The sequence below is a fragment of the Oncorhynchus mykiss genome, chromosome 15, assembly GCF_013265735.2.
Source record: "Oncorhynchus mykiss isolate Arlee chromosome 15, USDA_OmykA_1.1, whole genome shotgun sequence".
In the NCBI taxonomy this organism is placed as follows: Eukaryota; Metazoa; Chordata; class Actinopteri; order Salmoniformes; family Salmonidae; genus Oncorhynchus; species Oncorhynchus mykiss.
The window spans coordinates 28,794,321-28,845,065 of record NC_048579.1 but is presented as its reverse complement, the minus strand read 5'-3'; the positions used below and the strand labels follow the sequence as shown (position 1 = coordinate 28,845,065).

The following is a 50,745-nucleotide window of genomic DNA, read 5'->3' as shown; positions in this document are numbered from 1 at the left end:
TCTCCTGTTTAACGGGCAGGGCCCTGGACTGGGCTAACGCAGTCTGGAACAGTCCAGACTCAGCTCGGGACAACTACCTGGAGTTCACTCGCCGTTTCCGAGCAGTGTTCGATCATCCACCAGAGGGTAAAGCGGCGGGTGAGCGACTGTTCCACCTCAGACAGGAGACGAGGAGCGCGCAGGACTTCGCGTTGGAGTTTAGGACCCTAGCTGCTGGTGCTGGGTGGAATGACAGGGCCCTGATGGACCATTACCGGTGTAGTCTCCGGGAGGACGTCCGCCGGGAGCTGGCTTGCAGGGACACAACTCTCTCCCTGGATGAACTAATAGACATGTCTATTCGATTGGACAACCTGCTAGCTGCCCGCGGGCGTTCAGAAGGGGTCCTGTTAATTCCACCGTCCAGCTCTCCCACTCCCACTCCGATGGAGTTGGGAGGAGCTGCATCTAGGGGGATCAGAGGGGGCTCCTCCTGCTCCTATTGTGGACGGAGAGGACACACTTCGGACCGGTGTTGGAGGAGTCCCTCTGGGAGTCGAGATGGTCGGCAGAGCGCTCCTCGGCCACCCCAGGTGAGTAAGCACCAAACTCACCCAGAGCTCCCTGTTGGTCACATGTTTTTGTTAATTTTTTTCCCTGCATTTTTCCCCTCTCTTCAGCATAAGGCGCTAGTCGATTCAGGCGCAGCTGTGAGCTTTATGGATCGTGGACTCGCCCGTAAATTGGGTATTCCGTTAGTGCAGATAGACCCACCTGTCCCCGTGCACTCCTTAGATAGCCGACCGCTAGGGTCAGGGCTGGTCAGGGAGGCCACGATTCCGCTGGACATGGTAACGCAGGGGAATCATAGGGAGAGGATCAGTTTCTACCTTATTGATTCACCTGGGTTTCCGGTGGTGTTGGGGGTTCCCTGGCTGGCTATTCACAATCCCCTTATTTCCTGGAAACAGGGGGCTCTTAAGGGGTGGTCAGACGAGTGTTCAGAGAGGTGTTTAGGAGTTTCCATCGGTGCTACGACGGTGGAGAGTCCAGACCAGGTTTCCACCGTGCGCATTCCCCCAGAATATGCCGATTTGGCTATCGCTTTTAGTAAGAGGAAAGCGACCAAATTACCACCCCATCGACGGTGGGATTGCGTGATAAACCTCCTGGAGAACGCTGCACTTCCCCGGAGTCATGTGTACCCACTGTCACAGGAGGAGACGCTGGCTATGGAGACATATGTCACGGAAGCTCTGAGACAGGGGTACATTCGGCCCTCCATGTCACCCGTCTCCTCGAGTTTCTTTTTTGTGAGGAAAAAGGAGGGAGGTCTGCGTCCGTGCATTGATTATCGAGGTCTCAATTCGATCACAGTGGGTTTTAGTTATCCGCTACCTCTCATCGTTACGGCGGTGGAATCATTCCACGGAGCGCGTTTCTTCACAAAACTGGACCTCAGGAGCGCGTATAATCTGGTGCGTATTCGGGGAGGAGACGAGTGGAAAACAGCGTTTAGTACCACATCAGGCCACTATGAGTACCTCGTCATGCCGTATGGGTTGAAAAATGCTCCAGCCGTCTTTCAATCCTTTGTAGATGAGATTCTCAGGGACTTGCACGGGCAGGGTGTGGTAGTCTATATTGATGACATCTTGATTTATTCTGCCACACGCGCCGCGCATGTTTCCCTGGTGCGCAAGGTTCTTGGGCGACTGCTGGAGCATGACCTATACGTCAAGGCTGAGAAATGTGTGTTTTCCAAACCAGCCGTTTCCTTCCTGGGTTATCGCATTTCCAGCTCGGGGATGATGATGGAGTGTGACCGCGTTAATGCCGTGCGTAATTGGCCGACTCCGACCACGGTAAAGGAGGTGCAGCGGTTTTTAGGGTTTGCCAATTACTACCGGAGGTTTATCCGGGGTTTTGGCCAAGTAGCGGCGCCCATTACCTCACTGCTGAAGGGAGGGCCGGTGCGTTTGCGGTGGTCAGCAGAGGCTGATGGAGCCTTCAACCAGTTGAAGGCACTGTTCACTGGGGCTCCCGTGTTGGCGCATCCGGACCCTTCGTTAGCATTCATAGTGGAGGTGGATGCGTCCGAGGCTGGGGTTGGAGCCGTGCTGTCTCAGCGCTCGGGTACGCCACCGAAGCTCCGTCCCTGCGCTTTCTTTTCTAAGAAGCTGGGTCCGGCAGAGCGGAACTATGATGTGGGGGACCGGGAGTTACTAGCTATGGTAAAGGCCCTGAAGGTGTGGAGACACTGGCTAGAGGGGGCTAAACACCCTTTTCTCATCTGGACTGATCACCGTAATCTGGAGTATATTCGTGCAGCGAGGAGACTGAATCCGCGCCAGGCTAGGTGGGCCATGTTCTTTACACGTTTTAGATTTACGATCTCTTACAGACCAGGTTCCCTCAACACTAAGGCCGACGCGCTGTCCCGTCTCTATGACACTGAGGACCGGTCTATCGAACCCACTCCCATCCTTCCTGCTTCTCGGCTGGTGGCCCCAGTGGTATGGGAGGTGGACGCGGACATCGAGCGGGCGTTGAGGGTTGAACCTGCGCCTGCACAGTGTCCGACTGGCAGAAGTTACGTACCGCTTGGTGTTCGTGATAAGTTGATTCGGTGGGCTCACACACTACCGTCTGCGGGTCATCCGGGGATCGATAGGACAGTGCGGGGTCTTAGAGGGAAATACTGGTGGCCCACCTTAGCTAGGGATGTGAGGCTCTATGTCTCTTCCTGTTCGGTATGCGCCCAGAGTAAGGCTCCTAGGCACCTTCCTAGAGGGAAGTTACAGCCCCTCCCGATTCCACAACGGCCATGGTCCCATCTCTCGGTAGATTTCCTTACTGATCTTCCCCCTTCTCAGGGGAACACTACCGTTCTGGTCGTTGTGGATCGGTTCTCTAAGTCCTGCCGTCTCCTTCCATTGCCTGGTCTCCCTACGGCCCTACAGACTGCAGAGGCTCTTTTTACCCACGTCTTCCGGCACTATGGGGTCCCAGAGGATATCGTCTCCGATCGGGGTCCCCAGTTCACATCTCGGGTTTGGAAGGCGTTTATGGAGCGTCTGGGGATCTCGGTCAGCCTTACCTCTGGTTATCACCCCGAAAGTAATGGGCAGGTGGAGAGAGTAAACCAGGAAGTGGGCAGGTTTCTGAGGTCGTATTGCCAGGACCGGCCAGGAGAATGGGCAAGGTACGTCCCATGGGCAGAGTTAGCCCAGAATTCTCTTCGGCATTCGTCCACGAATATGTCGCCATTCGAATGTGTACTGGGTTACCAGCCGGTCCTGGCTCCGTGGCATCAGAGTCAGACCGAGGCTCCTGCGGTGGAGGAGTGGGTACAGCGCTCTAGAGAGACCTGGCGGGCAGTCCAGGATTCTCTCAGGCAGGCCAGTGAACGGCAGAAGAGAGACGCTGACCGCCACCGCAGTGAGGCCCCGGTGTTCGCACCAGGGGACAGGGTCTGGCTCTCGACCCGAAACCTGTCCCTCCGCCTGCCCTGCCGGAAGCTGGGGCCGCAGTGTGTGGGGCCATTTAAAGTCCTGAGGAGGATAAACGAGGTGTGTTATAGATTGCAACTTCCCTCTTATTATCGTATTAACCCCTCGTTTCATGTGTCTCTCCTCAGGCCGGTGGTAGCTGGTCCCCTACAAGACAGTGAGGTACCGGAGGTCCCTCCACCCCCTCTGGACATCGAGGGGTCCCCGGCGTACACAGTACGAGCTATTCTGGACTCGAGACGCCGGGTGAGGGGCCTGCAGTACCTCGTGGACTGGAAGGGGTACGGTCCGGAGGAGAGGTGCTGGGTACCGGGGAGGGACATTTTAGATCCTTCCCTCTTGAGGGATTTCCATCGCCTCCACCCGGATCGCCCTGCGCCTCGTCCTCCGGGTCGTCGCGCTGCGGGAGCCGCGCGTCAGGGGGGGGGTACTGTCACGAACCTCGCCGAGGTTGGTGCCTCTTCCTGTTCGGGCGGTGCTCGGCGGTCGTCGTCGCCGGCCTATTAGCTGCCATCGATTCCCTTTCCGTTTGTTTTGGGTTATTGGTTAATTGGGTACACCTGTTTTGTATTAGGATTTGTTTGTAGGGTATTTAAGGGCACTAGGCCCGCTGGGTATTTGTGCGGGCTTGTTTTTGTTACTCTGTGTTTTGTTGGTGTGATTTATTATTGTATTTATTCTCCGGACTGTTTAGTCCTGTTGTTGTTTTGGACTAGCAACGTATTTACGCCCTGTGTGTTGGCGTGACTGTTTTTGTTGCGCTGGGGAATAAATCTGAGGAAAACGACTGAACCCTGCTCTCTGCGCCTGATTCCACCCACCACACCTAGTAGAGCGTAACAGATACAAAGTATATTGAAATCAGGTGCACCCACACAGGTGTTTGTTCCTGAGTTAATTAAACAATTAACAGCCCATCATGCTTAGGGTCATGTATAAAAATCCATTTTTTTGTCTACCATGGCCAGAAGAAGAGATCTCACTAAGTTTGAAAGAGAGGTCTCAAAGGAGCATAGGGGCTTTAAAGCTGCTGTGTGTGTGTGTGTCTCTCCCACTCAACAGGTCTCAACCCTACTGAACAGTTATGGGAGACTCTGGATCGGTGCCGGAGACAGCATTTTCCACCCCCATCAACAAAACACCAAATAATGGAATTTCTCGTGGAAGAGAGGTGTCGCATCCCTCCAATAGAGTTCCAGACACTTGTAGAATATGTGCCAAGGCACATTGAAGCTGTTCTGCCGGCTCGTGGTGGCCCAACACCCTTAAGACCCTTGGTTGGTGGTTCCTTTATTTTGGTATTTACTTCGGAAAGTATTCAGACTTGACTTTTTCCACATTTTGTTACGTTACAGCCCTATTCTAAAGTTGATTAAATCAAATAATTTCCTCAACAATCTACACACAATACCCCATAATGATGAAGCAAAAACAGGTTTTTGTACATTTTTGTACATTTATTAAAACCAAAAAACAGAAGTACCTTATTTACACAAGTATACAGACCCTTTGCTATGAGACTCGAAATTGAGCTCGGGTGCATCCCGTTTCCACTGATCATCCTTGAGATGTTTCTACAACTTGATTGGAGTTCACCTGTGGTAAATTCAATTGAGTGGAGATGATTTGGAAAGGCACACACCTGTCTATACAAGGTCCCACAGTTGACAGTCCATGTCAGAGCAAAAACCAAGCTATGAGGTCGAAGGAATTGGCCGTAGAGCTCCGAGACATGATTGTGTCGAATCACAAAGTGTACCAAAACATTTCTGCAGCATTCAAGGATCCCAAAAACAAAGTGGCCTCCATCATTCTTAAACGGAAGAAGTTTGGAACCACCAAGACTCTTCCTAGAGATGGCCACCTGGCCAAACACAAGGCCCTCTCCAATAAGTGTTAGGGAGGTGGTCACTCTGACAGAGCTCTAGAGTTCCTATATGGAGATGGAAGAACCTTCCAGAAGGACAACCATCTCTGCAGTACTCCACTAATTAGACCTTTGGGCTCCTGAGTGGTGCAGCGGTCTAAGGCACTGTATCTCAGTGCTAGAGGCGTCACTACAGACCCTGGTTCGATTCTAGGCTGTATCACAACCGGACGTGATTAGGAGACCCATAGGGCAGCACACAATTGGCCCAGCATCGTCCCGGTTGGGGTTTGGCCGGTGTAGGCCATCATTGTAAATAACAATATGTTCTTAACTGACTTGCTTAGTTAAGTAAAGGTTAAATAGAGTGGCCAAATGGAAGCCACTTCTCAGTAAAAGGCATGTGACAGCCCGCTTGGAGTTTGCCAAAAGACACCTAAAGACTCTGACTATGAGAAGCAAGATTCTCTGGTCTGATGAAACCATGATTGAACTCTTTCACCTGAAAGCCAAGCAACACGTCTGGAGGAAAGAATGCTGGGGGGATGTTTTTCAACGGCAGGGACTGAGAGACTGGTCAGGATTTGAACCCAATCAAACATCTCTGGAGAACTGAAAAAAGTGCAGCAACGCTTCCCATCCAACCTGGAAGAGCTTGAGAGGATCTGCAGAGAAGACTGGGAGAAACTCCCCAAATACAGATGTGCCAAGCTTGTAGCGTCATACCCAAGAAGACAAGGCTGTAATCACTGCCAAAGGTGCTTCAACAAAGTACTGAGTAAAGGGGCTGAATACTTATGTAAATATCATATTTCAGTTTTTGTTCATGAAATGAGCTAAAATGTCTAAAAACACAATTTCGCTTTGTCATTATGGGGTATTGTGTGTACAGTTGTAGCCAAAAGTTTTGAGAATGACACAATATTAATTTTCACAAAGTCTGCTGCCTCAGTTTGTATGATGGCAATTTGCATATACTCCTGAATGTTATGAAGAGTGATCAGATGAATTGCAATTAATTGCAAAGTCCCTCTTTGCCATGCAAATGAACAGAATCCCCCAAAAAACATTTCCACTGCATTTTAGCCCTGCCACAAAAGGACCAGCTGACATCATGTCAGTGATTCTCCCGTTAACACAGGTGTGAGTGTTGACGAGGACAAGGCTGTAGATCACTCTGTCATACTGATTGAGTACAAATAACTGACTGGAAGCTTCAAAAGGAGGGTGGTGCTTGGAATCATTGTTCTTCCTCTGTCAAACATGGTTACCGGCAAGGAAACACGTGCCATCATCATTGCTTTGCACAAAAAGGGCTTCACAGGCAAGGATATTGCTGCCAGTAAGATTGCACCTAAATCAACCATTTATCGGACTATCAAGAACTTCAAGGAGAGCGGTTCAATTGTTGTGAAGGCTTCAGAGCGCCCAAGAATGTCCAGCAAGCACCAGGACGGTCTCCTAATGTTGATTCAGCTGCGGGATCAGGGCACCACCAGTACAGAGCTTGCTCAGGAATGGCAGCAGGCAGGTGTGAGTGCATCTGCATGCACAGTGAGGCAAATACTTTTGAGGAAGGCCTGGTGTCAAGAATTGCAGCAAAGAAGCCACTTCTCGCTAGGAAAAACATCAAGGACAGACTGATATTCTGCAAAAGGTACAGGGATTGGACTGCTGAGGACTGGGGTAAAGTCATTTCCTCTGATGAATCCCCTTTCCGATTGTTTGGGGCATCCGGAAAAAAGCTTGTCCGGAGAAGACAAGGTGAGCGCTACCATCAGTCCTGTGTCATGCCAACAGTAAAGCATCCTGAGACCATTCATGTGTGGGGTTGCTTCTCAGTCAAGGGAGTGGGCTCACTCACCATTTTGCCTAAGAACACAGCCATGAATAAGGAATGGTACCAACACATCCTCCGAGAGCAACTTCTCCCAACCATCCAGGAACAGTTTGGTGACGAACAATGACTTTTCCAGCATGATGGAGCACCTTGCCATAAGACAAAAGTAACTAAGTGGCTTGGGGAACAAAACATCAATATTTTGGTTCCATGACCAGGAAACTCCCCAGACCTTAATCCCATTGAGAACTTGTGGTCAATCCTCGAGGCGGGTGGACAAACAAAACCCCACAAATTCTGACAAACTCCAAGCATTGATTATGCAAGAATGGGCTGCCATCAGTCAGGATGTGGCCCAGAAATGAATTGACAGCATGCAAAGGGCGGATTGCAGAGTTCTTGAAAAAGAAGGTTCAACACTGCAAATATTGACTCTTTGCATCAACTTCATGTAATTGTCAATGAAAGCCTTTGACACTTGTGAAATGCTTGTAAGTATACTTCAGTATTCCATAGTAACATCTGACAAAAATATCTAAAGGCACTGAAGCAGCAAACTTTGTGGAAATTAATATGTGGGTCATTCTCAAAACTTTTGGCCATGACTGTAGATTGATGATAAAAACCATCAATTTAATCAATTTTAGAAAAAAGGCTCTAAACTAACAAAATGTGGAAAAAGTCAAGGGGTCTGAATACTTTCTGGAGACACTGTATTTCATGGCAAATATACACATACAAGCAAGGTATCTGTATACAAAGATCTCGTCTGGCACTGTAGACTAGACATCTGACACTATCATGTCCAGACATAGATGTGACAGACAGACTGCAAGCTAGCTATGTGCCCTATGTGACACAGTACGCCATACAAAAATAAATCATCACACAGAAGATGTGTTCATGTCCTAAAGATCACATTTAGGCATCCGATTCATACAAAAGTGGATTCATCCAGCTCTAACACATTATGCGTAACCACTGGATCTAAAATGACATTTGATTCACATCGTCACTGCTACTATTCACGTCACTCTATTATCCGGTCACTTGTGAAATGTTTCTTGCTTGTGACATTTTAAATGTGCTGTTCACGGTCTTCATATGGTGTGTCAGTAAATAATGCAGTAATCAATAAACAAGATGTCAAAATGACAACAAAAAAAAGCAAGACCACAAAGTACCATCAACATTGCCATCAATTACATATTTGCATGGCAGATACCATAGTAGGATGTGTGTGTGTCCTGTCATCAAAACTTAAGTTTGTGCTCAAACAGTGCAAGGAGCAGAAGACAGGCCCAGCCCATTAGGAGACCAAGGTTCTGCAGGAGGAACATGATACAGGGCCTGTTGGTCTTCACACGACTCATCTCTGGGAGCTGAGAGAAAGAAACGTGAGGAAGAGAAGAGAAGAGAAGAGGGAGAAATTAGGGTCTGGGAGTTTAATTATTGGGTAAATCTCTCTCTATCCCAAATCACCTGTGAATTGCAACAATTTATTACTTATCAATAGGGAAAGAAGATTTTCCTGACTGTGCGAGCTGACTGATCAAGGGGACACACTGTCTGGTTAAACTCCTGTCTCTATCTATCAGTGTGTGTTTTACGAAGAACAGCAGTAGCCCAGCCTCACCATCTCTACCAGCGACAGATAGAGGAAGATCCCCGCAGTAACGGTGAAGATCCACTGCTGGACCTCTGGCTCCGAGGAGACGAAGAGGCCGATGTAGAGGCCGATGAAGGCCGTCAGAGCACTGAGGAGGTTCATCATCACTGCATTCCTCACAGAGAGACCTGAGCTTAGCAACACCGCAAAGTCACCTGAGATGAAGAGAAAAGAAGAAGAACAAAGTAAGAAGAAGAAGAACATATTTTAGGTCATTTAGAACCAGTGTTTTCAGTTCTCCAAAACTGGGACACAAATGACTCAAGACATGTTTATTTTCTGTTTGACAAAAGAACCCAAAGAAGAACAAGAAACGCTGCCACCCCATGCCAACAACCTTTGACCTTTCAGTAGCTGCTCTGTGACCTTGTGACCTCTCACCCATTTCATGAGGGATTTCATGGCAGAGGATGGCCACGGTGGTCGCCATGCCTGTCTCGGTGGACGAGGAGAAGGCCGCCCCCACCACCAGGCCGTCAGCAAAGTTATGGAGGCTGTCTCCCACGATTACCATCACAGCCAGTACAGGAATACCCTGTCCTGGGAACACAAAGAAAGTCTGTCTGTGTGGCGGCTCTGTCCTGAAAGCCCATCTGCTACGTTCCCTAGCCCAGTCCCAGTCCTAGCCCCACTAATTACACACAGCACACTAGACAGAACAAAACAGAAGAGGATCAAACTAGACAGAGAGGGAACTGAGGACTGGGGGACAGGGAGTGAAGATAAAGGAGAAAGGAGGACAGTGAAATATCTTACTTACTCGTCTGATGCGTAGGGGTTCTTGGTTCAGCCTCCTCTGATGGGATTTCTGTGCATTCTAAGTCCTCCACAGTTCCCTGTAGGCGAGAGACAAATACATTGGAGGGTTTTTCCTTACATTACAATGATATTACTCCGGTCCATGGCAAAAGCAGCACACGAGTGACCACAGTTCCCCCTGCCTATGTCATGAACAGTCTAGAGGAAGTTCGCCAAAACTGCTCAGTTTCTCTAAGGCATGAATTATTCAACAGCAGCATCAAGGTCTCCTACACCATGGCCTGTTACAGATTTACTCTCGCCCACACTCCTCTTCAATTTCCCTGCAATGCAACATTCTGTCCACGTCAACATCAGAGTTCAAACTGTTCAAAATGTTGACCAAATATTTTTGAATCCTATAAGCCTCTTTTGAATTCCTGTGCTTTTATATTAGCCTCCCACAGCATATTGGCAGATCATTTTCTCCCACTTTCACTCCAAACCTCTGCCACCTTCACCCATGTTTTCTCTTGTTGTTGATAGGCCTTTGTTGAAATGACACATATTTCCTACTATTGAGAACAGTAATCTATGGCATCACGTCAATTGTGTTCAACCAGTTCAAAGAGGGTTGACAGATTTGTCATCAGCTCTAATTTGAAGCATCAGTGGACACAGGAACACAGTTATACCACTGCAGCTGTTTGTCTCTCTTCAAAGCAGAAACCTTAAAAGCGCTCAAAAAGGACTGTTTCCCTTTCACAGACAGCTCAAGTCCAAACAAGCCTAGGGGACACTTGTGTGAGGATGCACCTTCAATTGAGTTCTCTATTTCTGCTCTCATATGAGGAAGTTCAAGGGTCACCAATAGGTTTCATATTGCTTCAACTGTCCATTGATGCAATCACTGAACATGTTTTATTTTTTAAAGTGCTGCCTGTTACACTACTGTATATGTGCCAGAGAGGGACAAACAGACTCACCAGCTGCATGGTTGAGATAGACATGCCCCTCTGTGACTGGCCGTTGCAGTTGAGCTCCAGGGGGAGGTCATGGGAATTGCCCAGGCCCCCGTGACCCTGCCAGAGAAAAAGAGACTCATCAGCCTCCAGTCACTCCAGAGGCCACCAGCCAGAGCCACAGCCACCTGCACAGTCAGCTCAGCTCAGGCTCTGTCATAAATGGCATCCTATTCCCTATGTAGTGCACTATTTTTGACCAGAAGCCATAGGGATGCAGCTTCATTCCGAGTTTCAGCCAGGGCCAATGGGAACCAATGGGAAAATAGTCATTAATAACCTTTTTTTTTTTTTAAATGGATTTCGATAGATAACATTCAGATTTGGACATGAAACAGCCTGCTAACAGTAATTGTTGTTATTGTTATCTCCTTTTCAGGCCTGTAGTTCAATGTTGGTGGGTAACAAACTGCATATTCGTTGTTTTAAACAGGAAGATGAACATGCCAAGAGACAGAAATAAATACTTTAGTAAAAACTATCATCTTACATGGCCATGTGATGGCATCACAAGGGAGAAGATCCTTTCGATGAGGAAAAAGCCGTAGATTCCAGCGATGATTCCCAAAATCTTCCACAGATATTCCTTTCCCTCAGTAAAGTGATGATCGTAATGGTGACTGTCGTCATGGAGGCCAAGGATCTCCAGAGGAGACAGGGAGAGGAAACAATGAGACATTTAATCTACACTGAAAGCATTCTTATATGTTTTGTAATCAGTCCAGTAGTCATGACTCATGATGACTATAGAAAAAAAGGGGGAGCTAAGATAGAAAGGAAATCCCAATCGGTAATGTCACTGACCATACTGTTTGTTTAACAATGGTTCAAATGTTGTTATGCAGGCTTAGAAAATATCTTAGACCAAATAGGTTGGCGTGTTTACATGAAACAGCTATAACACAATTTTTGATGTACTTGGGAGGTGTCACCATTTAGGAGATATTCTCTATTCCCTATATCTGTGGTATGAGTATAACCACCATTCCATATACCTGTGGTATGAGTATAACCTCCATTCCATATACCTGTGGTATGAGTATAACCTCCGTTCCCTATAACTGTGGTATGAGTATAACCACCATTCCATATACCTGTGGTATGAGTATAACCACCATTCCATATACCTGTGGTATGAGTATAACCTCCATTCCCTATACCTGTGGTTTGAGGTTTATGAGGCCTCTGTGACCTTGGCCCTATACTTGTGGGATGAGTATGGCCTCTGTGCCCTATACCTGTGGTATGAGGTGCAGGAGGGCGTCCCCTGAGAGGGTTCCCACGGCCAGGCCCACAAAGAGCTGCAGGATGAGGGCGTAGGTCTCCTGGCAGGAGTTGAAGAAGATCAGGCAGATGCCCAACATGGAGCCCACAGTGATGAGTAACACAGCAGCCGTACTGTAGCCATATTCTACAGAGAGAGCAGAGACAGAGATGTGTTAAGAACTATAGCAGAGATAACATCAATAGTTAAGAGACAGACTACAGCATCTTTATGTGTTGAAGCCGTACATAAACGGCATTGTTCAACAGATGGATTATGCATGTTTTAGACTCTACTCAGGACAAATAGTGACAAATGGGGGCATGCTGAACATCTTAGCTAGACATTGACATCAGCCAAAGGACAGTGTAGACAAGCTGTTGATTTCTAATGATGGGTTGTGAGGTACAATGTCTTACTCTCAATGGCACTGGGTGGAGATCCTCGTGGAGCTGGCTCTGTGGACTCACAGGCATTCCCTAGCAACTGCTGGATAACAGCTGGGCAGATTTGTTTGAAGTGATCCCGGGAAATATGCAAATGCGGATCCAGAACAAAAATATCCACCAGCTGATTGGCTGAGTAGCATACCTAATCCAACAGAAAATAATCGAAAATATTGTGAAATATTTTGTCTGGGAAAGCTCTCCATGGTGATTCCTCAAGTTCGAACCGTGAGCCTTTTCAGCTCAAATCAGTTTTCACCACTAAATGTGGAGTCTGAGTTTCTGTCTCACCTGTGTCCAGTCTGTGTTGATCCCCAAAAGCTCATGGACACACCCTATATGGGAGGGGCCTGTGTTGCTCTGCTTCTCCCTGCAGTGTGAGTGATAGGCCCCTCCACTACCACCTCCCACACCAAGCTGGTGCAGCAGCTCCTCCAAATCTATGCAACAGCCAGAGCACTGACATCAAACAGTGCTTACATCACCACATACAACTCAAATCTATAGAGATGTACTAAATAGCTTTTTGGGCCCTCTATCCAACTCTATGGTCAAATCACTCATAGGAAGGACTCCTAAACTTACCCCTGACATGTAGGTTGCTGGTGCGGTTGAGGGACTGGAAGATGTAATCTGTAAAGAAGGCAGGGGAGGGCAGGTTCCTCTTGCTGAAACAGTGGCCCTGCAGGGTGTGGGTGATGATGGCTGCAGACAGTGTGGCCACTGAGGATGGATCAGCACCTTGGCTATCTGTGATCCCCAACTCATCCAGTAGATGGGAGGCATCGATACACTGAAGGAGGATGACGTGTTACTGGTTAACAACTGGGAATATCTTCCTGTAACTCGCCAGTGTCCATCTCTAACAGTCTGAGGCTATTTCAATGTGTGGAGATTGAGATGATTCTCTGGTGATGTGAAGAACTGTGCCTTCGGTTGACGTGACGTTTTATGCTAGAGGTGCAGCAGTCTTACCTGTGAGTGGGAGGAGCCAGATGTCTCTAGAGCAGGTGGTTGATAGTTCTGGTTGATGAGCTGCAGAATGCTCTCTATCTCATTGGAGGAGAGGAAGCCTCTTTCTTCTGTAGGTTGGAGGTTGGTCAGGGCCAGAAGGTAGTACTGGTAGCTAGGTGACAAGGAGGAGGAGGAAAAGGAGGAAGGGGAGGGGTTGGTGGCACACAGGTGTTCCATGTTGATCATGTAGTAGAGCAAAACGGTGGAGACTCTATGGTAGTCATCCTCGGTGAGGTAAGCCTTCCTATCATCCTCCAGGACAGAGAGGACAAGGTCTGGAGTGAGGCACTGTAAACATAGCAATCAAACATGTTATGCAGTGTGTGTGACGTAGGGGATATGTTGCAAAGTAAATATTTCAGCTGCTTGGAAATGAAGTAAAACCTTTACTGGAAGCTTACAAAATGAGTCAGGCAGAAATAGGGGTGAAAGGGGGGTATATTACTGGAAATATCAGAATGATTTAATATATCACGAGACATCTAGTGGCCCTTTTGGGTATTTCATATTTGTACTGGTGTCTGTAATGATCACCATTTTTTAGTATTTATTTTACTATGTCTGTATGTATTTGTTGTCAATGTTTTACTGTCAAACTTTTTGGCAGTTGTAAAAGACGTCAATAGTTGGAAGAGTTGCAGTTATATGATAATAATGCCTTTGTTGATTAGATGCTTTTTTTTTGTTAATTTAGCTATTTTCTCTGGAACAATATCGTCAATCTACTAGAAACTTATGGACAATATGGACACTGATATAAAAAGTGAATGCTACACTGAACAAATATATAAACGCAACATCTACAGTGTTGAGCTGAAATAAAATAATCCATGAACTGTTTCCATAGTCACAGGAAGCTTATTTCTCTCGGAAGTTTGTACACAAATTTGTTTACTTCCCTGTTAGTGAGCATTTCTCCTTTTCCAGATTTGTCACATGACACAATGCCACAGATGTCTCAAGTTTTTAGGGAGTGTGCAATTGGCATGCTGACTCGAGGAATGTCCACCAAAGCTGTTGCCAGAAATTGTCCGGATAATTTCTCTACCATAAGGTGCCTCCAACGTCATTTTAGAGAATTTGTCAGTACGTCCAACCAGCCTCACAACCACACACCACGTGTAACCACATCAGCCCAGGACCTCCACATCCGGCTTCTTCGCCTGCGGGAGTATTAATGTCTGTAATAAAGCCATTTTGTGGAGAAAAACAAATTCTGATTGGCTGGGCCTGACTCCCCAGTGGGTGGGCCTGGATACCAAGTGAGTGGGCCTATGCCATCCCAGGCTCACCCACAGCCGCCCAGTCATGTGAAATCCATAGATTAGGGCATAATGAATTTATTTAAATTGACTGATTTCCTTATGAACTATAAGTAAGTCAAATCTTTGAAAAATGTTGCATGTTGCATTTATACAGTATGTTTGTTCAGTATACAGTACCAGTCAAAAACTTAGACACACCTACTCATTCAAGTGTTTTTCTTTATATTTCATATTTGAGGTTCTTCAAAGCTGCCACACTTTGCCTTGATGACAGCTTTGCACAATCTTGTCATTATCTCAACCAGCTTCATGGGGTAGTCACCTGGAATGCATTTCCAGTCAGCCAATCTAAAGCCACTCAATTTGGTCTGATGAGTCCAAATTTTAGATTTTTGGTTCCAACCACTGTGTCTTTGTGAAACTCAGAGTAGGTGAACGGATGATCTTCGCATCCACAATGTGAAGCATGGAGGAATGATCTCCGCACCGTGAAGCATGTAGGAAGAGGTGTGATGGTGAGGGGGTGACACTGTCAGTGATTTATTTGGAATTGAAGGCACACTTTACCAGCATGGCTACCACAGCATTCTGCAACGATGCGCCATCACATCTAGTTTGCACTTAGTGGGACTATAATTTGTTTTTCAACAGGACAATGACCAAAAACACACCTGTAAGGGCTATTTCACCAAAAAGAAGAGTGATGGAGTGCTGCATCAGATGACCTGGCCTCCACAATCACCTGACCTCAACCCAATTGAGATGGTTAGGGATGAGTTGGACCGCAGAGTGAATGAAAAACAGCCAACAAGTGCTCAGCATATGTGGGAACTCCTTTAAGACTGTTGGAAAAGCATTCCAGGTGACTACCTCATGAAGCTGGTGGAGAGAATGCCAAGAGTGTGCAAAGATGTCATTAAGGCAAAGGGTGGCTACTTTGAAGAATCTCAAATCTAAAATATATTTTGATTTGTTACATTTTTTGGGGTTACTACATGATTCCATATGTGTTATTTCATAGTTTTGATGTCTTCACTATTATTCTACAATGCACAAAATAGTACAAATAAAGAAAAACCCTTGAATGAGTAGGTGTGTCCAAACTTTTGACAGGTACTGTATATATCAACTCATACACCCTGTGCTATGGAAACAGTACAAATGGATTTACAGTAACTCATTTTTCTCCAGGTCAAATTGGCCAGCCAGCCATCAGTGAATGTGAATAGAGTGATTAATAAGAAATCTGTCAATTTGACTAAAAGGACTTAAAGCCATCAAGCAAACACTTTGTGCTAACGATCTAAGGCATGTTCTTTGTTACAGTTAACATTTTGTTTTGTGTTGAGGTCATATAAATTAAGAGTCTATATGCTTTTCCCCCTGTGCAAGGCAATTGAATCCATATAATTCACAGATATTTTTAAAAATCTTTAACTCCCTTCATTGTTTGATAATAGGCCTGTTTTACCCAAATGAGGAGCTTTGTGTTAGTGTGAATACAGCCCTGGCCAGACAAACACATGAACACACACAAGAGGAAGAGAGTGGGCAAGACACTAACCCTTGCAAATATTTTCAATGCACAATGTTTCAGGGTCATAAGAGTCAGTTTCTAATGAATGAGTTGCTTTCTTAATTTCTAAAACCCCTGCTCAAATGAGACCTCCATTCAGGGCTTCTGACACACACACACACACACACACACACACACACACACACACACACACACACACACACACACACACACACAGACACACACACAGAGACACACTGTAATCCCACCCATACAAACACACAGAAACCCTGTGCCTCACAGACCACATTTTTATGTAGTGTTCTGTCAAATTGAGGGACCTCTAAAGCCACTCAGCATGAGTGCTGCATAGAGGGCAAGGCCTTAAGCCTCCACACACTCACATTCCAACCATGACAAGCAGGGTTGAAAGAATAAACAGACAGGAGTGAATGCAGACCGTATCTACTGTGGTAGTAATTGCTGTTAACATTAATGTTATTTTTTGGAGTAAAACCTTAAATTGAATAAAAGTGTCATATAGTAGAATGTTATGCATAGAACCCCATAGCAGATAGAGAGTAACAGTTGAATGTCATAGAATGTTTTAGGCCTTACCTTGTCACAGAGCTCCTGTGATCCCCCAATCCGTTCTGCACAGTGCACAGCCTGGAGGACAGTGGAGAGTAGGAACCCTGTCTGGTCCCTCTGGAGCTGGGTCTGAGAACCAAGTTGTAGAGCCTTGATGGCCTCTTGCAGGTAGCCCCTCTCCTTGCCCTGTTCTGGGGCCTGGCCCTCCACGATCCTCCCCAGCAGACACAGGGGTAGAAGGAGCAATGTGGGGACAGCATGGCTCCAGAACCGCATGGTCCCACCTGGGACCCCCATCTCCCTGCTGGGACCCCTGCCACTGACTTAGGGCTGGATGGAGAGACGACAAGGAGGACAGGAAATGAAAGAGAAGGAGAGAGTGCAGCCAAGAGTTTGAGAAAGACAGAGAGGAAGAGAGAAGTTTTATCAGGCAGGGAAAATAGGATTGAGAAAGACAGACAGAGAAAGAGAGTTAGAGAGAGAGCGAGGCTAGAAGCAACGAGAGGGAGAATGTGTTTGGGCTGGGGGAGGCCTTAAAAATGTACCCGCCCTGCCTAATCTAGTGGAGGATGGCCAGCAGGAGGGCTGGCTGGGCACCCTTCACCCGAATTAGCCCCCATTACACAGGGATGGCCAGTCAGCCAAGAGCCCTGGCCCCTCAATACTCCACAACAAAGGGATTAGTGCAAGCAAGTGAGAGAGAACTAAGGGCAGGGAGTGGGTGCGAGAAGGGGAGAAAGAAAAAGGGGGCAGGGGAGGGAGCATGAAGGGAAGGACTTTGAGTTTAAATACAGTAATTGCTCCACATGGACAGAGCCTGCTATACAGCATGTTGGTAATGAGACAAGGGCCAAATGGCTGGAGAAACTCTCCCGAGTGGATGCACTCAGCAGTTAACGTGTGTATCATGTTTTGGGCGAAAAAGTTCCCTCTGCGTGGACTATTAGCTGCAGATCAGACAGACAGAGGGATTTTCTAAACTCCTGGCCTCACACCTGAACAACAACATTCCTCCGAAGGAAAATGTTGCAGATTAGAGAGTTAAGCCATATTACCAGAACACAGAGGCTATAACACATTCTGGAGGACCACTTTCCATGAACACATGCACGCTTACTGTATAGAAATAGATGTTCAAGTTGTTTTTCTAATTGAAAATCCCACTGGATGTCCACCTGCTCACCAATGAGTCAGATTACCATCACGCATCTAAACAATAATAAATAGCTGTAGAACACAGATGAATCCCACAACATGGGGACGTACTAATACAGGAAGGGGCATGCTGAGTAACTGTCCCAGATGCCCGAAGCAGATCCCCAGACATTAACATAGAAGTATTTTTGCTGTATTTGTGCTGTACGGTCCCTGAGTCACCACAGGTCAAATGCACAAGTGCACGCACGCCAACACTACCTCTGAACGCATTCGCAACATCCTCCCACACACAATGTACCCTGCATGTCAGACAAATCTGAACAACACACACTTCTGTAAGACCGTATAAAACGGTATACCCATCCAAAACTACCATTGGAAAAAGATGAAACAAAACATTTCATGAAACATGACCTAGACCTAGCTACCTACCGTTTTTCCCTCTCTACCTTTTGTTTTCTCACTCTGGTGGATGGAGAGGAAGGGTTTGTGTTGTTTTCGGAGAATCCCTTGCATCGGTAAAAACCTCTTATGAGAAGAAGTAAGAATTGTGTAAGCTCCTGAGGATTAGCTGCCAGTTCCCCTGCCTTATAGTGCTCCGGTTGCCATGGAGAAACAACGAGGGCACTGGGAGCAGCACACCACAGGCTGGGGGTGGGCTAGGGAGAGGGTTGGAAGGGGTGGTGGGCAGGGTAGAATGGAAGGGTGTAGATGATCTAGTTGAATGATTGAAGCCTGAGAGAGCACTGTTCTGAGAACTGCTCCTTCCTGCAAGCTCTTTGCCACAGAGCAATCAGTATGCACACTCCGAATAGACCGCAGTCTGCTGTTATGTAATACAGTAATAGCTATAAATATTTTCTTTGCAGATGACTTGCATTGCATTGCATGTAATTGAATGTAACTAAGTGACTGATGGACTGACTGACTGACTGACTGACTGACTGACTGACTGACTGACTGATTGACTGACTGAGTGACTTAGAGACTGACTGACTGACTGACTGAATGACTGAGAGACTGACTGACTGATTGAATGACTGAGAGACTGACTGACTGACTGAATGACTGAGAGACTGACTGACTGATTGAGTGACTGCCTGGCTGAATTAGTGACTAAGGGACTGACTGACTTCTCAGGTTTCAACAAATGTTTCCACAACGTTCACTTAAGAGTCTCATTTTATATGAATGTTCCCCTTATGAGCAAGGAATGTTTTCCGGAGACCATTAATGTCAATTAGAATTTACCCAGAATGGGATTACCATGTTCTCAGAATTTATATTAATGTTATAGACACGTTTAATGGGTACGTTGCATGATTAAGATGGCGCCGTTTTGCAATCTCCGACCCTTTATTTTCACAAAATTACTTTACTTTATTTTCACGACATGTATCCGCTATTATTGCTTACAACCGACAAGAACTTTTGAACATCAGATTGACAGTTACTTACCCTAATTCCAGCTTCAACTTCGATTAATCTGCCAGGGGCTCTCTATGTAATTACAACCCAATTTTCAGGCCACCCAAGAGGAAACGCCATTGTTACAAAGGCAAGAGGGGGGATCCTGCTGAGATTAAGGTGAGGGGTAAACCAGCCACTTCCCTCCATTCTACTGGCTAATGTACAGTCACTTGATAATGAGATGGATGGCCTCCAATCGCGGATTTGCTACCATCGTGACTCTCGATACTGCAATATTCTTTGCTTTTCTGAAACATGGCTCTCGGACAAGATAACCCCCATGGCTATCCAACTCACTGGGCGGAAAGGACAGTGGAGTCAGGGAAATCGAGGCGGGGAGGGGTTTGCCTCTGCATCAACATACACTGGTGTGCTAACTCCAGTGCGGTGGAAGTGTCAACCCACTGTTAACCCATCTTGGAATACCGGATTGGCAAATGCCGACCCTTCTACCTCCCGAGGGAGTTTTCAGTTGTTATCGTTACTGTTGTATACTTTCAACCTCAAAACAATAAAATAACAAGCTGGCACTTAATGAACTGTACAAGGCTATAAACCAACAAGAAAAGCTACATCCAGAGGCTGCTTTTCTGGTTACCAGCGATTTTAAGTCTGCGTCGCTAAGACATGTGATGCCCAAATTCCATCAACACATCTCCAATACCACTAGCGGCGATAAAGTCCTAGACCACAAGCAAGAAATTTGCCATTCGGCAAATCTGATCATGACTCCGTACTCCTGCTTCCTGTTTACAAGCAGAAAAGAAACAGGAAGTACTCGTGACACGCTCCGTTGAGAAATGGTAACCAGAATCAGAGATTATGCTATAGGACTGCTTTGCTAGCGCTGATTGGAATATGCTTTGAGAAGCCGTTGAGATTGTTGACGAGCTAACCACCTTCATTACCGGCTTCATTAGAAAACATATCGGCCACGTTGTCCCCACGGTGAGGGTTCGCTGCTTCCCCAATCAAAAGCCCTGGATTAACACTGAGGTTGGCACTAAACTAAAGGACAGGGCTACCACACACAGAGCTGTCATACACAACCCCACTATGACACTCCGCAGAGTCATCAAACGAGCAAAAGGACAATATAGGAATAAGGTGAAATCATATTAAACAGTTTCCGCCGCCTGGCACATGTCGCAGGGTCTACAGTCCATTACGGATTACAAAGGAAGACCCAACTGTGATCTGCCCAATGATGCCTCTCTACCAGACGAACTGAATGCATTTTATGCATGCTTTGACAACAACATCGTGCCGGGTGTGAGGGCCGTCACCGCCCCAGAGGATTGGGTGATCTCACTCTCCGAGGCCGACGTGAGAAAGCTCATTAATCAGGTCATGCCACCATGACTACTGCCATGTAGAACTCACTTCTGTAATCATTATCCCAGACACCCTAGGCACACTCCAATTTGCATACTGCCCCAACAGATCCATAGATGACGCAATCTCAATTGCTCTCCACACTGCCTTCTCCCATCTAGATAAAAGGAATACCTATGTGAGAATAATGTTAATTGACTACAGCTCAGCGTTCAACACCATTGCTCCCTCCATGCGCGTCACCAAGCTTAGGACTCTGGATCTGAACACCTCCTTCTTCAATTGGATCCTGGACTTCCTGATAGGCCAACCCCATAACCTCTGCCACACCCCCATTCACATTGATGGGGCTGCAGTGGAGCAGGTCGAGAGCTTCAAGATCCTCATGTCCAAATCGCTAAACACTTAAAATGGTCCATACACACACGCATAGTCATGAAGAAGGGGTGACAGTGCCTCTTCCCCTCAGGAGGTTGAAAAAGTTTGGCATGGGCCCTCAAATCCTCAAACAGTTCTGCAGCTGTACCATTGAGAGCATCTTGACTGGCTACACTACTGCCTGCTATGGCAATAACACCACCCTCGATCGCATGGCGTGACAGAGGGTGGTGCGGACAGCCCAGTACATCACTGGGGCCCCAGCTTCCTACCATCCAGGTTATCTACAGTACAAGTCAAAAGTTTGCACACACCTACTCATTCAAGTGTTTTTCTTTATTTGTACTACTTTCTACATTGTAGAATACTATAAAATGCCATAACACATGGACTCATGTAGTAACCAAAAAAGTGTATATTTTTTGGTTACTACAGAAGATAGCTCAGAAGATAGCTCTATTTGGTAAAAGACCAAGTCCATATTATGGCAAGAACAGCTCATATAAGCAAAGATAAATGACAGTCCATCATTAATTTAAGACATGAAGGTGAGTCAATCTGGAAAAAATCAAGAACTTTTAAAGTTTCTTCAAGTGCAGTCGCAAAACCTATCAAGCGCTATGATGAAATTAGCTCTCATGAGGAACGCCACAGGAAAGAATACGCAAAGTTACCTCTGCTGCAGAGGATAAATTAATTAGTTAACTGCACCTCAGATTGCAGCCCATATACAGTGGGGCAAAAAAGTATTTAGTCAGCCACCAATTGTGCAAGTTCTCCCACTTAAAAAGATGAGAGATGCCTGTAATTTTCATCATAGGTACACTTCAACGATGACAGACAAAATAAGAAAAAAAATCCAGAAAATCACATTGTAGGATTTTTAATTAATTTATTTGCAAATTATGGTGGAAAATAAGTATTTGGTCAATACTTTGTTAAATACCCTTTGTTGGCAATGACAGAGATCAAATGTTTTCTGTAAGTCTTCACAAGGTTTTCACATACTGTTGCTGGTATTTTGGCCCATTCCTCCATGCAGATCTCCTCTAGAACAGTGATGTTTTGGGGCTGTTGCTGGGCAACACGGACTTTCAACTCCCTCCAAAGATTTTCTATGGGGTTGAGATCTGGAGACTGGCTAGGCCACTCCAGGACCTTGAAATGCTTCTTACAAAGCCACTCCTTCGTTGCCCGGGCGGTGTGTTTGGGATCATTGTCATGCTGAAAGACCCAGCCACGTTTCATCTTCAATGCCCTTGCTGATGGTAGGCTTTGTTACTTTGGTCCCAGCTCTCTGCAGGTCATTCACTAGGTCCCCCCGTGTGGTTCTGGGATTTTTGCTCACCGTTCTTGTGATCATTTTGACCCCACGGGGTGAGATCTTGTGTGGAGCCCCAGATCGATGGAGATTATCAGTGGTCTTGTATGTCTTCCATTTCCTAATAAATGCTCCCACAGTTGATTTCTTCAAACCAAGCTGCTTACCTATTGCAGATTCAGTCTTCCCAGCCTGGGGCAGGTCTACAATTTTGTTTCTGGTGTCCTTTGACAGCTCTTTGGTCTTGGCCATAGTGGAGTTTGGAGTGTGACTGTGTGAGGTTGTGGACAGGTGTCTTTTATACTGATAACAAGTTCAAACAGGTGCCATTAATACAGGTAATGAGTGGAGGACAGAGGAGCCTCTTAAAGAAGAAGTTACAGGTCTGTGAGAGCCAGAAATCTTGCTTGTTTGTAGGTGACCAAATACAGATTTTCCACCATAATTTGCAAATAAATTCATTAAAAATCCTACAATGTGATTTTCTGGATTTTTTTTCTCATTTTGTCTGTCATAGTTGAAGTGTACCTATGATGAAAATTACAGGTCTCTCATCTTTTTAAGTGGGAGAACTTGCACAATTGGTGGCTGACTAAATACTTTTTTGCCCCACTGTAAATGCTTCACAGAGTTCAAGTAACAGACACATCTCAACATCAACTGTTCAGAGGTGACTGCTTGAATCAGGCTTTCATGTTTGAATTGGGCCGAGAAACACGAGCAATGGACATTAGACCGGTGGAAATCTGTCCTTTGGTCTGATGAGTCCAAATGTTTTATTTTTGCTTCCAACCGCTGTGTGTTTGTGAGACGAAGAGTAGGTGAATGGATGATCTCCGCATGTGTGGTTCCAACCGTAAAGCATGGAGGAGGAGCTGTAATTGTGGGGTTGCTTTACTGGAGACACTGCCAGTGATTTATTTGGAATTGAAGGCACACTTAACCAGCATGGCTACCACATCATTCTGCAGCGATACGCCATCACACATATGATTATTTATTGATACCTTTGAAACGAGGTCTAGCTGCGACCACAACCGGACTACATTGTGAACAGAATGCAATGGCTTGACTGCCTCAAGGGAGATTTGCCCAATGGGCTGTCAATCGTTCACGATGTGTGTGAATGTTTATGTAGAGAGATGTGCGTGTGAATGTTTACGTAGAGAGATGTGTGTGTGAATGTTTACGTAGAGAGATGTGTGTGTGTGTGAATGTTTACGTAGAGAGATGTGAATGTTTACATCGAGAGATGTGTGTGTGAATGTTTACGTAGAGAGATGTGTGTGTGTGAATGTTTACGTAGAGAGATGTGCGTGTGAATGTTTACGTAGAGAGATGTGTGTGAATGTTTACGTAGAGAGGTGTGTGTGTGAATGTTTACGTAGAGAGATGTGTGAATGTTTACGTAGAGAGGTGTGTGTGTGTGTGTGTGAATGTTTACGTAGAGAGATGTGCGTGTGAATGTTTACGTAGAGAGATGTGTGTGAATGTTTATGTAGAGAGATGTGTGTGAATGTTTATGTAGAGAGATGTGAGTGTTTATGTAGAGAGATGTGAATGTTTATGTAGAGAGATGTGTGTGTGAATGTTTATGTAGAGAGGTGTGTGTGAATGTTTACGTAGAGAGATGTGCGTGTGAATGTTTATGTAGAGAGATGTGAATGTTTATGTAGAGAGATGTGAGTGTTTATGTAGAGAGATGTGTGTGTGAATGTTTATGTAGAGAGATATGTGTGTGAATGTTTATGTAGAGAGATGAGTGTGAATGTTTATGTAGAGAAATGTGTGTGAATGTTACGTAGAGAGATGTGTGTGAATGTTTATGTAGAGAAATGTGTGTGAATGTTTATGTAGAGAGATGTGTGTGAATGTTTATGTAGAGAAATGTGTGTGAATGTTTATGTAGAGAAATGTGTGTGAATGTTTATGTAGAGAGATGTGTGTGTGAATGTTTATGTAGAGAGATGTGTGTGTGAATGTTACGTAGAGATATGTGTGTGTGTGTGTGTGTGAATGTTACGTAGAGAGATGTGAATGTTTACGTAGAGAGGTGTGAATGTTTACGTAGAGAAATGTGTGTGTGTGAATGTTTACGTAGAGAGATGTGTGTGTGTGAATGTTTACGTAGAGAGATGTGTGTGTGAATGTTTACGTAGAGGGATGTGTGAATGTTTACGTAGAGAGATGTGTGAATGTTTACGTAGAGAGATGTGCGTGTGTGTGAATGTTTACGTAGAGAGATGTGTGTGTGTGAATGTTTACGTAGAGAGATGTGTGTGTGAATGTTTACGTAGAGAGATGTGTGAATGTTTACGTAGAGAGATGTGTGAATGTTTACGTAGAGAGATGTGCGTGTGTGTGAATGTTTACGTAGAGAGATGTGTGAATGTTTACGTAGAGAGATGTGTGTGTGTGAATGTTTACGTAGAGAGATGTGTGTGTGTGTGAATGTTTACGTAGAGAGATGTGTGTGTGAATGTTTACGTAGAGAGATGTGTGTGTGTGTGAATGTTTACGTAGAGAGATGTGTGAATGTTTACGTAGAGAGATGTGTGTGTGTGAATGTTTACGTAGAGAGATGTGTGTGTGTGTGAATGTTTACGTAGAGAGATGTGTGTGTGAATGTTTACGTAGAGAGATGTGTGTGTGTGTGAATGTTTACGTAGAGAGATGTGTGAATGTTTACGTAGAGAGATGTGTGTGTGTGTGAATGTTTACATAGAGAGATGTGTGTGTGTGTGAATGTTTACGTAGAGAGATGTGTGTGTGTGTGAATGTTTACGTAGAGATATGTGTGAATGTTTACGTAGAGAGATGTGTGTGTGTGTGAATGTTTACATAGAGAGATGTGTGTGTGTGTGAATGTTTACGTAGAGAGATGTGTGAATGTTTACGTAGAGAGATGTGTGAATGTTTACGTAGAGAGATGTGTGGGTGAATGTTTACATAGAGAGATGTGTGTGTGTGAATGTTTACGTAGAGAGATGTGTGTGTGTGAATGTTTACGTAGAGAGATGTGTGTGTGTGAATGTTTACGTAGAGAGATGTGTGTGTGAATGTTTACGTAGGGCCTACGACAGAGGTTTCACAAAAAAATGTTTTTAGCATGCTGAGCATACCTCGCAGGCACCTAGCATATTAACACACAGAGATGCGATCAGTCACTTAGTTAGTACGCAGACCAGGGGAGCATGGCTTACAGTAGAGAGTTTTGGTGGCGTGCAGATTTCTCTTCCTGTTTTCCATGGTTGTGTATGAGATTTACCGTGCAGCCCAGGGGACCTATATATTCATTTAAACAGTATAGTATTTATATTGTCCAGGGTAATGTATCTGACAGAAGACATTTCTTCTTCTGGTTTCAATGGAAACTGCCAAACCACAGTACGCTATGATGGATCTCTCTATTTGTCCGGTGTTTGTTAGTTCTGCATGGACGTGATGTGAATGTTGGTTATTACTCTATTGTCGGAACTAGAAGCGCAAGCATTTCGCTACACTCGCATTAAACATCTGCCAATCATGTGTATGTGACAAATAGAATTTGATTGGATTTGAATGGGAAAAACACCTCGGCAACAGATACACAAGCATGCTACTGAGATGAAATTATACAGAGGAAGAAGGTCGAGCTTCTTGAATCTGTACCCCTCCATAGAACGTCTCAGTAAAGGAGAAGAGCTGTTTAATGTTACCTGTACTTCGTCAGACTGTGTGCAATAATTCTCTGGTTTCAGTGAAATCACCCAACCCAGCATTAAACATAGTTTTACTTATGAATGAGTGTGTTGATAGGTGATGTGTTTCAGGTTCAGAGTTGCTCAGACTTGTAAATACTCCACATAAACACAGACTGGTTGGTTGTTAGGCACATTCTGTTTCCTGTGTCCAGACTTTGATGATTGGCTAATGGCTGAAATATTTAACATAAATCGAAGGGTTGCAGAGGGGAATGTAAATGATTCTGACAGGGGTATTCTGACCAGCGTGTTACTGCTTAGTCTGCATCCAGAGACCGAAAGAGCTCGGATTCAAGTAGCTTTCCCCAAATTCTAAGGTTTTACAGAAATCCCGGTTGTAAGATTCCTGGAATCAGGAGGGAATAAGCAGGACATAACGAATCCCCAAACAGGGATTTCTGGGAAACTTGGGAATTTTGATCAACTTGGTGTAATTTTGCAATCCTAAAGAGAGCATCACTAAAGCATTGTAGAAATGCTTAACTCCCACCATCTCTCTCTCTCCTCCCTCCAGTTCTCGCGGGTGTTGAAGAACAGGGCGTGGCCCACCTTCAAGCAGGCCAAAACCAAGGTGTTCCCGCTCCACAGCAGCGACTTCTGTCCCACCAACTGCCATGTGAACGTGATGGAGGTGTCCTACCCCAAAACCACCACCTCTCTGGGCAGCGCCTTCAGAGTGCAGCTGGACAACAGGAAGAGTTCCACCCTGGAGAGAGGAGGTCGTAACGCCGAACAAGGTGAGAGCATGGCACTAAGCCCTGACCTCTGACCCTAACCCTGGAGGGTTAGAGAAGGTTAGAGAAGAGGCCAGCAACTGAATTTCTTGTCATCTTGCTAGGATGCCAATGTCCATTGTAGTGCTGCGTTTAATTCTGACCGTCTCCCAGGTAAGCTGAACCCCATGGTGTACGTACAACACACCATCACCAGTATGGCAGCTCCGTCAGGTCACAGTCTGGGTCGTACGGAGGGTCACGGCCTCCGCTTCCTGCTCCGGGAGGATGACCTGATGGTCTTGGACTCCTACCAGAAACTACTAGGCAAGCTGACCACGCTGGTGAAAGAGATGGAGGGCCACGCCTCACAGATACACGAGTGAGTCTGGCAAGACACACGTACACAGATATGTGCAGGCACACACACACGCGCGTAGCACGCCTGCCTTGCACGTAGGCCCAGAAAAAAAGACTCCAACCACCCAAGCCATAGTCTATTCTCTCTGCTTTAGCTCGGCAGGCGGTACCTGTTCATCAAGTCTGGCACCAACAGGCACAACAGATTCTATCCCCAACCAATAAGACTGATAAATAGCCAACAAAATAGCTACAATAATTTCTAACTTAATCTTGTATCTTTATTGACCTTTTATTTTTTGTATTTCACTGTTTCAATGCACACTCACAGGGCCCTACACACTCACGCACACAGACTCATGCCATCATCTGCTCACTCACACATATGCACATACATTTATACTGACTACCCACATGCACACCCACACATACTAGCTTCTGCTACTCTGTTTATCTTTTATCCTGTTGCTTAGTCACCTTACAAGTCCGTGTTGCCCAGCAACAGCCCCATACATATCTGTTGCTGACAGGTGTATAAAATAGACCACACAGACATGCAATCTCCATAGACAAACATTGGCAGTAGAATGGCTCGTACTGAAGAGCTCAGTGACTTTCAACATGGCACCGTCATAGGATGCCACCTTTCCAACAAGTTAGTTTGTCCCATTTCTGTAAGTGCTGTTATTGTAAAATGGAAACGTCTACGAGCAACAACGGCTCAGCCTCGAAGTGGTAGGCCACACCAGCTCATAGAACGGTACCGCCGAGTGCTGAAGGGCGCAGCGTGTGAAAATGGTCTGTCCTCGGTTGCAACACTCACTACTGAGTTCCCAAATTGCCTATGGAATCAACTTTAGTACAAGAACTGTGGGTCAGGAGCTTCATGAAATTAGTTTCCATGGCCGAGCATCCGCACTCACACAAGTCTAAGATCACCATGTGCAATGTCAAGCGTCGGCTGGAGTGGTGTAAAACTCAACCCCGTTGGACTCTATAGCAGTGGAAACACATTCTCTGGAGTTATGAATCAGTCACTATCCTCCATCTGGCAGTCCGACGGACTAATCTAGATTTGGAGGATGCCAGGAGAACACTACCTGTCCAAATACATAGTGGCAACTCTAAAGTTTTGTGGAGGAGGAATACTGCTCTGGGGCTGTTTTTCAGAACAATGGATGCATGAATGTTCTTGCAATGTCCCATAAAATGCTTTTAGAACATTGTTGTATATTCTGAGAACATTGTAACCACGTTCTGGGTAAATTATGTTTGACATTAAGGCAATGGTCTCCTAACTTTAACACCGAAACATGCTAAAAAGGTTAGCAGAAGGTTTTTGCTAACATAGATAGAATGTTCCACAAACTAACGGAAAACTAGACACAAACATTAGGGGAACATTAGGGGAACATTAGGGTTGCAAAAATGTTCTTTCTGCCTAGAATTGTTAGCTGGGTTAGTGTCTTACTGACTTGATTCACTGACTAACTTAGTGACTGACTGAGTTAAGGAGTGAATTTTAATCCAAGTCTGTTCATTTCTCTCAGAACTTGTTAATTACCGTAACTGGTGTGTGTGTGTAGTTAAGGACCTGCTGACAGTTAGGTTTGAGTGGGTTTTGAGGCACTGTGTTTCCTTTGTGTTGTTGGACAGGGTTGAAACAGCCTAAAGGGCACACTGGACATTCCACACCACTCTCCTTTCTGAGGCTCTTTGTGGTCCTAATGGTAACATTAATTTGAGCTCTCTCCTCTCTCTTTCCATCTCTTCCTGTCCTCGTTAATATGTGTAATAGGGTGGTTCCACGAAAGGACTGCTCTTTGATATTTTAAGTAGAAATTGTGCACCAATATTGAATTTTAAAAGCCTGTTATATTAAATGAAGTGCCCTTTAATATACAGTGCCTTGCGAAAGTATTCGGCCCCCTTGAACTTTGCGACCTTTTGCCACATTTCAGGCTTCAAACATAAAGATATAAAACTGTATTTTTTAGTGAAGAATCAACAACAAATGGGACACAATCATGAAGTGGAACGACATTTATTGGATATTTCAAACTTTTTTAACAAATCAAAAACTGAAAAATTGGGCGTGCAAAATTATTCAGCCCCCTTAAGTTAATACTTTGTAGCGCCACCTTTTGCTGCGATTACAGCTGTAAGTCACTTGGGGTATGTCTCTATCAGTTTTGCACATCGAGAGACTGACATTTTTTCCCATTTCTCCTTGCAAAACAGCTCGAGCTCTGTGAGGTTGGATGGAGAGCATTTGTGAACAGCAGTTTTCAGTTCTTTCCACAGATTCTCGATTGGATTCAGGTCTGGACTTTGACTTGGCCAGTCTAACACCTGGATATGTTTATTTTTGAACCATTCCATTGTAGATTTTGCTTTATGTTTTGGATCATTGTCTTGTTGGAAGACAAATCTCCGTCCCAGTCTCAGGTCTTTTGCAGACTCCATCAGGTTTTCTTCCAGAATGGTCCTGTATTTGGCTCCATCCATCTTTCCATCAATTTTAACCATCTTCCCTGTCCCTGCTGAAGAAAAGCAGGCCCAAACCATGATGCTGCCACCACCATGTTTGACAGTGGGGATGGTGTGTTCAGCTGTGTTGCTTTTACGCCAAACATAACGTTTTGCATTGTTGCCAAAAAGTTCCATTTTGGTTTCATCTGACCAGAGCACCTTCTTCCACATGTTTGGTGTGTCTCCCAGGTGGCTTGTGGCAAACTTTAAACGACACTTTTTATGGATATCTTTAAGAAATGGCTTTCTTCTTGCCACTCTTCCATAAAGGCCAGATTTGTGCAATATACGACTGATTGTTGTCCTATGGACAGAGTCTCCCACCTCAGCTGTAGATCTCTGCAGTTCATCCAGAGTGATCATGGGCCTCTTAGCTGCATCTCTGATCAGTCTTCTCCTTGTATGAGCTGAAAGTTTAGAGGGACGGCCAGGTCTTGGTAGATTTGCAGTGGTCTGATACTCCTTCCATTTCAATATTATCGCTTGCACAGTGCTCCTTGGGATGTTTAAAGCTTGGGAAATCTTTTTGTATCCAAATCCGGGCTTTACACTTCTTCACAACAGTATCTCGGACCTGCCTGGTGTGTTCCTTGTTCTTCATGATGCTCTCTGCGCTTTTAACGGACCTCTGAGACTATCACAGTGCAGGTGCATTTATACGGAGACTTGATTACACACAGGTGGATTGTATTTATCATCATTAGTCATTTAGGTCAACATTGGATCATTCAGAGATCCTCACTGAACTTCTGGAGAGAGTTTGCTGCACTGAAAGTAAAGGGGCTGAATAGTTTTGCACGCCCAATTTTTCAGTTTTTGATTTGTTAAAAAAGTTTGAAATATCCAATAAATGTCGTTCCACTTCATGATTGTGTCCCACTTGTTGTTGATTCTTCACAAAAAAATACAGTTTTATATCTTTATGTTTGAAGCCTGAAATGTTGCAAAAGGTCGCAAAGTTCAAAGGGGCCGAATACTTTCGCAAGGCACTGTATGTAGTACACTGCTCAAAAAAATAAAGGGAACACTTAAACAACAAAATGTAACTCCAAGTCAATCACACTTCTGTGAAATCAAACTGTCCACATAGTTAGCAACACTGATTGACAATACATTTCACATGCTGTTGTGCAAATGGAATAGACAACAGGTGGAAATTATAGGTAATTAGCAAGACACCCCCAATAAAGGAGTGGTTCTGCAGGTGGTGACCACAGACCACTTCTCAGTTCCTATGCTTCCTGGCTGATGTTTTGGTCACTTTTGAATGCTGGCGGTGCTTTCACTCTAGTGGTAGCATGAGATGGATTCTACAACCCACACAAGTGGCTCAGGTAGTGCAGCTCATCCAGGATGGCACATCAATGCGAGCTGTGGCAAGAAGGTTTGCTGTGTCTGTCAGCGTAGTGTCCAGAGCATGGAGGCGCTACCAGGAGACAGGCCAGTACATCAGGAGACGTGGAGGAGGCCGTAGGAGGGCAACAACCCAGCAGCAGGACGGCTACCTCCGCCTCTGTGCAAGGAGGAGCAGGAGGAGCACTGCCAGGGCCCTGCAAAATGACCTCCAGCAGGCCACAAATGTGCATGTGTCTGCTCAAACGGTCAGAAACAGACTCCATGAGGGTGGTATGAGGGCTCAACGTCCACAGGTGGAGGTTGTGCTTACAGCCCAACACCGTGCAGGATGTTTGGCATTTGCCAGAGAACATCAAGATTGGCAAATTCACCACTGGCGCCCTGTGCTCTTCATAGATGAAAGCAGGTTCACACTGAGCACATGTGACAGATGTGACAGAGTCTGGAGACGCCGTGGAGGACATTCTGCTGCCTGCAACATCCTCCAGTATGACCGGTTTGTCTGTGGGTCAGTCATGGTGTGGGGTGGCATTTCTTTGGGGGGCCGCACAGCCCTCCATGTGCTCGCCAGAGGCTGACTGCCATTAGGTACTGAGATGAGATCCTCAGACCCCTTGTGAGACCATATGCTGGTGCGGTTGGCCCTGGATTCCTCCTAATGCAAGACAATGCTAGACCTCATGTGGCTGGAGTGTGTCAGCAGTTCCTGCAAGAGGAAGGCATTGATGCTATGGACTGGCCCGCCCGTTCCCCGGACCTGAATCCAATTGAGCACATCTGGGACATCATGTCTCGCTTCATCCACCACAGACTGTCCAGGAGTTGGCGGATGCTTTAGTCCAGGTCTAGGAGGAGATCCCTCAGGAGACCATCCGCCACTTCATCAGGAGCATGCCCAGGCGTTGTAGGGAGGTCATACAGGCACTTGGAGGCTACACACACTACTGAGCCTCATTTTGACTTGTTTTAAGGACATTACATCAAAGTTGGATCAGCCTGTAGTGTGGTTTTCCACTTTAATTTTGAGTGTGACTCCAAATCCAGACCTCCATGGGTTGATAAATTTGATTTCCATTGATCATTTTTGTGTGATTTTGTTGTCAGCACATTCAACTATGTAAAGAAAAAAGTATTTACTAAGAATATTTCATTCATTCAGATCTAGGATGTGTTATTTTAGTGTTCCCTTTATTTTTTTGAGCAGTGGGGCAAAAAAGTATTTAGTCAGCCACCAATTGTGCAAGTTCTCCCACTTAAAAAGATGAGAGAGGCCTGTAATTTTCATCATAGGTACACTTCAACTATGACAGACAAAATGAGGGGGAAAAAATCCAGAAAATCACATTGTAGGATTTTCTATGAATTTATTTGCAAATTATGGTGGAAAATAAGTATGTGACACAAAATCAGGCTGTAAGGGGTGTGAATACTTCCAGAAGACACTATATATAGAATGTCCCCCTAAGTAACGGAAAACTGGACATTACGGGTAACATTACAATAATGTTCTCTCTCCCTAGAATTGTTAGCTTGGATTACTCTTGTCACAAGGGGTTTTATGGCTGATTTAAGATGAAAATCGTCAACCCTGTTATGGTCAAACCGTAGTAATTTTTTATTTATTTACCTCGTGAAATGGGAAAACATGTTTTTTAGGAAGTTGATCATGTACTCTTAATGAGTTTTTTGGGGGGACCATGTACCCACTTCTTAAAAGTCACCGAATTGGTGGAACGACCCAATAACCTCTTTAATCTGCCTCATAGTGATGATAGCTGTGTTTAAGTGTACCTCAATTACTGTATATAGTTCCAGAAATGGTGTATTAACCTCCTAAATGCCCCTGGATTCAGTATGTATTGATTTAGCATGCAATGTGTGAGAAGTGTGAGTAAGAGTATAAGGTCAAATACATTTGTTTCAAAACTTTATTTCTCTCTTTGAGCATATATTTACAATATAACTTTGCAAAAACAAAGCAAAGTACAGTGGTTGTATTTTGAACTTTAGTTTCACACACCAAATAAATCTGTACAAGGCTCCTTTAAACCAAACAAAATGACTGTTGTTGATTCTATAATTTGTGCAGGGGTTGCATATGCAGTCTTGGCTGTACATCTGGACTGTATCCTTGACAACTGATGCTGATATGCACAAAGTGCATATAATTTTTACCCATTATTTACAGAGCAAGAAAATTAACAAAGATAATACGTGAATGGTTTCAGATTTAGTTGCAATCTCAGAATTGGTAGGCCTTAACACCAGCAGCATGCTTTTGGGGTATTTTTCATATCAAAACTTGTCTCAAGAGTGTTTTCACCTGTTGGTGGTTCTTTGTGTCCCGTCTAAGCTGTTTCGTTCTGCTCTATGTTGGCCACCAGGCCCTTGGTGTCCACAGTGGCTGTTGGGCGGATGGGGTTGTTGAAGTACAAGGTGTTGTCGAAAGTACACTCTCCCAGGACGGGGGTAGGTATCCGTTTGCGGAGTAGGAAGGCACCGAGTCCTACCACTGTGATTATCACCAAGACGACTGCCACAGCGATGCCGGCATAACCATGGGGAGCTTCCTCCACTAGGGGAGCTAGAAGAAAGGAAGTCACTTACTGTTATTGGCAAAATTATTGTGGGATTGGTTTTAGTCTCTGTATAATGTTCAGAAATGTGGAGTAGAGTGAAGTTGCCCCTAGACGCTGATCTTGGGTCAGTTTTGCATTTTCTCCACTAATGGTTACGGATTGGGTGAGGGGAAACTGATCCCAGGACTATGCCCTGGAGCCAGAAAAACATTGATTTGACTGTCAAAACTGATCAAATGTATCATTCTTTACGCTAACCAATTATATCTGCTGTGAGACACTCACCAGCAACTGGTTGCTTCTCTGTTGGTGTGATGACTGCAAAAGAAAAGATAAAGTTGTTCACAAAACATAATTGCAAGACAATTCTAAGCTGATACAACAAACACAGCATGACTTGAATAATGACTCTGATATCATCCCATCTTAAATACTTGAATCTATCAGCTGAGTCCGACTCACCTTTGGCTGTTTTGCAGATGTATGACTTGTACCGGTTGCAGCTGTTAGTGCTCCACAGACCACTATTTGACTGGATCTCCACACATTGTTCTCCACTCTTTGGCATCCCTTGTTTCCAGTTGGTATAGTCCACCACACTGTTGTCAATCCACATCCAGTCACCTGGAACAAGAACAATGGGTCGAAACTATATCCTTTGACATGGGTGATTCATTGTCATTGAACAACTATAAAACAATAAACATGGTTGTGAAATTGGGACATAATCTTAGAATTGCAAGAGACAGGTAGGTACAGTACTTGCCATTTGTTCATTTAAGGTGATGTTGCTAGTTAAACATGTTTTATATTCGAGGGAAAATGCTTTTTGAGCCAGCGGCCTCAATGTTATGGGTTGTCAGTAAAATGCACTGATAGGGTTTCAAAATTCCGGTAATTTTTCAAGAATTCCTTGATTTTCCAGAAATCCTGGTTGGGAATTTTGGGAAATTTCGCTGAATTTTATAACCAAAGGTACTGACCTTCGTGGCTTTTGTGCATGCCAATCCAGAATGACTTGGATCCATCCTGCAGTAGCTCAAGGTTCTCCTGGATGAAGCTGGCCTCCAATGGATCCTCGACACTCACCAGGGATGCTCCTGTTGTCAGAGAAACTTACTACCCGTATTCATCATCACCATCAATCACTTTGAATTTCTTGCATTCAATTAATGAGTTCATATGCTCTACATTCATTTAAGACTTTGGGAATGTCCCAAATAGCACCCCATTTCCTATGTAGTGTACTACTTTTTGACCATGGAATAGCATGCCGTTTGGGACACAACCATTGTGGTCTGAATGACAGTTGGTGTGAAGGAGGAGAAGTGTGTACCCATTCGGAGACATTCCACAGTGGCGTGGGCCCAGTTGTCCACCACAGAGTTGAGGAAGGCGTAGCAGTAACCCCTGAAGGGAACCCACGTCTTGCGTTTCTTGGGCTCGGGGCAGTTGCCAGGGAGCTGAGGGGGCTGGCTGGGGGCTATGTCTTTAAAAGAGGCCAGAGAAGTTCACATACTGAAGTTGATGTACATGAGATGTAAATGGTCAATGTTGGCACAACTGATACATTACTGCATACAACACTTTTCAAAGACACACTTTTGGATTGATCAAGCATTAAACACAGACTTTGTGGGTAAATGGAGTAAAGGCCTTGTCTGACCTGGTGATCTCTTGCACAGTGAGGAGTAGGTGTTACTACAGTCGCCTGTCTTCCACTTGGCGTCTGTATCCATGTAAACACAGGCAATATTGTTCTTTGGCTCATCTACGCCCCATTTGGTGTAAGATAGAGGCCAGTTATCCACCCACTTAAAATGCCCTTCAGTCTGAGAGACAGAGACAAAGACAACAAAACACAATGGGGGAAAGGTCCAGCTGAAAACTTACAGGTTTAAAAACACAAAACCGCTTTGGTTTCTTAAATGAACACGTCAGAGTAGGAGATCCAATGGATAACAGTGGGAGATCATATCAATGCTAAGTCCTCTTTGGAGCTGCACTAGCTCTTAAACCAAAGCTAGAGTCCAACAAGTTAGGTCATTTTTTAACTACTGGGCCTTGTAAAGAGGAAATTGAAGATCACAAATCTCCATATTTATAATTAGTCTGATCAACATATTGTCTGGAATGTTTAGTCTCTGTAACCCAAATGATTGGCATAGAGCAATGTCAAAACTAAAGACTTTTACCAAGTTGTTGTTGAGGCCGATCCACATGGGCTCATTGTATTTGTGGCTCTGCATTGTGATGAAGGCCTGGGTGATGGGGTTCAGGATGCTAGCCATCTCAGCATCGTCTGCTTTACATTGCCTCCGGGCCTCGTCCCAGTTCATCTTCTGGACCACCAGTTTGAAGGAGTCATTTCCCAGCTTGTAGAACGTCTTCGTTGACTCTGTGGTGGCAGGGACCACAATCTGAGAATCTGAAACCAAAGGAGACTTGTTGGAGGGGAACCTAAAGAGGGACACTCTATTGGACCACATACCGAAGAATTGGAATTGAACAGCCTCACTAGGGTTGTCGATAACTTGCCAAAAACTGGCAGGTTCTCCAGATATGCTGCTTGGAGGATTTACGGATTTCTGGAAAACCTGGAGATTGTGAGAAAGTTACTGGAATTTTGCAAACCTAGAGCTGCCTCACTGAACTATGGCTTCTTCTCACCAATATTCCTTTTGCAGATGAAACCACGGGATACTAAGCAGTCCTCGACCTTCCACATTCCTGTCTGTTTTTGAGAGCTGCCCACCAGAACCACACAGTCAAACACCTGGAAGAGAGATTGGGAAGGAGTTGAAAATGTTAGATCTTCAGAATTCTCATTTGACTTGTTAAGGCTGTTTTGCATTTGGATTTATTGACAATAAGTCAATCAAAATCCCAAAGCCTAACATGTAAAGGTTCCCAAACCCAGATTGAAGGCGCAGTCCTGGATTAAAAATAAATCTCAATAAAGAATCTTCCTTGAAAGTAGATATTAGTCTACCTACTTTCAAGGGGGATTCTCTATTCAGAACAATTTTTTATCTGTTTCCAGGAAGTCACTTAATCTGTGTTCAGCAAACAGTTATTTTTACTGTACGTCTTGTACCTCTTCCAAAAATGAATATCGTCCGTCTGGCACTGACGTTGGATGCCCTTTTGCCCAGTTGGTATAGGAAACACCTCTCCCCTCCGTCCATAGGAAGCTCATCTCCGAGTTGACGTCGTTCAGTCCTATCCAAATGTCCTGAGGATTCCCAAGCATCTGGGTGGTAAGGAATGCTGGGAGGAAGACCAGTCAGAACAATGAAGAGTCAACAAGTGAATCCATATATACTGTTTACATGCAAAGGATTATAACCCCTGTTCCATTGGTTAGCATTTCAATTATTTTGCACTTGTTAACCAATGTATATAAGATTTCTTGTTGCATGCTTATAATTTCACAAATCCTCAATATAATTTTACACACAAAATTTGACAGAATTTTAATAGCATGGTTTTATGCTAAATTACTTTTTAGAATTTCAATGTTCATTCTATTTCATTCTACCTTGGGCAATGCCGTTGTCTCAGGTAGATTTGGCGGTGAGGTGTACACTTATTTATTCAAACTTTATTTTACTTGACAAGTTAGTTAAGAACAAATTCTTATTTACAATGACGGCCTAGGATCAGTGGATTAACTGCCTTGTTCAGGGGCAGAACGACAGATTTTTATCTTGTCAGCTCGGGGATTCGATCAAGCAACCTTTCGGTTACCCAAAGCTCTAACCTCTAGAAGGATGGCCTCCTCACCCACCTTGCTCTTTCTCGCTGAGGACAGAGGCCAGGTTCCCTCCCTGGTTGATGCAGTAGGTCCTGGCCTCCTGCCACGGCTTCTTATCGCTGTCTCCAATGAATTTGTAGCACTGTGGAAACATGATGCATCAACACGCTGTGTGTTGCAACATCACACGCTACTACAGCAAACAAAATGGATTCTATAGTGCATGGGCTCTGGTCAAAAGTATTGCACTATAAAGGGAATAGGGTGCCATTTGGGATGTAGACAATGACTCTCCACACACAGGTCAGCATCACATTGGGTCATCACATGATAAGGAAAGTAGTTTGTGCGAGGTTCTCTCTGCTGGTGTACCGTACAGGTCTATGTAGACTACAGAAGGATGTCCTTGTATGATTTTATACTATGTGGTGGTGGTACTGTAGTAGTGTAGCAGTTACCTTCCCCTGGAAAGCAATCCATTCTGGGGCACATCCTCCCTTGGGTACAGTGGTGGGGGCCATGGTCGTGTTAGTGAAACTGGTGGTTCTTTTACAAATGGAGGCCAGCTCTACGCCACAGTTGATGTCATTCCAGTACCCTAGAGATGCAGAGAAACAGAGAGACACAACCCGATATAGATCCAGCTTACAAAATGACATCCTGGGAGCGTCCCATGAATGTTAGTGAAAGTCCCATGGACGTTGCAGTATAACAACACTGTAACGAGAGCATAACTGCTAAATCCCTCTGAAATTAGACGTACCCATACTCTTGTATATCGTCACACAGTTCTCATCGTTGTTGGCGAAGTTGGGTTCGTTTTGATCCCACGCGGTAAACACAACAGGAGACCCATCCAACCAGCTGAAACATACAGTACACAAACCCAGTCTGAACTGTGAGCATCTATTCAATCAACTACACACCTTGAAAGCACACGTTTCTCCACTCGACAGAGAAGCACAGATTTCAGGCATGTTCACTGGACTGTGACAAACAAAACATGCTCATGCACAAATATCTCTGAAAAGAGGTGGTAGGACTTCAGGTTGTTTTAAATGTCCAGGGAACAGTCAACAGTCATTTTACATACCTAAAAGACTTATCCAAACCAACGGTCATTCCAATGTAATATTGTCCCTCGGATCCTCTAGATATCTGGAAAAAAGTTGCAACTCTTTGAGGAAACAACCATTTCTAGATTGAACATTGAACATTTCAGTGACACTTGTTGTTCTCCTGTCATAGTGTAAAATCCTCTCTTTATCAGATCCCAAGAACCAAAGCTTTTCGGACGTCACAGGACTGCATATACACAAATATAAACACATGTAAAGTTTTGGTCTCATGTTTCATGAGCTGAAATAAAAGATCTCCGAAATGTTCAATAACGCACAAAAAAGCGTATTTCTCTCAATTTTAGTGCACACATTTGTTTACATCCCTGTTAGTGAGCATTTCTCCTTTGTCAAGATAATCCGTCCACCAGGTAGGTGTGGCATATCAAGAAGCTGATTAAACAGTGTGATCATTATACAGGTGCACCTTGTGGTGGGGACAAGGAAAGGCCACTCTAAAATGTGCAGTTTTGTCATACAACCCAATGCCACAGATGTCTCAAGTTTTGCGGGAACGTGCAATTAGCATGCTGACTGCAGGAATGTTCACCAGAGCTGTTTCCAGAGGTTTGAATGTTCATTTCTCTATCATATGCCGCCTCCAATGTCATTTTAGAGAATGACGTCCAACCGGCCTCACAACTGCAGACCACTTGTGTGGCGTCTTGTGGGTGAGCGGCTTGCTGATGTCAACTTTGCGAAGATAGTGCACCATGGTGGCGGCGGGGTTATTATGGTATGAGCAGGCATAAGCTACTGACAACGAACACAATTGCATTTTATAGACCATGACGATATCCTGAGTTCCATTGTCGTGCCATTCATTCACCACCATCACCTCATGTTTCAGCATGATAATGCACAGCCCAATGTTGCAAGGATCTGTACACAATTCCTGGAAGCTGAAAATGTCCCAGTTCTTCCATGGCCTGCATACTCACCAGTTATGTCACCCGTTGAGCATGTTTGGGATGCTCTGGATCAACTTGTTCGACAGACAGTTCCAGTTCTTATTTTATATTTGAGATTCTTCAAAGTAGCCACCCTTTGCCTTGATGACAGCTTTGCACACTGTTGTCATTCTCTCTACCAGCTTCATGAGGTGGAATGCATTTCAATTAACAGGTGTGCCCTGTTACAAGTTCGTTTGTGGAATTTATTTCCTTCTAAATGCATTTGAGATAATCAGTTGTGTTGTGACAAGATGGGGTGGTGTACAGAATAAGAAGAAGAGATTTGCTTGGGCCAAGAAACACGAGCAATTGTCCTTAGACCAGTGGAAACCTGTCCTTTGGTCTGCTGAGACAAACCGCTGTGTCTTTGTGAGACGCAGAGTACATGAACGGATGATCTTCGCATGGGTGGTTCCCACCATGAAGCATGGAGGAGGTGTAATAGTACTTTGCTGGTGACACTGTTGGTGATTTATTTAGAATTCAAGGCATACTTAACCATTATGGCTACCACAGCATTCTGCAGCGATACGTCATCTCATCTGGTCTGCGCTTAGTGGGACTATCATTTGTTTTTCAACAGGACAATGACCCAAAACACACCTTCAGGCTATTTGACCAAGAAGGAGAGGGATGGAGTGCTGCATCAGATGACCTACTATTATTCTATTATGTAGAAAATAGTAAAAATAAAGAAAACGTGTGTCCAAACAGTTGACTGGTACTGTATATGAACTGACATTTTTTCATGTTGCATTTATATTTTTGTTCAGTATAGAAGTGTCTACCTGTTTCCATATAAACTTCCTCTCGCTCTCTGCAGTGATGACCACCAGGTCACCAAAGTTCTTTTTACAGAATTCTCTCGCCTCGTCCATGGGGAGATTCTCAGTGTTGAAGAAATACTGAGTGTCGTTGTACTCAATCCAGCCGTCCTTTGTAGTGTTGTACACTGAAAAGGCATGTAAAAAAGGAGTACATTTCCTGTTAGGCATTTTTAATAGTACATTTCACAGAGTACATTTTCTCTTAGTGTTTGTGTTGAACTATGCTTCGCAAACTAAATGATAGAAGGTGTGCGATACATTATGTGCAGTGATTAATTTAACTTAAGGGAAAGGCCAAGAGCTTGAAGGAGAGCAGAGAAAGTGAGAAGGAGGAAGTGGAGACAGGAAGTGGAGGAATGAGAAACAGGAAACTGGACATATTCCTAAGATCCTATGCATTACCTGGCTCAACTTGAGTGGGATGGGGCTTTGGGGTAACCCCTGTGGATACCAAAAGAAGTTTGGGTGAGCACATCTGCAAGGTTGAGGGTCAAAATTCTATGTTCATCAATAGTTTCATGACTGACATGAACTGCACGCCCATTGGGCACACACACTGGTTGAATCAATGTTGTTTAAACGTAATTTCAATGAAATGACATTGAACCAACGTGGAATAGATGTTGAATTGACGTCTGTGCCCAGTGGCTGGTGAAGTCAGTGCTCCAGCAGATATGGTCTACTGTACCTTTGCGAATCTCGCAAATCCAGTCATTGTAGGCATCACAGTGTCGATCATTCCAGTGGCGTCCGTAGTAAAACTGGACCTCTGCGCATTTTTCATTATCGTTGTAGTCGTTTGGTTCTCCAAATCCCCAATTCTCATAGCTGAACTGGAGAACAACATTGGAATAATGTTACACAGTAGCACTGTATGGTGTCCATATTAGCCTCAGGCTGAGGCTGTCCTTATATGGACACCATAGTACTGTATGAACTTTCATTCCCATTAAAGACAATGACTGCAAATCAAATATTGAAACAAGAGTAGTGAGTAATAAACTACTTCTAAGGAGAAGGAATATCACAGTAAAGATGAGGTGGCAGGCTACTCACTGCTGATCCGTCAGCCCAGACGAAACCTGCGGAGGGATCCAGATTGCTGAGGCCGATCCAGGCTGCATCAGAGGAATGATACCTGAACAGAGAGAATGGAAACCACAGACAGTGGTTATTATGACTGTGTGGTTTTCAACCACAGGCAGTGGTTATTATGACTTTGTGGTTTTCAACCGCAGACAGTGGTTATTCTGACCGTGTGGTTTTCAACCACAGACAGTGGTTATTCTGACTGTGTGGTTTTCAACCACAGACAGTGGTTATTATGACTGTGTGGTTTTCAACCATAAACAGTGGTTATTACGACTGTGTGGTTTTCAACCATAGACAGTGGTTATTATGACCGTGTGGATTTCAACCATAAACAGTGGTTATTACGACCGTGTTGATTTTGATTTCAACCACAGGCAGTGGTTGTTATGACTTTGTGGTTTTCAACCATAGACAGTGGTTAATAGGACCACACTGGTTTTGACTGATACTCATGGCAACAGAAACAGTTATGAGGATAACTTACGGAGAGCCGTTCAGGTCTGTGGCACTGTGAATGCTCATCAGATCACCACCAATGGCCTTGCAGAATTCCCGCGCCTCTGACCATGACTTCTTGTTTTCAGTCTCTTTTCTGTAAAGCTTATTGAGGGGAAGAGAAAATGATTATTGATGAATTATTAACTAATTATTATAATAATAAAGGATTATCAATGATTTCATGCTCATTGATTAAATTATTGATAAAAACAATAACTATTCACTTAAATTCACTGATCAAAGTGTTTGTTTCACATACAGAACATGTTCAGCATATACCCCAACTGTACCTTGTAACAGACATTCCTTTTAGCAGCAGGTGACCACCCAGAAGGACAGCTCAGTGCCGGGGTGGTGCGAGGGGCCATTGTTGATGTGACGCCCTCCGCCATTTTCTTACAGATGTACTTCTCCTTGTTGCTGCAGCTGACCACATCCCACAGACCAGCAAACATTCCAGTTGTCATAGCTACGCAGCCTTGTTTTCTGTCTTTTTTCAAACACACAGAAAGGCGAGAGAAAACTTAATAGTTTCATTTAGTTCTGACATTTGCCAGGCAGTTAAGGTGTGGGAGAAAGTAGTCCTCTAATACCGCAGACATCAGAGCAATGACAGTTCCTGCTACAATCGATCATCAGTTGCTACAATCAATCACCATTGTGGGAAAAGGACACTGTACCTGGCATGCCCACGTTGAAGTGGGTGAACTTGACCTCCGAACTGGTAGTCCACTTGAACGTGTCTATATCCGCCATGTTGGAAAGTCCACTCCAGAAGTACTTCTCCGGCCTCAAACCCACCAAACTGACCAGGAAGGCATTTTCATACCTACAAACCAACAAACACACACACATTAAATCTATTATCTGACAACTTATTGCTATTATCTTGTCCAGGATGTGACTCAAATAAGTGAGTCCAATATATCTTATCCTTATAAAATGGTCATGATGTGATACCGTACCTGTCAGCCACTTCCACCAGGATTGAGTCACTCTGCTGGCAGGTCTGCTTGGCTTCATCAAATGTTTTGGTTTCTGATCCAACGTTGTAGCAGTAAGAACCATACCGGATCCAGCCCTTGATGACAAAAATACAGAAACAATTATCCTCCTACTGGTGGATCTTTGTCAGTCAAGATGACACCATTCTAGTCCTTATCTAGAATCATTTTCAAGCTTCCATTTTATGTGATATAATTCTGTATTCATTAGTTACTGTACTCTCCCTTTCAACAAACAGGAAATGACCTCACTCACCAGCTTACATCCTGGACTATCTTCCTCCGGGGCACCTGCCACCGGTTTGGTGGAGGCCTTTTTCTTACACATGTACCCGTAGGTCTTCTCACACAAATTATCAGCCCACTTCCCATCCTGTGAGAGAATATGGAGTCCACATTGTCACAATACCACATGTATTACTGCGTTGACACCACTGTTAAACGTTGTCATCATTGCCATTGTTAGCCGTAGCATTCAGCTAGTGTTCGCATTTATCTAGCGTCAGCATTTACCTAGCACTAGCATATAGCGAGTGTTAGGGTTAGTTATACAAAATCTGTGGTGTAAGCATTTAGCTAGCGTTAGTGTTAGCATTAGCATGAACCTAGTCTGTCCATTGAGGGACCAATGTGAATGTTACCTTTCCTCTGATCAGGACACAGTCCTCCTGGAGGTTGGCACCGTGAGAGGGCTCCCCTGTCTGCCAGTGGCTGAATGTCACATGGGATCGGTCGGTCCACTCAAACAGCAATGCGTTCCTTTGGTCATTCAGGCCGATCCACAGCACATCTGTGGCCGCTGAAGTTAAGCAGAAGGACATTAAGAGTCAGAGCCAGGAAGACAGTGATAAACACCTGAAATACTTATCGTTTCCTTTGGCTGATCAAATTGACTGAGGTGACATTATGATTATTGTTATTTATTCATGGAAGCCCAATTTAGACCAGGGTCTCATTCACAATCATTCCCCGAGTACAAACATTTTCACAATGAAGAAAATGAACATTCCAAAGAAAACAAGACGAGTAAAAAGTCGACAAGGTACAGTTACAATACTACCATTTCAACAAATGAACCATCAATAAAAACAACTGCAAATCACAATGAATGAATTTAACACCAGCATCCTAAACTGCTTTAACGGCACCAGGAAATCAAGATGCAAGGAATTTTGCAGGTTATTCCAACAATGGGGGGCACTAAAGCTAAAGAAGGATTTACCAAAATAGGTAGAGATCCTCTAGTGGTGTGGGGGCTGTGCTTTGGCAAAGTGGGTGGGGTTATATCCTTCCTGTTTGGCCCTGTCCGGGGGTGTCCTCGGATGGGGCCACAGTGTCTCCTGACCCCTCCTGTCTCAGCCTCCAGTATTTATGCTGCAGTAGTTTATGTGTCGGGGGGCTACGGTCAGTTTGTTATATCTGGAGTACTTTTCCTGTCCTATTCGGTGTCCTGTGTGAATCTAAGTGTGCGTTCTCTAATTCTCTCCTTCTCTCTTTCTTTCTCTCTCTCGGAGGACCTGAGCCCTAGGACCATGCCCCAGGACTACCTGACATGATGACTCCTTGCTGTCCCCAGTCCACCTGGCCGTGCTGCTGCTCCAGTTTCAACTGTTCTGCCTTATTATTATTCGACCATGCTGGTCATTTATGAACATTTGAACATCTTGGCCATATTCTGTTATAATCTCCACCCGGCACAGGCCACCCCACATAGCCTGGTTCCTCTCTAGGTTTCTTCCTAGGTTTTGGCCTTTCTAGGGAGTTTTTCCTAGCCACCGTGCTTCTACACCTGCATTGCTTGCTGTTTGGGGTTTTAGGCTGGGTTTCTGTACAGAACTTTGAGATATCAGCTGATGTACGAAGGGCTATATAAATAAATTTGATTTGATTTGAGATCTTAGGGGCCTCAAGATTTCAACAACACTGTGACGGGTTTGGTCACCTATTCTTTTATACTTTAGCGACAAAGCTAGGTAAATTAGAAGCTTGTGTAGTGGAACGTTGTAAATAAAAAGGGAGTAATGAAGTGATCTACAGGACTTCAATGAGGACCAGCCAATGTTTTGATAGAGGATGCAGTGGTGAGTATTAAAATTGTCACCTGTGATAAAGTGAAGGAAATTATGGTAGACGGCATTCAAACGTTTAAGACTAGTGGCTTCTGCAACCTGGTAAATGGTGTCACCATAGTCAAGAGCGGGCAGGAATATTGACTGTACAATCTGCTGCCTGCTATTTAGGGAGATGCCAGATCTATATATATTTTTTTTAAATAGCTTTTTAACTAGCTCATCCGCATGCTTTTTAAACATCAACTCTTTGTCAATCCAAATACCCAGACTTTTATTGGGACACATCTCAGAATGGTTTTCAAAACTGATAGAAATGACAACCCATGAGAAAGATCCTTGAAGTGCATAACAAATCTATTAGATATAGAGGTAATCGTAGCTACAACATGGATAGTGTACTCACTATATCCTGACTGAGAGATGATGAAGCTTTGTTCTTCTATGTTGTGGATGCTGGCCAGGTCCCCTCCATCTTTGTGGCAGGCGGCCAGGGCATCCCTCCACATCTTCTTGGTACGTTGTAGGTAGTAGCAGTGGCCTGCATAGGGAATCCAGTGACTGGTGCAGAAGGTGGGCTGATCTTTTCCTACTGAGGGGGGTCAAAGTTCAATAGTCTGAGAGAAGGTAGAATGTCCAGAAAGTGGTAAACTGTAATGTTTTATCTGTTTGACCCAAACAACCTCTGGGTCTGTGTTCATGAAGCATCTCAGGGTGAGAGTGCTGATCTAGGATCAGCCCGCCCTGTCCATGCAACCTTATTCATTATAATCTAAAAAGCTAAACTGACACTAGTTCAGCACTCCTACTCTGAGACAATTAGTGAAATTTGGCACTAATATATAAATGTTCAGTTTACCCTACCCTACACAACCTGACCTGGTGTTGTTAACCTTGTGTTGCATGGCATTTGAACTAAGTCGGAAATCGTGTGTAGGTCATGACTGTTATGTACTGTATGATTCAACTCTTACCTATAGGGGCAGAGGCCAGAGCAGTGGAGTTTCCTTTGCGACAGATATATCCCAGCTTCTTGGAACATTCATTGGTCTCCCATTTCGAGGCCTTGCCAGCATTCAGGGTTGCACAGCTGAGCCCGGGTTCAGTTGATGGATGTCCTTTTGGAAATATTGACCCATGTGTTTATTAATTGTCTTCCTGCAACATTGGAAGTCACAACATACTTGGACAACCTCAGTTGTTCCCTAGGCTGTAAAGTATAGTATGATGTGTTGCATGCAGTTGCACTCACCTGGGGCCCAGTTTAAATATCTGAATGGGTTTCCATTGCTCCACTGCCATCCAGCCTCAAAGTCTAGGCTATTCAGTCCAATCCACAGAGATGTGCCCAGGATATTGGTCAACCCTGCATTAATAAAAAGCATGACAATACGTCCACGAGAGTAGTGTAATATTCTTAATAAGGAATTGACTGTATCAGATTGATTTATCTCTAAATCAAGGTGAGGATGTCGGATAGACTGGCCATAGCACACTTTGGGCAAATGCCCTGGTCCATCTTCGGGCCGGTGTGTTAGAAATGCCTGTGCTGGTTCCTGGTCCCGGTCCTCCCTTGGACAATAGGTTAGACTATTCCTCAGATGTAGGTCTGACCAGGTCTGACTGTACATACCTGAGATGTAGGTCTGACCAGGTCTGACTGTACATACCTGAGATGTAGGTCTGACCAGGTCTGACTGTACATACCTCAGATGTAGGTCTGACCAGGTCTGACTGTACATACCTCAGATGTAGGTCTGACCAGGTCTGACTGTACATACCTGAGATGTAGGTCTGACCAGGTCTGACTGTACATACCTCAGATGTAGGTCTGACCAGGTCTGACTGTACATACCTGAGATGTAGGTCTGACCAGGTCTGACTGTACATACCTGAGATGTAGGTCTGACCAGGTCTGACTGTACATACCTCAGATGTAGGTCTGACCAGGTCTGACTGTACATACCTGAGATGTAGGTCTGCTCGTGGAGCTCTACTATACTGAGCAGGTCGGCTCCTTGCTGCTGGCAGCTCTTCCTCGCCTGGTGCCAGGTCAACACAGACTGGGTGTTCCTCTGGTACAGGACACCTGTCACTGGGTCACTGTCCCATCCCGAGGACGCTGAGGGGGACACGGAAACATTAGGACACACTTAAGGTGGGAAAAATAAATCATCAATAACAGTCCAAGAACTGAATCAAATCATGTTCTGTTCATCTCTATCACTTTCTGTCATGACAGAACTGCCCCTCATATCTATGACTATGGTGGCAGTTCACCAGGAACCTCAGTGAAAGGGGCTTCCTTCCTTTTCCTGTCCCAGTTTTGGAGCTGTGTCAGGGGAAACACAGGAATGAGCTCCAATCAGGATGGAAGGGTAAAGAGACACAGAGCTGCGTCCACAGCTAGAGGAACTAGAGAAAGCCTTTGTGTTTTTCTGTCAGGAGGTCAGAGACCAGACCTCGTCAGCGCTGACCTGGCCAATCCTGACCTCCAGCGAGGTCACGGAAAAACAGGAAAATCGAAGAATTCCATGTGTAGCCTCTGTTTTAATGAGGAATCTGTCCCTATCACAGGCTTGGCAGGGTGTTTTATGGCATTGTTTGAATTGGATACCGTCCCCACAAACCCTGGTCGTTTGCCTTGTTTTTACAGACTCATCAGAGTCCAGTATAGAGTAGGCCACTCATATTAGAGGGTTGTGTACTCCCATGAGGCAAATTTATTTTACCTTTTTATTTTAGGAGCTGTGTTGTATTCAGAAAGCATCCCAGAGTAGGAATGCTGATCCAGGATCAGGTCCCTTCTTGTCCTTATTCATTTTGATCAAAAGGCAAAACTGATCCTAAATCAACATTTCTACTCTGAGATGCTTGATACATACGGCTCATGATTTTTTACAGGTGTCACCTGCTGACCCTTTTCCTGATCACTGGAAAATGGCAGTAAATTACAAAAAACATAGCATGAATTGTGAGGTTTGACTCACATTTCGAGGGACAGAAGCCCCACTTCTTGGCTTTATTGTAATCTGTCTCTGTGGCGCACCAGAGCTGTCCATCTGAGCGCCCCTGCGGAGTGCACTCAGCATACCACTTCTCCCCAAACTGAAAGGGGAACTGGCAGGGACTTCCAAATGCATTCCCCCCTAGTGTGAACACCTCTGATGAAGGGGACAAAACAGTTTGTTACATTTAACATTTCTGTAATGTAGCAGATGCTCTCATCCAGAGCGACTTACAGATAGTGCATTCATCCTAGGATAGCTATGTGGGACAACCACATACTGTATCTCAATCATAGTAAGTGCATTCTTCCTTAATAAAGTAGCTATCAGCTATCAGTCAGTGCTAGTAGGAAAAAAAATACATTGTTAACAGTATGAATCATCCCAGGTCAGACATTCATTCCCTGGCTTTAAGAAAGTTTATGACAACAGCATCTTACACTTCTGATTCCTACCTCCAATCTCCAACCTCCAGTAACAGTGAGTGTGTCTTGTAGCTTACTTACCTTGGTAGCCCTTGGAGCAGAGGTCTTTCTGAGTACCATACATCTTCCAACAGCTCCAAGACCCAGATCCCTGGTAGATCATCATATTCTTCTCGTTGCGGTTGCCATAGTTTAAGTGCAGCGCCTTGTCTTTGAGGCCGAACAGGGTCTCGTTCTTACACTGCCAGTACTGGAGCTCGCTCTTCTCATCACAGGGGAAGAGCAGCACCTTGACCCAGTCCTTCAGGTCCTGAGCCCCCAGGCAGAGCTTCAGGGAGATGCTGAGGAGACGAGACTGTGAGGCCCAGCGGAATTGCTGGTTCTGGGACGTGTGGTCACAGGGAGCCACTGTGACTTGATTGGCGCTCACCGCCACCACACACTTGTTGTGATCCTGGTTGTAGATCAAGAAGGAGCTGCTGTCTGCAGCACGGGGGATAAGGTTCTTCTTATTTCTTATTTTTTAATCTGTTTTTGTTCTACAGTACCTTGTTATTTTTAGTATTACATTGTTATTGATTACTGCATTGGTGGGGTTAGAGCTTTCAAGCAAGGCATTTCACTGTAATTGCACGTGACATTGATACTTGAAACTAAGGACAATGATGTGATCTATCCCAGGTCTCATCCTTCTTTCAGGCTCTACAGCTGCTCTCATAAACAGCACTGCAATGCTATTTAACTGTGACATTGTGTCTAATTGTACAGGAACTGTAATTTAAAAATATATAAAAATCTAGGTCCAACTACAGTAAGTTGCATAAGAAAGCCTGTGTATATAAATATTTGTTGCACTTTCTTATTTTCTGTACTTACAGCGGTTAAAACTGTTTACAGCATTCAAATTATTTTCAATCATTTTTAAGAACTCACAGTGTATGTAACTACAATTGAAATACATGTGTTTTTAAGCCACTCAAAAAAATAGGCCACTTTAATGTTTATATCTGAAAGCATCTAAAACGCCTTATAATATTCTAAACGTTATCCAGCTCGTCAAATGGTTCACTCGTGACTCCTGGAATAGATTCCATCACAATATATCTCGCTGTGTCTGCCAATGAAGCAAAACTTACTGAAGGACCTAGAAATTCTGGATATATATCTTACCAGTCTACAAAAATATTGTTTCTTTCTAGCAGCCTCAACCTTGTCTTCCGTTTATTGGTAAAGCATATTAACAAATATCATTTGTAACACTTTCATTATACAGAATGCTTAACCATTGCATGAAACCAATTAAAGTGGAATAAAACCCTACATACCTATCTCAGCAATGCAGCGCAGAGCATGCATAAGGCACAGGAGCACAGCGAGGGATGGACTGGATGCCATCGTAGCTAGTGCATAGTTTGCTATCCCAAGGCGAAAAGGTGATGTAAAGTAGCTGTACAGTCCAGAGAGGAGAGAGGGATCTGGCTGTGGTGTATTCAGGTGTCTCTCAAGGAAGAACAGTGACACAGAGACATGGATGCTGCCCCCTTAATCCAGCCGATGTGTATCCTGTCACATGGGTTGGCGGGGGGTCGGCCAAAACCACTGACATCAGGAGAGGAGAGGGGAAGGAGGAAATGTGCAGCCACTATTCATTCCCCTATCAGGAGCACACAGGGGACGAGAAGAGCCACAGGTCTGAGATCAGCCAGCGCATCAATGAGCCAGGCCTCACTCACTTTGATTGGATAAAGTCAAACAAGGACCAGCTCTCAGGGCAACTCTCTATGGACGATCTGTAAAATCAAAATAATGTAAGTAGTCACCAAGAACATGGCCGAAGTCCTTTTGACGACTGAGGAACATCCTTAAGAGTGCCCTTTGCTTCCCTATTTTAAGTAGAAATTGTGCACCAATATTGCATTTTAAAAGCCTGTTATATTAAATGAAGTGCCCTTTAATATAGACCACATGGATAATACAATAAATCACATTTTTTTATTAATAAAGGCTTGATAAACTGCTAAAAATCTGCATTTTGACATGTTACTTCCTAGGAAGATTTCAACCCACTTAATACCAACATGTTACGGTTTTCTTCCGGTGAAGGAGAGGCGGACCAAAATGCAGCGTGGTAATTTTCATACATGTTTAATAATGAATAAACACGAACAATACAAAAACAAGAAACGTAACGCAAAACCTATACAGCCTATCTGGTGCAAACAAACACAGAGACAGGAACAATCACCCACAAATCACTCAAAGAATATGGCTGCCTAAATATGGTTCCCAATCAGAGACAACGATAAACACCTGCCTCTGATTGAGA

At 44.6% G+C, this 50,745-nt stretch overlaps 3 protein-coding genes across 6 annotated transcripts; 1 reads left to right on the top strand and 2 right to left on the bottom strand.

The window, feature by feature from the left end:
- Nucleotides 1–7,769: 7,769 nt before the first annotated feature.
- Nucleotides 7,770–18,486, bottom strand: LOC110489950 (zinc transporter ZIP12). Of its 3 annotated transcripts, none has more exons than XM_021562982.2 (13): nt 18,314–18,486; nt 16,751–17,427; nt 13,313–13,639; nt 12,923–13,130; nt 12,629–12,777; nt 12,311–12,482; nt 11,866–12,038; nt 11,118–11,270; nt 10,592–10,687; nt 9,628–9,703; nt 9,249–9,407; nt 8,835–9,022; nt 7,770–8,580 (listed from the first exon to the last, which is right to left on the bottom strand). In XM_021562982.2, exons 2-13 carry the CDS (start codon nt 17,018–17,020, stop codon nt 8,452–8,454), a joined length of 2,100 nt encoding a protein of 699 aa, XP_021418657.2. In that variant the 5' UTR covers nt 17,021–17,427; nt 18,314–18,486; the 3' UTR covers nt 7,770–8,451. The 3 variants fall into 3 exon arrangements, with proteins under 3 accessions (XP_021418657.2, XP_021418658.2, XP_036800133.1); XM_021562983.2 differs by having other exon boundaries at nt 16,751–17,053; XM_036944238.1 differs by lacking the exons at nt 12,311–12,482; nt 12,629–12,777; nt 12,923–13,130; ... (1 more) ...; nt 16,751–17,427; nt 18,314–18,486 and having other exon boundaries at nt 11,118–11,247; nt 11,866–12,004.
- Nucleotides 18,487–26,475: 7,989 nt separating this feature from the next.
- Nucleotides 26,476–27,227, top strand: LOC118938886 (phosphatidylinositol 3,4,5-trisphosphate-dependent Rac exchanger 2 protein-like). Its single transcript, XM_036945531.1, has 2 exons — nt 26,476–26,865; nt 27,016–27,227. The coding sequence occupies exons 1-2, from the start codon at nt 26,604–26,606 to the stop codon at nt 27,225–27,227; spliced, it is 474 nt and encodes a 157-aa protein (XP_036801426.1). The 5' UTR covers nt 26,476–26,603.
- A 5,776-nt stretch (nt 27,228–33,003) lies between these two features.
- Nucleotides 33,004–49,986, bottom strand: LOC110489949 (macrophage mannose receptor 1). Of its 2 annotated transcripts, none has more exons than XM_036944237.1 (30): nt 49,745–49,986; nt 48,501–48,902; nt 47,977–48,150; nt 46,953–47,108; nt 46,239–46,352; nt 45,961–46,104; nt 45,393–45,578; nt 43,559–43,716; nt 43,174–43,290; nt 42,879–42,994; nt 42,594–42,742; nt 42,204–42,403; nt 41,900–42,015; nt 41,380–41,461; nt 41,012–41,156; nt 40,726–40,764; nt 40,285–40,448; nt 38,519–38,583; nt 38,189–38,289; nt 37,884–38,023; nt 37,459–37,567; nt 36,766–36,938; nt 36,339–36,444; nt 35,864–36,096; nt 35,335–35,500; nt 35,005–35,157; nt 34,652–34,768; nt 34,131–34,292; nt 33,954–33,986; nt 33,004–33,673 (listed from the first exon to the last, which is right to left on the bottom strand). In XM_036944237.1, the coding sequence occupies exons 1-30, from the start codon at nt 49,812–49,814 to the stop codon at nt 33,438–33,440; spliced, it is 4,326 nt and encodes a 1,441-aa protein (XP_036800132.1). In that variant the 5' UTR covers nt 49,815–49,986; the 3' UTR covers nt 33,004–33,437. The 2 variants fall into 2 exon arrangements, with proteins under 2 accessions (XP_036800132.1, XP_021418656.2); XM_021562981.2 differs by having other exon boundaries at nt 45,393–45,575.
- Nucleotides 49,987–50,745: the final 759 nt, after the last annotated feature.

What these genes read in the sequence shown, in the direction of transcription:
- LOC110489950 (XM_021562982.2), bottom strand. Translation starts at nt 17,020, where the DNA reads ATGGGGGTCCCAGGTGGGACCATGCGGTTCTGGAGCCATGCTGTCCCC. An exon ending in CAGCAACCTACATGTCAGGG is followed by an intron (nt 12,778 to 12,922) that starts GTAAGTTTAGGA and finishes GCTGTTGCATAG; the next exon opens with ATTTGGAGGAGCTGCTGCAC. An exon ending in AACCCCTACGCATCAGACGA is followed by an intron (nt 9,408 to 9,627) that starts GTAAGTAAGATA and finishes TTGTGTTCCCAG; the next exon opens with GACAGGGTATTCCTGTACTG.
- LOC118938886 (XM_036945531.1), top strand. Translation starts at nt 26,604, where the DNA reads ATGCTTAACTCCCACCATCTCTCTCTCTCCTCCCTCCAGTTCTCGCGG. An exon ending in AGGTCGTAACGCCGAACAAG is followed by an intron (nt 26,866 to 27,015) that starts GTGAGAGCATGG and finishes ACCGTCTCCCAG; the next exon opens with GTAAGCTGAACCCCATGGTG.
- LOC110489949 (XM_036944237.1), bottom strand. Translation starts at nt 49,814, where the DNA reads ATGGCATCCAGTCCATCCCTCGCTGTGCTCCTGTGCCTTATGCATGCT. An exon ending in CGAGCAGACCTACATCTCAG is followed by an intron (nt 46,353 to 46,952) that starts GTATGTACAGTC and finishes TTATTAATGCAG; the next exon opens with GGTTGACCAATATCCTGGGC. An exon ending in ACTGTGCAAGAGATCACCAG is followed by an intron (nt 35,158 to 35,334) that starts GTCAGACAAGGC and finishes CCTCTTTTAAAG; the next exon opens with ACATAGCCCCCAGCCAGCCC.